The 71,480-nt window shown below is 38.4% G+C and overlaps 5 protein-coding genes across 8 annotated transcripts in view; 3 read left to right on the top strand and 2 right to left on the bottom strand.

Moving 5' to 3' along the window:
• The first annotated feature begins 3,669 nt into the window (after positions 1-3,669).
• ccar2 (cell cycle and apoptosis regulator 2) lies at positions 3,670-20,250 on the top strand. The gene is made up of 18 exons (XM_063014756.1): positions 3,670-3,676; positions 3,981-4,107; positions 4,200-4,314; positions 4,423-4,558; positions 4,663-4,783; positions 8,736-8,882; positions 9,407-9,626; positions 11,755-11,865; positions 12,431-12,594; positions 13,458-13,584; positions 13,684-13,812; positions 14,712-14,828; positions 14,967-15,167; positions 15,982-16,119; positions 16,216-16,324; positions 16,408-16,605; positions 19,331-19,488; positions 19,581-20,250. The coding sequence occupies exons 1-18, from the start codon at positions 3,670-3,672 to the stop codon at positions 19,641-19,643; spliced, it is 2,388 nt and encodes a 795-aa protein (XP_062870826.1). The 3' UTR covers positions 19,644-20,250.
• Positions 20,251-21,296: 1,046 nt separating this feature from the next.
• Positions 21,297-23,782, top strand: LOC134332287 (histone H2A.Z). The gene is made up of 5 exons (XM_063013862.1): positions 21,297-21,383; positions 22,451-22,528; positions 22,608-22,721; positions 22,943-23,072; positions 23,434-23,782. Exons 1-5 carry the CDS (start codon positions 21,381-21,383, stop codon positions 23,493-23,495), a joined length of 387 nt encoding a protein of 128 aa, XP_062869932.1. The 5' UTR covers positions 21,297-21,380; the 3' UTR covers positions 23,496-23,782.
• Positions 23,783-25,313: 1,531 nt separating this feature from the next.
• On the bottom strand, positions 25,314-27,266 carry ved (ventrally expressed dharma/bozozok antagonist). Its single transcript, XM_063013942.1, has 3 exons — positions 26,990-27,266; positions 26,474-26,730; positions 25,314-25,655 (listed from the first exon to the last, which is right to left on the bottom strand). The coding sequence occupies exons 1-3, from the start codon at positions 27,264-27,266 to the stop codon at positions 25,314-25,316; spliced, it is 876 nt and encodes a 291-aa protein (XP_062870012.1).
• A 5,944-nt stretch (positions 27,267-33,210) lies between these two features.
• Positions 33,211-52,888, bottom strand: polm (polymerase (DNA directed), mu). 4 transcript variants are annotated; one of them, XM_063014365.1, is made up of 11 exons: positions 52,710-52,888; positions 52,427-52,607; positions 51,645-51,743; positions 51,021-51,191; positions 50,861-50,932; positions 50,662-50,782; positions 49,315-49,447; positions 49,132-49,234; positions 46,888-47,190; positions 43,468-43,551; positions 41,111-43,360 (listed from the first exon to the last, which is right to left on the bottom strand). In XM_063014365.1, exons 1-11 carry the CDS (start codon positions 52,886-52,888, stop codon positions 43,277-43,279), a joined length of 1,530 nt encoding a protein of 509 aa, XP_062870435.1. In that variant the 3' UTR covers positions 41,111-43,276. The 4 variants fall into 4 exon arrangements, with proteins under 4 accessions (XP_062870437.1, XP_062870435.1, XP_062870434.1 ...); XM_063014364.1 differs by having other exon boundaries at positions 41,111-43,363; XM_063014367.1 differs by lacking the exons at positions 41,111-43,360; positions 43,468-43,551 and adding an exon at positions 33,211-33,258.
• Positions 52,889-56,757: 3,869 nt separating this feature from the next.
• gnsb (glucosamine (N-acetyl)-6-sulfatase (Sanfilippo disease IIID), b) overlaps positions 56,758-71,480 on the top strand; it is a 23,200-nt gene continuing 8,477 nt past the window's right edge. Inside the window, exons 1-10 of the mRNA XM_063014757.1 lie at positions 56,758-56,934; positions 60,257-60,316; positions 60,473-60,676; positions 64,164-64,229; positions 64,483-64,581; positions 65,649-65,816; positions 65,901-65,983; positions 68,509-68,627; positions 68,701-68,804; positions 68,887-68,988. Coding sequence (XP_062870827.1) covers positions 56,758-56,934; positions 60,257-60,316; positions 60,473-60,676; positions 64,164-64,229; positions 64,483-64,581; positions 65,649-65,816; positions 65,901-65,983; positions 68,509-68,627; positions 68,701-68,804; positions 68,887-68,988 — 1,182 coding nt within the window. The remainder of the gene's footprint in view (positions 56,935-60,256; positions 60,317-60,472; positions 60,677-64,163; positions 64,230-64,482; positions 64,582-65,648; positions 65,817-65,900; positions 65,984-68,508; positions 68,628-68,700; positions 68,805-68,886; positions 68,989-71,480) is intronic.

The raw sequence follows: 71,480 nt of genomic DNA on the forward strand, positions 1-71,480 counted from the left end.
TGACCATTAAGCACTTTAAAAACAAATAAAAGCACTTTAAACCGAATCCTGTGCTGAACAGGCAGCCAATGTAGTGAGGCAAGGACGGGTGTAATATGGTTTCTTTTCTTGGTATTAGTCAGTAACCTTGCTGCTTGCATTCTGGACTACCTGTAAGCGCCGTAATAGAGACTGATTAATTCCAATATATAGAGAATTACAGTAGTCATTTCTTGAAGAAATGAATGCATGAATAACTTTTTCCAGGTCAGAATAGCAGAGAAAAGGCTTAATTTTTGCATTGTCTGAGCTGGAAGAAGCTATTCCTTACCACAGAGTTGATTTGTTTATGAAATCTGAAATCAGAGTCAAAGATAACACCAAGATTTCTCACAGATGTTTTGACACATGTAGACAAATGACCAAGGTTATTGGAGACACTATTGATGTGATGAGGATCCCCAAAATGATAACCTCTGACTTGCTTTCATTCAGCTGAAGGAAATTGTCAGCCATCCACCTCTTTATGTCCTCAAGACAACTGCTAAGAGACGTTAACGAGCCATTTTCATTCGGTCTAATGAGAAGATAAAGCTGTATGTCATCAGCATACAGGTGAAAGCTGACATTGTGCTTCCTAATTATTTGACCTAATGGCAGCATATATAGAGAAAATAGGAGGGACCCTAGTATAGACCCTTGTGGAACACCACAAGAAACATCAGCAGAAGAAGAGAAATAGCTGCTAATATTTACTGAAAAGGTTCTATTCTCAAAATAAGATATGAACCAATTCAGGGCCTCTCCCTGTAACCCCACCCACTTTTCCAGGTGACTGGAAAAAAAAGAGTGAAAAACTCTTCACATACTCTAGGAGAAGGAACATTTCCAACTTCGGGTGATGATTTAAGTAAAGAATTTATTGTACTGAACAGTACTTTAGGTCTGTTGTAATTTTTGGCAATGATGCTTGAAAAGTATGCCTCTCTAGCGGACTTACAAGTACTTAGCGATATTTATCAGGGCAGCAGACATGAATATTAAAATCACCAAGAAGCAGAATCCTGTCAGACATAGGTACAATCATAGCAAAGAATTCAGCAGACTCAGTGATAAAGTCGCTGTGTGGTTTTGGAGGTCTGTATACTGCTGCACAGAGTAATGGAAGAACAGAGTGAGATTTAAAAACCAGTGCTTCAAAACTTTTAAAAGTCCCAATATTCAGCATTTGGCGCCTCAGACGCTGTTTAAAAACCACCGCAACTCCTCCGCCTCTATCCGTATTCCGAGGTAAACTGAAGGGGGCGGAGTCGCTAGCCGAGTCACCACCTGTAGCCCATGTCTCAGTCAAAAACAACCGGTCCAAACCGTGAGAAGTGAAAAAGTATTTTAAAATAAACGTGTTATTGTGCATTTATCAGTGCCTTATGGACTGACACAGAATGAGACTGCAGTAACGGTGAGTGTTCCAGTGCTCTGTGATTGACAGTATTAACTCCGGTAACGGAAGCGGCAGCCAAATGCTCCAGCGTCCACCATCACCATGACAACTATGGAGTGAAGCTCTGGATGACTTTGATAAGGGCCAAATCTTTATGGCAACACATCTCAGCCTTAAGTAGGCTACCTAACAACTGGTACTCAGGGGACACATCACAAATTGTGCATAAAAGCACTTTATCATCACTTTTCGCATCATCAGAAAAGAGTATCAGATAGCAAAATGTGCCATGTGCTTTAAACATTAATTTCATACATTTTCAGATTCAGAAAATGATAATGAAGTAATAAATAAATAAATGTATCAAACCAAATTGCTTTTAATGTGTAGAAAAAAATTACAGCTTGCTCCTGCAAGCCTAGAAACATACAATTTCGTTATAATGGTGTCATAGAACTGCTAATTCAATTCTGTAGTTACGAGGGTTCTTCAAAAAGTTTCTGCACTTTTTAAAACTCTGTTTATTAGGAATTTCAAAAACAAAGTACATCACTTTTTACATAGTCACCTTTTGATGCATTTTTTAGTGTCATACCAACTTTTTAATGCCATCAGCAAAAAATGTTTTTGGTTGAGCGCGTAGCCACTGATGCTTTCACAAATTCTTTCACATCATCATCATCACATGAAAATCTTCTTCACCTTAAAGCTTCTTTGAGCACTTCAAAAAGGTGGAAATCAGATGGTACTAAATCCAGACTATAAACTCTCTCAGGCATGACCAATTACTACTACTCCCACCCTTACCATTTCCAATGAAAATATAAAAGAGCGGAAACTTTTTGAAGGTCCCTCGTATTTTGAGGTAATATTTTTGGGGCACTTATTAACTACTCTACGAACCAAATTCTGTCTACCTGTTGGTAAGCTTGACCACTTTTTCTCTTTGTTGATGCCATGTGTCCATGTCATATTTGAAATACACTGCCAAGTATTCTGAGATTTCGCAAGTTGAAATATAAAGTAATTTTCTGGGTTTTTTAAGTGATGTACCGGCCTTATGAAAATCTACAATTTGGCTTCCCTGAAACTCTGTTAGTTGCTTTGTGTTGCTTTAAAGTCTCACATATTTAAGTGTGACCTGTAAGAACGTAATAGCTGAGGCATTATGTTGATTTATCCGTTTAGCTGGGTTATAATGTAGTCCATTTTAATGTCAGTTTTGGGTAGCACAGTTCCACAGTTGATAGAGTGAGTGGCACAGAGCAACATGGGTTTTGAAAAAACCGTGTGGGCAGTGAGCCACTAGGAGCAGTATAGGGGCTTAACCATGCTAATTTACTGTTCAATCTATGAGGTAGAAGAAATTGCGGCAATTTGGTTACACACGCTACTGAGGTAGGTTTATCTTCTAAATACAACATTAAATAACAGATGGACATAATACTTTTTATAAATAACATTATTTACTTACAGTGAATAAAGTTGCAGCTGTGTTGTTAGCAGCTAGGTAGCTAGAACGTAAATAAACACCGTTAGTACATTAGCTTCTTAGCCAGTGTTTATGTATTAGCGTTGGCTGCAATGATCGATCATTTGTTGTCGTATTGAACCAAGCAGTACAAATACTTTAGATTTTCTGATGGTAAAGCAAAGTGCAAATCACTGACCTGATTAATGTTTTATACCTACCCTGTATTTATTCCCAGAAGCGCATTAGGGCAAACATACTACACTGCCAAAAGTATATGGACGATTAAAAGCACATTCGTTTTGCACATCTCTTTGAACATCTGTGGTTATAAATATGCAAAATATTGCTATATATGCTAAAACAGCGTCCGCTTTTATTAAAAGGCTGCCACTTGGTTTTTTATTCTTCTACTCCAGCCTCAGTTGGTTCGTAATGGACCTTTAATTTGTGCATTGCTGAAACATGAAAAGCCTTCCCCAGACTGCTGCCAAAAAGTGTAAATACTAGTTGGGTGCTAAACATTTTTCTGGCATTTACCAAAACCAGGTGTGTAAAGTGTGATTCATCATGCTCAATAAAAGGCATTTTGACTGCTGAATAGTCCAGTGGTGATGGGTTCATTAAGCTGTGAGGGAAAAAATTAAGGACACAGGCAGTCTGACTGCCAGAGAGTGAAGCCTGATTAAGCACTACAGAAAATGCATTTTCACTGCTTGAGTGTCCAATGCAGGGCTGTTTTACATCACTCTAGTGGTGCATGGAAACCCTATCCAGGATGTTCTGTAAGGTCATTTGAAACTCGATTAAGTGTTAGAAATAACAACAGGTATTTTTAAGAGCAACTAAAAAATTGAAAGTCAAGTATGTTTCAAGGATTCAAAGGCTGATATGTGTAGAGTCAGAATCTATTCTACTGCCAGTGCAAGAAAATGTATGCCTGATTTATGCCCCTCTTAGCAATTTACTTACTAAAATGTGCATTCCCATACTTTTGGCCATGTGATTATTTCATGCTCTCAGATTTTAAATTCAGCTTATCTTTTGGTTAGTTTTTGCCTGCATGTTTGTTTCTATATTTTTATTCAGTTCCTATATTTAAAATTCTAATATACTTGGTTTGTCTTCAGATGAGGCAGCGGGTCTTCACGGGTGTTGTGACACAGTTGCAGGATCGGCATGGGATGGTAGACCAGGAGGTGCGCTTTACAATCAGGTGTGTGTGTCATTCTCTATACCTTCAGTGTTTCAGAACTCCACAGTCTATTAGGATTGTATTTTTACCTTTGAATTGTTGTTGTTATCCAGTACGGTAGTGGGCAGAGTACCATTGGTCGGAGACAAGGTGCTAGTGAAAGCAGTGCAGGATCCTTCACAGTCAGCTAAATGGACAGCACAAAGGGTGCAGGTTCTTAATGGCCAGGTAGGCTGTGAATTTTTGCTTGCACTTTTTGCTGCATGGGACATTTTCTATATTATTATAAAGTTTGTTTAAATGAATCTGGGTTTTTCTCCTCAAAATATCTTGAAGCCGTTTAAGTCTCCTCCTCCACTGCTGCACTCTGCGTCATCAAACATGAAGCCAAGCCTTTTGGGAAACAAACGTCAACCATTACTGCAATCCCCTCAAATTCCTCCACTTATTCCTGGCATGCAACCAAATTCAGGTAAACTATCACTATTACCACAGCAACCATGAAACAATCAAGTGCACAACTGACATAAATTGTATTAGGAAACTGTTGCAATAAATAATGATTCTTTTGCTTAGTTGTCATACACCAGCTGCCCCACCACCAGCAGATGCCATGGATGGCTCCATTTGAAGCTTGGACTGGAGGGAACAGAAAAAGGCACAACGAACTTGTGGGAGGGCGAAGAGGTCGACAGTGGTAAGCAATTGTGTAATAAAATAGAAGTACTTTTGTTACAGTGGCTGCACAATTCATCATATTTCAAGTATGGGCACAATTTACCATTTCTAAAATTAATATGATTTTGCAGTCCCTTTATCATATGCACCACACCCAAGCAGGCCGAGGAGGGCCGCAAACTAGCAAATGACCACTTCATTTACCGACTAGTGACAGTGAAAATTGTATTTGTGTTGCAGTTCTTTTTGAATCAATAACACTTGCATTGATGTGGATTTGAAAATGACAATAGTGAATATAACATTTTAAAAACAAAAATGTTGTATGTTTATATGGGCTCTGATCTTGTCTGGGTGCAGAGTTTTATATCGTGCGCATAACGCTGAGACAAGCAAACGAGCGCAGCTGCAATGCGGAGCGAGATGCTGTGTTTACCATTAAAAAAAAAAAAAAAAAAAAAAAGTGAAAGAATATTTCATATTTCCATAATGATTGGGAGGAATGTGGAGAGAAACTTCAGTACATGTCACAAAAACTTCCATGTACATCGCATGGTACAGAAGTGTCATCATTTGTAAAAAAAAAAAAAAAAAAAAAAAAGTGTGATTTTGATCAAAATGCTACAAATGTTCTCATTCATACAAAACTGTCAAGGAACATATTTACAAAAATATCAGAGATGTGATAACTGACTTTCAAATATTAAAACAGATTTAGATTAATAGAAATAAATTATGTGACATGTTGAAATATATCTGTTTTTCCTTCCATGGTAAATTGTTGTTAGTTTTCCTGAGAAATCATTAACATATGAGCAGTCTCTTCATATATTATTATATTATTTTTATAATAATAATAATAATATTATCATTAAAGGTGAACCGTGCAATCTTATGTTATTCAGGAAGTTTGTATCAAACAAGTAGCCCTTCGTATTATTCAATACCCTTGAAGTAGCTCTCGGTCTCAAAAAGGTTGGTGACCCCTGAACTAGACAGTAGGCATAGCTATTTCAGCAACAAGGAGGTGAATCTTTATCCAATCATCATCTGACGTTTCTTCCCATTAGCAATTATGTATATCAGTTACCTGAACAGAATAGTCACCCCTGGGGAAATTCTATAGATTATTTAATTTAATTTTTTTTTTACCTTATTCCTAGCTTTAAATTGCCCCCGTCCCAACTTTTTTTTGGAATGTGTTGCAGGCCTGAAATGCAGGAATGAAGGTTTATTAATAAATGAAATTAAGTTGAGCAGATAAAATATGAAATATCTCAGGTTCTAATTGTCTGCAATCAAATAAAAGTAAATGTAAGGAACACTGCATTTTTATTTTATTTGCATTTTCCATACTGTCCCAACTTTTTCTGATTTGGGGTTATAGATTTGATCTGTTGAGGCCTAATTAAGTCACTTTAGTGTTAGCATCAGATACTTACTTAACTTTTATTAAACTAGTTCCTGAAAAGTGTAGCTTTACATATACAGTCAAGCCGGAAAGTCTGCACACCAATTTCACATTATCCACGTTTTATTACATTACAGACTCATTCTACAGTATAATACCGTAGATTGAATTCATTTTTTGTCACACAATTCTACACAAAATAGCCCACAATGATGAAGTGAAAGCAGGTTTTTAGACATTTGTGCTAATTTATTAAAAATAGAAATGTAAAATATCATATGTACACAAGTTTGCACACCCTTTGATAGGACACCCAAAAGTGAGCTAAGGTGCATTTTGTTTTCACTGATACTGCTTGAGATGTTTCTACAATTTAATTGGAGTCCAACTGTGGTAAATTAAATTCATTGGACATGATTGGGGATTGCCAACACCTGCTTATATAAGGTCCCACAGTTGACAGTGCATATCAAAGCAAACTCCAAGCAATGGGGTCAAAGGAATTATCTGCAGACCTCAGTTGCTGCAACTTTACAGGTTCCAAAGAGCACAGTGGCCACCAGCATTCATAAAGAAGTTTGGAACCACCAAAAATCCTTCTAGACCTGGCCACCCAGCCAAACTGAGCGATCGGGAGGTCAGCAGGTACCCGAGGGTCACTCTGACGGAGCTCCAGTGTATCCTTGTGGAGATGGGAGAACCTATCAGAAGATCAACCATCCAGGCAGCACTCCACAAATAACACCTTTATGATAGAGTGGCTGGACGGAAGCCACTCCTTAGTAAAACGCACATGACAGCCTGCTTGGAGTTTGCCAAAAGGCACCTAGAGGACTCTCAAACCATGAGAAACAAGATTCTCTGGTCTGATGAAACCAAAATTGAATCTTTTGGCCTGAATACCAAGCGTCACTTCTAAAGGAAACAAGAAGCCGGTGCCGCTCATCACCTGGCAGTATCATGATGTGGGGATGTTTTTCAGCAGCGGGACGTAGCGACTAGTCCTGATACAGGGAAAGATGAATGCAGCTAAGTACACCGAGATCCTTGAAGAAAACCTGCTCCAGAGCACTCTGGCCCTCAGACAGGGGTGAAGGTTTACCTTCCAACATGACAATGACCTGAAGCACACAGCCAAGAGAACAAAGGAGTGGCTTCGGAGAAAGTCTGTGAATGTCCTTGAGTGGCCCAGCCAGAGCCCAGACCTGAATCCAGTCGAACATCTGTGGAAGGAGCTGAAAATGGCTGTGTACCAACGCTCCCCATCCAACCTGATGGAGCTTGCAAAGATATGCCAAGAGAAATGGGCAAAATGTCCAGAAACAAGTGTGCCAAGCTTGTAGCTTCTTTCCCAAGATGCCTTGAAGCTGTAACTGCTGCCAAAGGTGCATCAACCAAGTATAAGGCTAAGGGTGGGTACAGATATGTAACCCCTAAATAAATTTGTCAGTAAAATACAATTGCAAACCTCACTCTATTATAGAATGAGTCTGTAACATAATAAAACGTGAGTAAGGTAAAAGGGGTGTGCAGACTTTCTTGCTTGACTGTGTTTATGTATGATCACTTCCTGAATGATTCATCATCACATCAATAGTGTCTCCAATAACCTTGGTCACTTGTCTACATGTGTCAAAACATCTGTGAGAAATCTTGGTGTTATCTTTGACTCTGACCTCCGATTTGATAAACAAATCAACTCTGTGGTAAGGAATAGCTTCTTCCAGCTCAGAAATATTGCGAAGATTAAGCCTTTTCTCTGCTATTCTGACCTGGAAAAAGTTATTCATGCATTCATTTCTGCAAGAATTGACTACTGTAATTCTCTGTATATTGGGATTAGTCAGTCTCTGTTGCGGCGCTTGCAGGTAGTCCAGAATGCAGCAGCAAGGTTACTGACTAATACCAAGAAAATAAACCATATTACACCAGTCCTTGCCTCACTACATTGGCTGCCTGTTCAGCACAGGATTCAGTTTAAAGTGCTTTTATTTGTTTTTAAAGCGCTTAATGGTCAAGCCCCGGCTTATCTCAGTGGTATGCTTTCTCCCGCAACCGCACAGCGATCTTTGAGATCAGCCACTCAGAACTTGTTGACTGTTCCTAGGGCTCGTTTGAAGCTAAAAGGTGATCGTGCATTTGCAGTTTATGCTCCGAGGCTATGGAACACTCTACCTCCTAATATTCGACAAGCACCTTCGGCCGCTGTTTTTAAATCACTCCTAAAAACATACCTTTATAAGCTGGCATTTGAACAGTGATGAGCTGTGTTAATTTTAATTGTTTAGTCTATTTGTATCTGTTTTATTTTGTCTCTTACTCTATTTTTATTTGGTTCTTACTTTTTTAATATAATGTTGTGTTATGTATGCTTATTCGATGTACAGCACTTTGGTCAATGTAAGTTGTTTTAAGAGTGCTTTATAAATAAAATTTACTTACTTACTTACTTTGTAGTTTGTAGTTGGTATCTGACCAGATAATGACCATGTAATTACAAGGTCCTTTGAAATTGTTATAAATGCTGATTGATCTCTACTTCTTTATGTTCATGGCCTAGGGAGGAAGCTGGTGGTTCGTGGGGAGGTGATAATGCACACCAGAAGAGACGGCGATGGAGAGCTCCATCTGAGGAGGAAACATCAAAAAAGAGCACCTCTGTAGCCAGCTCAAGCTCTTTTTTCTTTTCCTTTTTTCCTCGAGACAGGTTGGTGAATCAAACAATTCAAAAGACCACACACAAATTATTCTTGAAATAATCTTGAAATATGTATTTTAGTCATATATAATGCTGACACTAGTTGCATATTGAAAGATTGATATTCTGAAGATGAGTTTTTTAAAGACAACCATAGGTCCTTGACAGTTGATGTACATTAAAGGCAGAACTAATAATCTCTCTCTCACACACACACAACTTAGAAAGAGACTGACCATTGTGTAGTAGTTGAATACACTTTGTGCACAAGCACCAGTTTACCACAGCATTAGTTGCCAACAACACAGATGTTATGTTGAATTCCGTACCTTGCCCACCTTCACTATGCTACACATTTTTTTTATTCAGTAAAGTCTTTAGCCTTGTTGACTGGAAACCTGTTGCTTAACTGTAAATTAACATGCGTAGTTATTGGTTGAAATTTTTTTTGCTAAAATTCTAACCTACTCTTATTAAGTCCTGGGCTGTCATGGAATATTTTGTTCATTATGTGTTTATTTTTCTTTTTTCAGTCAGGCCTGTGATATACTGGAACTGCAGAGGCGCTACCCACACCTCCCTGCTCCTTTACCTCTGTTCCATGTGCAGCTCTGCTGGCCCGAGAGCTTTCCCTCTAGCCAGCCGTTTCCTCTTGCAGGGCCCTGCCATTTTCATGTGGGCTCCAGCAAGCCTGAGTCTGAAACACTTGCGGCACAGTCTGCAGACATTACTGATTCAAGCTTCTCTGTTAAGGTAAAAGATTAAGTTCACAGATTTTAGGTTGACTGGCATAATCAGAATTAGGAATAAGCATAAGTTCAGCAACATGTGTGGAAATGAATTAAAGTAATAGTAAAATGTTTTCAGCAACAACAAGCTGCAGCTCCCTTTCTAAGCCTTACAGAAGAATTCAAGGTCACACGAGCCAAAGAGGGACTTATCTGACAGTAGAGTATTTTCTACAGGCATCACAGTGCGCACTGGGAGAAAGTGGCGGGCTCAGGAGGCTGTTGACAAAGCTGAAGCAAGGCTAAGACACAGTGTGCTGGTAGGCTTGGTGGCTGTTGGACGAGCTGGGCTTGGCAGCTATTCAAGACCTCACTATGACAAGGCCAAAGGGAAGGAGGCACACCAGCTGATCCAGGGAGATATCCGGGCAGAGATAGAAGATGAACGCAGAACCAGGACAGTGGCTATACGCAGGCAGGGAGCCTGGACTAACTGGGACCATACAACTGCCTGCAAGATTTCATGAGCAGAGCTTTGGAGGTCAGAACCATCTAGACTCAAGTTTCTGATCCAGGCAGTGTATGACGTTCTCCCATTCCCAGCCAACTTGCATTGCTGGAGTTTGTCCAACTTCCCAGCATGCCTCTTGTGCCAGGGAAGAGGTTCCCTGGAGCACATCTTAAGCTGCTGCCCAAAAGCCCTTGGAAAGTGGAGGTACAGGTGGCGCCATGACCAGGTGTTGAAGGCAGTAACTGACACCAACTGTACTGGTATTCAAATAAACAAACATCAGCTGGAGAAAGATGGCAACCCGAGCCCAGGTCCTCCACTGGGATGTTAGCCTTAGCTCGTGACTGGCAGTTGAAGGTTGACCTAGGAAAGCAGTTGAGGTTCCCACAACGCATTGCAAGGACATCACTCAGGCCAGATTTGGTCTTATCATCAGACTCTTCTAAGCAGGTGGTGTTAGTGGAGCTCACTGTCCCCTGGGAAGACCTTATGGAGGAGGCCTCTGAGCGAAAGAAGGCAAAATATCTGGAGCTCACGAAGGACTGTGAAAGAAATGGGTGGAAGATCCGCTGTGAGCCCATTGAAGTCGACTGCAGGGGCTTTGCAGGGCAGTCTCTGAATCAGATGCTCAGCCTCCTTGGGATTAAAGGATTGCAGGAGAGGAAAGCCACCAAAAACATCACTGATGCAGCTAAAAAGGCATCAAGGTGGCTGTGGATCAAAAGGGGTGATCCATTGTGTAGCTTGTTACTTGGACACAAGTTGGGGGCTGATCAACCCCGACTGGGTCGCCCAGGTGAGGGTGTCTGATGACCCGAAACACCCTATGACCCTGGGTTCATCACTGAAGATGTGTCCAAAGTTGCACCACACAGTGTTTTCAGAACTCAGTCACTATGGTCTTAACTACCTTATCCAAACATGCATTTCTAGTCTTTCCACAAATTGTACTCGCCACCTGGTAAAATATTTAATTTAGTTTTGTTACATCAACTGCTTTATCTTGGTCAGGGTCGTGTCGGGTCTGGTTTCACAAGGAAATACTGGGCACAAGGCAGAAATACTCTGGAAAGGGGGCGCTAATCCATAGCAGAACTTCAGCTATCCCCTCACTTCCCTATCTGAACCAATCATGTCTATGTAGATGTCCGGCTGGCCCATAGCACAGAGGAGATATAAACCAGGATGTCATTGTTGGTGGGTTTTTGCAATAGACTATAACATTTTACAGCATCAGACGACATCATAGTACATCGTCTTGTTTATTTTTTTTTGACTGCAGCACAAACATTATCTCTCCCAAGCACTACTGCCAGAGGCAGATTCCTACATAGAATAGTAACAAATATGGAGGAATACACTGTACCCAGGTATTTTTCTACCACTTGTGCAAATATCTTGACCAGACAGTAGATGTTACTGTTGCAGTAGCAATTAGTTTTTGACTACGCTGGTGGGCAGTTTTTTATGCACATTTTATCTCATCGTCTTAACAATTTTGTTTTATTGTGTTCCTCAGGTAATAAATAGCTTTTAGTAAATTTAATGAAGTTTGAAGAATTGACCACACTCATCCCTAATAAAAATATAAATGCACCTCTAGTGGTTTATGCTTATAATTTCTTTTTCATTATAATTGCAGGTGATGTTGCTGTCCATGCCTGCCATTGAAGACTTCTACTCTCACTGTTGTAACTATGCAGAGGATGGGCAAGCATGTGGTGATAAAGTCCACCCTACAACGCTTTTCAAGGTTAGCACGGCTGTCTTTTACTGTCTTTCTTTTTTAAATCAGCTAAGGATAGATAGCTAAGGAGCCCAGTCACTCCAATAATGGATTGTTTTCTTTGTTGCGGTCTGGGAAGCGCTTTCACTTTTTGAAGGCCAAGATAGAGAGGATGAGAAGAAGCTTTTTCACACAAGCTATTTAAACCCTCAACCAAAATAGCTTTTTGGACTCTCTCTTGTTTTGTTTATCTTTTTCTGCTTTAAATTTCTTCTTTTTTCTAATTATAATTAACATTTTTGTCCAATTCTATAATTACTTATGTGGCCAAGCAGTCACAAAAGCATTTTACTGCCAGTTGTACTGTGTCTGACAAATGTGTATGTGACAAATGAATTTTGATTTGATTGTAATTGTGACTGAAGTAAAATTGTCACTTATCATGATTTGTTTGCAGGATCTTTTTATTTTCAAAATTAATTTCATAATGCAGTTTAGCAAACAAATAAAGAAACTCATGGACTCATCAGAGGACATGTTTTTTTTCTGTAATGGAACACAGTCTGTCTTTCTCTCACTGTTTACTTTATAGCTTCTGTTACTGGACAGGGCAGGAGAGCTGCAACTCCCTGGAGGTTCATGGTGCCCCAAAGAAGACGGTGCCAGTCCAGCCAAAGACAACAGCACTCTAATCCGCACTGCAGTCCGCTGTGTAAAGGAACAGACTGCTCTGGACCTTACAGCTTGTACACAATGGTCAGTTTGCTTTTCCTACAGACTTTCTGGTGTGAATGATTTGAATTGTTAACACATTAGAAAACAAATACAATTGTGGTCTGCATACCAGACCTGTCCTATTTTTGTCCTATTTTTGGCATGGGGCCAGCACTGACAAATGCACCTCCCAAAAGCTAGTTATTGCCATCCCCCATTTGGACATTAATCACATATGTCTGTGCAGACACCCGACAGAGTGATTGCACTGCCGAGATTTGAATCCCAAATCCCCAATCTTAATGGTAGTGGGCTAGCATACTTTACCACTGTGCCCTCAAACAAAAAATTGTGTTGTTATTTCTGCACCAAAAAAATCAGCCAATAGCTAGAAGTGTGATAAAAACAAGAACGTTCAGTTACTTGGAAGCTGATAAAACCAGCTTCAGCAGCAAATAAATGAATCTTTTTCACAAAATTGCTGTGGTGTATTTTGTTCTTTAGACTAGTTTATCTTGATGAGGGAGTTCTCGTCCTTAGATTTGTTTCAGTCGTTTAGTCTTTTTTCCCCAAATACTTGGCTAATTTGTTATTTTGCACAATTCAGCATTGGTGCCTCATCGGTACTTTAAGCATTCATAAACCTGATTTGTTTATTTTGGCAGATGAGTTAACCATTTATTTCTTAGTGCTCCATAATGACTGTAAATTACATATTTTATTATATAATATTATTATATTATTACATATATTATTATATATATATTTGTATATGTAAACAGGTGCTTCTCTTAGATAATCAAGTTTCTTTAAAACTTGTTGGCAGTGCTTCCTGATTTGTTAATCCAGTGCATTTGATTGCCGTACAAGTCATGTCAATGTTGTCATTGCTTTCCCATCATCAGGCATAAAATGGCTGAGCTGAGACTGTTGTCTGGGGATAAAGTGGAGACAGTAATCATACTGCTGCCAGATGTGTGGAATCTAGTGCAGACGACAGAAGAGTGGGCCAGGATACGTGAGGACTGGCAGGTTTGATGATTTGCTCACTGTGTACACATACTGAATAGATAAGCCTCTGAACATGTTTTGTATTTAATGTCAATATCGTTTATCATTTTTTTATTCCAGGATGAAGCTTCTCCTCTCCCTGATGTTCCCTCGCTGCTTGTTCACCCATCTGCAGGTCTTGCATTGTCTGCAGTTTCCCTCTCGTCTTTAGTGGAGCCACAGACCTCCCGATCTAGGGATACATTTGAGGTTTGCTCCTATAGCTCACTTATGAACATTTCAAAAATGTTTGTAGGAAATAAAAACACTTGTTAATCGACTGGATGGTCAGTCAGGATTCTCTTTTTTGTCTTCTGTAGTCAATTGATTACAGTATATGTGGCCAATCAAGCTGTTGGTGTCCAGCAAGATAGGTCAGGGGCATTGGAAATGACTAGATTGAAATGAAAAGGGGAAAATTAATATAAAAATAAAATTTGGAGAACAGGTGTCAGACTGCTTGCTAAACATTGCACATATGCTTCAGCTCACAGTGCTTCCCAGCACTGAAATTGTGACCTACCTTAAAAAATATGGTTATTCTTGACCAGACACTGGCTTTGATATCAGCTTTGTTAAGAGGCTTTAAATATTCCACTTGTTTTTAGTGTCATGCATTAATGGCTTACACTATTAGTTCACAATTCTTTGACTTGCTGTTATGTGAATGTGTGCAACTTTTAAACCAAAATAATATGGATTTTTGTATCGACTCAGTATAAAGGTAGAATTGATAATCTTATAAAAACTTCACTAATGTTGTAAGGAAGAGCTTTAATGTTCTGACTGCATCTTTATTTTTGATTAGCTTGTTGTTTGTTAGTCCCCTAACAAGTGTTGTGTACTGGCTACTCTTTGAAATCTATATTCAGAGTGGACTAGTTCTGTTTGCAGTTTGCAGTGTTAATGCTTATCTTACTGTTAAGCCATTGCTCCGTCATGTTCTGCTTTTTTTATTTTATAATAAAACAAATATTTGTAATGATCAGTGCATAAATTTGCTTGTTTTTGTGCATATTCCATTTAAAATGTTTCTTTAAAAAACTGAATGATTTGAAGACTGTCTGTTATTCACCACTTTAATCTTGTGTGTGTTGGTGGGGTGTCAGGTGGGTTTGGCAAGTGAGCTGTTCTGTGAGATGCTCCAGAGAGATTTTGGCTTGCACCTTTACCACTCCCTCTGCAGCCTTGCTCAGGCAAAAAGAGAAGACAGCAGCACTGCCGTGGTACACAAAACTCAAATCTCAAAACATAGTGGTTTCAATGTTATCCTGATTAGTTCTTTGTAAGTTTCATTTTAAACAATGATGCTTTGCCCTGTTCTTGACTGCACATGTTCCACCCTCTGTTCCACTCCCACTCAGCAGGATGAATCGAAAATGGCTGACAGTGAGACTACAAAGAAAGGAGTGAGTGATGACAAGAAAAAAAATCATAAAGAGGAGGGAAAAGGTGAAGATACTGTCATGAAGGATGTAGAGGAGGAGGCGGACAAGCAAACAGATATTTTGGAGACTGAGGGCCAAGCAGTGGGTGAAGAACATGATTCATCATTATTGGACGATGTAAGGACACATGACCTTCCTTTCTTTCTTATGTAAAACATTTTATTATTGTTATTTTTCATTCCTTTTACCTTGTCTTAGCACATGCCTCCTCCAACACTTGCAGAGCTGTCAGTCGCACCTTACAGAGAATTTGTACACATACAAAAGATCGAGGTGTTCTTTCTGTATTCCTTCACCACTCTTGCCAGCACCTCTATCAGACAGTAGAGGTCACTGTTGTAGTGGCAATAAAGTAAGTCAGTTGTTCTCTTTCTCTGAGACAACCAGTTTTGTCTGTTGACAGTCAGATGGGGCTGGTGGCACCACGGACTCTCAAATATTGCTCTCCACGGTGGCAGACTACAGCATTAAATTGCTGTGCCACCAAAGCGCCCATTTAATAATGTATTTTTAAAATGACACCTTCAATCATGTTTACCTTGGTAGTACAAATGTTAACATGATAGGAGGTGGTTACAAATGGTTACTTATAATTCATTTACATTTTTACGTTTTTGCAGTTGCTTTTGTTTAAGGCAATACAGTAAGCATGTGCCCAACAGTGTCATTTTGGAAATAGCTCAGCTTGAACCATTAGACTTCTAGCACACATACCCTCTAACACTTGTCAGAAACAGAGGGCAGTGTTGAGTACAGAGAGTCACACACTGCTCTCCATTATTTATCATCTCTGTGGATGTTCTTTCAGCCAGCCAGTAGAGCCTGCAATTACAGCAGTAATGAGGAACCTCTTAGTGGTTGCTGCAACACCTAGATTATTGTTGTGTCTCTCTCTTCGTTTAACTCGCTTTCTGTTTCTCTCCCTCTGAAGGAACAACCTTGTGTAGCGCTTCCTCGAAGGGTGCTTCTATCCTGGGTGTTTTTTGACAGGCACCTCACTGGCCACCTGAAGGAGGATGATGTAAAGAACATCTTGCTGTCACTTGGGCTCTACCTCACAACCTCTCAGGTCACACACTACATATATAATTTGGGCAAAAATAGGTGGACGTTGTTGCATTCAAGCAAAACATCAATACTAATATGTGGTTCTGTGACTGCTCAGGCACAGGACCTGGTTGGCAAGTTCTCAGTGGATGGGAAGTGCATGTATCGCAAGCTGTTCTCTCACTGGACAGATGCAGACGAGGTGCCCTGTGACCTCAGTGCTGAAGGTATGAACCAAAATGGACATATGCCTCATTTTACTTAAGGATATGTATTTAATTCATTGTCCTGGGTTGTGTTTTGTCCATAGGTAATAAAGGCTTGTTACCCGGGGTGCCTAGGAAGGAGAAAAGCTCTTCTCGGCGCTCAGCCAACAGTACTAATCCAGATGTTGTGACTTACAAAGGGACTGTGCTAAACATCTCAAACCTGCTGCAATCACTTGAGAGCAGCAAGGCAGCACAGCACGAGCTGGAGAAACACATTGCTGACCTGCAGGCAATGCTCGGTATGGCAGGGTCTCTCCTCTCTACACAGTAATTCTCATAATAATGAACTTAAATAGAAATATTTAGATTTCTACAAATTCCAGCAATTCATAAGTATTCAGCTACTTCATTAGTTCTTGGTTGAGGATTATTTGCTAGCTGTTACAGCCAAGATCCTTTGTTTTGCACAATAAAACTCATAATTTACCTTCTTTATTTTTACTTTCTTCTGTTACATTGGCTTTGTGCTTAGAGTCTTTGTTTGGCTGAAAGACAAACTTTCTTTCCAATTTAAGCTTTCTGGTAGAAAGTAGCACAAATTGTCCCATAACCCTGACCAGGCTATCAATTACTGCTGCTGAAAATTATCCCTATAACATGAGGGCGCATTCACATGAGAAGCGGCGAAACTGCGAGCCTCCGCTCAAATCGCCACTTGGCATGAGCGGTTCCATTATCAAAGTGCACCTTGACACGAAAATACATTTGTGTGAAATAACCATCAAATCCACTCTTTAAGCATCCACATACATGTATGTTTAGCTGTGTTTTCTTTATTGTTTCATGTTTAAACTTATAGCTCAGGGTTCTAAGAAACTGTGAGAATCAGCTTTTCTGAGAGAGTTTAAAACGTTTATCATTAAAAACTTAACTTAAAAAAGAACGACACAGGAACTCTCTTAATTATCACTGCTTATATGTCCTCTCCACTAATTGAATTCCTTGGTCGTTGTTTTAATACAATGTCATGTTAAGCTTTTGGTTTAAGTCGGTTTTACTACATCATATCCAACAGTTTATTTCATTGGAGGAGCCTTGAAAAGGTCAGTGGAAAACTGGGTCAAAGTTTAATCAGGTGAACTTTGAGCTCCGCAGCAAGCACAAAAATCACAAAGGCCAATGTGACAAAAGTACACAGTGCACGTCGCTTAGGGAAGCACAGCAGCAAGCTAAGCAGCACTGCCTAACTTCATAGGAAGCAATGGCACAGTCGGCGCAAAAGCAGTTTTGCCGCTTCTCATGTGAATGTGCCCTGATGCAGTGATTCTGTCATGTCATGTCACTATGCTATCGATGCAACGGTTGGCTGCACAGATGGGTCAGCTTTTGTCTTGTAGCAGACTAGCCCTGATAATGCAATCCACGTTGAGATGTCAATCCAGCTTATTCTTGTTTTTTTTTTTATCCTTGGAGTTCTTCCACAAGTCCTTACATAACACTGCCTTTAATGTTATGTGGGTGTCTCATCACATGCTCTCATCACATACAAAATTCTAATGGCATCTGAGGGATGCAAACAGCTTGGTTGGGTGCTCAACAGACACACTGGGCTGTGTATAAGGGAGGAAAGACCTGTGGCAACAGTGACTCCTGCTGTTTGGTAAAGGCACCAGCACGAGTAGTGAAGTAGCACAAATAGCATGGCATGTTCTTGTACACCTTAAAGGCCGCTGGTAAATAAAAATGAAGCGATTAGTGGCTTCATTTACAGTCAAGCCGGAAAGTCTGCACACCCCTTTTACCTTCTCCAGGTTTTATTATGTTACAGACTCATTCTATAATAGATTGAGTTTTTTTTTTTTTTGCCTCAAACATCTAAACACAAGTGCCAATAATAACAAAGTGAAAACAGGGTTTACAAAATATGCGATTTTATTTTACTGACAAAAATCTTTTATTTAGGGGTTACATATCTGTACACACCCTTAGCCTTATACTTGGTTGATGCACCTTTTGGCAGCAATTACAGCTTCAAGACGTCTTGGGAAAGAAGCTACAAGCTTGACACACTTGTTTCTGGATATTTTGCCCATTCCTCTTGGCATACCCATGCAAGCTCCGTCAGGTTGGATGGGGAGCGTCGGTACACAGCTATTTTCAGCTCATTCCAGAGATGTTTGATTGGATTCAGGTCTGGGCTCTGGCTGGGCCACTCAAAGACAATTACAGACTTTCTCCGAAGCCACTCCTTTGTAGCCAGGTCTAGGAAGATTTTTGGTGGTTCCAAACTTCTTTCATTTACGTGACAAAATGATGATGGCCACTGTACGAATGATGGTGTCCACTGTGCTCTTTGGGACCTGTAAAGTTGCAGCAACTTTTCTGTACCCTTCTCCAGATCTATGCCTTGACACAGTCCTGTTTCTGAGGTCTGCAGATAATTCCTTTGACCCCATGGCTTGGAGTTTGCTCTGATATGCACTGTCAACTGTGGGACCCTATATAGGCAGGTGTTGGCAATCTCCAATCATGTCCAATCAATGGAATTTAACACAGGTGGACACCAATTAAATTGTAGAAACACCTCAGGCAGTATTAGTGAAAAATGCACCTCAGCTCACAGGTGTGCACACGTGTGAACATATTATATTTTACATTTTGATTTTTAATAAGGTAGCACGAATGTCTAAAACCTGCTTTCCCTTTGTCATTGTGGGTTATTTTGTGTCGAATTTTGTAACATAAAAAGAACTCAATCTATTACAGAATGAGTCTGTAATGTAATAAAACGTGGAGAAGGTAAAAGGGGTGTGCAGACTTTCCGGCTTGACTGTATAGTGGAGGGGTGTGTGCTTTGTCTCTGGCCCTCCGCAGCCAATGTGGGCATGGTGCATGCAGGAAAATTAATTTTAATAGGGAATAGAAAAAGGAAGAAAATTGTAAAACAATAAAGAAAGATCTAATGGACTGTTTAAATGTTAAAGGTTTGCTGTGTCTTATTTGTGTATGTTTTTTTTTTCTTAGAGGTAGCTAGGGCAAGGCCAGACTCTGATGAACAGGAGCAGCTGAAGAGCCGGTTACAAAAAGTTGAAGCCCTTAACAAAACCTATGAGAAGAATCTAAAAGAAAATGCCGGCCACATGCTTGCCGTCATTGAGAAGATGCAAAATATGGTGGATCAGGTAATGACTGACACAAATTTTTCTGCTTAATATTTAGTAATATTATCATACTGTTTCTTTTTCTTGTTAACATATTTTATTTCATTTTATAGACAACAACTCTTACAAAAGAAGAGAAATTGAACAATCCACAGTCCCTTCACTTGGCGAAATAAACATTTTTATGCATAAACAGTTTTAAACTCCATTATACTTTATACCTGGAGTGATTGTTTCAGAAAATAAAATAATGGTTTCAGTAAAATAAAATGATTCAGTCTATAAACTGTAAGTTAATGTATTTCTCATGTTTTTGTAATTTGATTATAAATACTGAATTGTTCTACATTTTCTTTTTTTAAGAAATATAAGTGGGGTGGGTACAGTAAAATAGGTTTTGAGGGTGTAATTTCTTTTGGCTGTCCTATGTAATACCATGACCTAAAATTTGTGTACATAGGTCATCATTTAATGTTTTTTGTCGTTTTTTTTTAAGCATAGCCCAGATGGGTATAACTAATTACTATTGTGGTAATAGAAAAATAAAAAAGAGAAAGTTGACCCTTCTTCTGTAGTTAAGACACTGTTCTTACTATGCCAGATTAACTGATGTGTAAAAACATGAAATCAGCCTCTGTGATTTATTAACCTGGTTTCAAAGAGTGTGCAACTTCCTTTTATTTAATTGATTAGAGTCTGTTAATGTTTGTAGGTTGGTGTTTTTGCAAATATTGTCAGTTTAAACAAAACTGGTGCAAAAATAAACTGTTGTTTGTGACTTTATCATTGTTTCCTGCATTTATCATACTTAAAATATAAAAAGGTTTACAAAAGGTATACATGTACAGTTGAAATATATACACTTGTGACATTTGTGAGGACACTGTATATCATGGCAGTCTTGAGATTTTTGAAACTTTATCTTCTGTGACTGAATAATTACAACACGTTATTTATTTATTTATTTTTTGCTAAAAATAAAGGTGATTATGGGTTATGACAATATTTAAGTCAAGACTATATACAGCAGTTTCAGCAGTTGTTTTTGTTGTAAACACTTGTCATGGCCTCCTAATCCCTAACTGGTGATTGTTAATATAAATAGGGCTAGTTTTAGTGCCCAAAAAAAATAAAGTATTTAAACCCAACAACACTGAACCTACTTTTAGCGGTGTTACGGTGATTGTATTATGCTCTTTTTTTTTTTTTTTTGCATTGGCAGCTAGATTTTCAATTCCTAATCCAGATACTTTATGGACTTGTTTACACCATGTACCCTAAAAGTATTTCCAGGTTATTGGGAGTGTGTATTCTTTTCTGTATGACTAAACCCCACTTTGAGGTAGTTGCCAAGTCTCCGTTTTTGTCTCATCTGATAATATAAAGCAGTAGAGTGAGCTTAGAAGAGAATTTATGAGTCTGATCATATGAATTAATTATTTGCTTTTTTTCTTTTGTGTTTGGATAAAAGAAAATACATTTTATTGGCATGCCTTTCAAACAGTTTTCAAATATTTTGTTTTGAATAGTGTAATCTAGAGGGTAAAAAAAGAAACAAATATTGACGATTTATTTTATTTAATGAAGGGCAGAATTAGGATTTTGGTTATATAAATAATATATTTTAACATCTTTTGTATTTTACATTTTGTATTTCGAAATCTTCGCTTTATCAGATCAACTTTGTCATTCTGCTTTTTAAAATAGCAGAGTTCAGCGTTTGAAATGCTGCTGCTTTTTTCTCCTCTAGGTGGCAGGAATGGGCTTAAATAATTATTTCAACACCCTGTGATGTACTAGGACAGCCACTAGGATTAATGAGCGCATGCGCATTTCAGCAAACCTTTGCGGGTGAGCTGTTGGATTAGTAACTCATTCTGACTCGTTAACCCTCGAGAGCGCTAAAGGGAGAAATGGTAGGAGTTTCACAATATTTTATTTTTTAAAGGATACTCACTACCAAAACGGACTCTTTGATTTGTATTTTCTATTTTCTCGGTTTTGTCTTCCTGGATAATTTTATTGTAATTGTAGCTTAATATTTAGCGTTAGCTTAAAGTCGGGCTAACAATTAGCTAGATACCACGATTGCAGCGGGTTTTTTTCTTTGTAGAAAAATTCAACCGCTGCTTACACATTTGGGATTATTTTGTTTATTAAAAACGTATTTTGTATATCTCTTATATGTGCTATTTAAGTGTAATTTTTGGTTAACACCACAAAGAAAGCTACGAATGGTTAGCTAGTCATGATTAGCCAAATAAAATGATTCACTGGAGTCGAGTTACTAAATCCAGTGCTCTTAGGTGAATCGAATCTTTGACTCGAAGATTCATTTATCTTGTCTCGACGATCTTTTGTTGGGTGGCAGGCTTTGTTTACTTGTTACTTTTTGTTAGTTTTATTATATATTTTTCTTTATTAAATAGACATTTCATAGTTAGACATATCACCAGTTTTCATTCCTGACACGTGCTTGCATTTGCGAAAGTTTATATCTCTAGTAAGACTAATAATAATTTTATAAACTGTAACTATAAATAAAAATTTTAGATACCTTTTAAGAGTTCTGTTACAATTATTAGGTAATTGCTTAATCGTATTTATTTGAGATACGTGATTAGTAGTTGACCACGCTTGATTTTAGTTTCCAAACCAGTTTTGTTGAAACTATGCTTTGTTACAGTTCTATGAAAGTTAAAACGTCATGTTTGTGTGAACCAGTTACAAAATCAATGTAAAATGTTATATATAGACAACTTGGGATTTTCAGACTTTTTATGAATTCACAGCTGGACTGAGTTTTGTGGTTAGTAGTTCTGTTTGTTTTTATAAACGAATAATGTACTAGACTGACTTTGACTTTAAAGCACAATTCAATAATTTCAGTCTTAGGCTGATGGGTTTTAGGTAACATGAGGTCTTTGTGTGATCTGTTTTGTAGTATGTAATAATAACACTTTTCTTTCACTGGTCAACCTAGGCAGGAGGAAAAGCTGGAAAGGACAGTGGCAAAGCCAAGACCAAGGCAGTATCCCGATCTCAGAGGGCTGGTCTGCAGGTATGTTTTTTTAGCAATTACTGTAACCCTCTAAAATATTTTGCACGTGTAAGTTAACAATAAGTGGTGGTGTCTGAAGTTCCCAGTAGGTCGTATCCACAGGCATTTGAAGACACGCACAACTAGCCATGGTCGTGTCGGTGCCACAGCTGCCGTGTACAGTGCAGCAATCCTGGAGTATCTGACTGCTGAGGTAGCGCAAACCTGCATTTTGAATGTTATAATTGATTAGCCAGCTTAAATGATTAATACACTTATGTTTAAGCTACTACATTAGTATTCAAAATGATTTGTTGCATTATACAGCAAAAACAACTTCACTAATCATAAACTTTGTCATTCCATGTATAAGATTTCTGCTACCTCTTTGTAAATAAATGGTGCATTGATGCTTTTCCTTCATGTGTGAGATAGGTGCTGGAGTTGGCTGGTAATGCCTCCAAGGACTTAAAAGTAAAGCGTATCACTCCCAGGCATTTACAGCTGGCTATTCGTGGTGATGAAGAATTGGACTCGCTCATTAAAGCCACAATTGCTGGAGGAGGTTAGTCAGTTTAATACGTCTGTTTATTTTGCCACAGCCACTTAATAAAATAAAACTTGCATGCTAGATTTGACAATTTTTTTTGTAAAATTTGATTTTGCTCATTTGTTAGTAACATGACTAAAATAAACCATTTTAAAAGTTGACCACCTTGCCTAAACTTAAATGACAAGGTAACAGTGCTAGTAACATCTTACATTGCTTTAAATATTGGACTTAAGTACAGTTACTGTACACCTGGTTTTCATTCTGTACTCAACCCAGTTGTTCTGTGATTAAATGTGAAATTTTTAATTGTAAAATTCTGTGTTTGTAACTACTTTTAAACATAATTAATTTATAATATCTCCTCTCCTCTCAGGTGTGATCCCCCACATTCACAAGTCACTGATTGGAAAGAAGGGCCAGCAGAAGACTGTGTAAAAGCAGTTTTCTCATCTTTGTGTAATCGGCAGCCAGCATGGTATAAAGAGGGCAGTTGTTTTATGTTTTACATTTGTTTGGTTATTTTATAAGTGTAGAATGAACAGGAAATGTGCTTTAGCTTTTACTCTACTGTTCTTAAGTTGAGAGGGAGTGGAGTTCAGGGCCAAGGAACCAAAATGACTGCATTCTTTTTAAATGGGTTAACAGACCCATCATGTTCTCAATGTTTACCAGCATGTGTCCTGCATCTGTTTTATACATAAAGACTTGAACTTTTCTTAAAATCTGTTTCTGTGATTATATCGTTTTTATATTGCATAAGATATTGTTATATACAGTACTAGGTTCTATGACAGCAATTCAGAACTTTTGGTTATAGTCTAGAGATTTTAGCATGATGGTATATTTTAAGTTTCTGTTTGTGTATGACATACTTTATTATAAAGGTCAGGACTTAGGATTAAACTGCACTTCAATTTAAAGCTGCTTATAAGCCTTTAAAATGTGATTGGTACATTTTAAACGCAAACACATTTCCAATGCCTCTAAACTAGAAAGCAAAAGTAAAAGAATGTGTATTAATGAAAATACATGACTCGTTGTAATTAGACAGCCATGTAGCAGATAGACAATGCTTAAAGTCACACATAAACTTGTTATAAAGCTCTGTTAGTGAACATTAACAGAGAGCTTCATACGTTTATGTATGACTTTAAGCATTGTCTATCTGCTACATGGCTGACTAATTACGAGTCATGTATTTTCATTTATACATACAGTATATATACTTTTAGTTTTGCTTATCATGGTGGAAATCGTATGATGATCTTGGATTTTTGCACACAACAGTCCCAGGAAATGACAGAATGGTATGGAAAAACAACAAAATAGATGGTTAGTAAGTGACCAGTATTTGAGTGAAAAGACAGATCGGAAGAAAATGGCCATTAACATGTACCGGCTAACAGGTCAAATAGTGGATGCCCTGACTGCATGTGCAGTAGACACAAAAACAAAAAGAATTATATTGTGTATTTTTTTGGAAATGTTTTTATCCAAGGCATCTTCGAATCGTGACTGAATACATTCCAACCAATTTAGAGTTAAGGGCCTGACAGTGGTAAACACTACTAATTGTAGGCGAAAATTAAACATGCTGTGTATGCAAGAAAGCCCAATAATATTTTACAAGTTAAGTGTTCTGTGAACATCTTCATAAAAAAAATTTAATAAAGCTGCTGGGTATAAGTGGTTTGCAAGCACAAGCTGCAATATTCTCCATAAGGAAAGTTTATCATAACTGACACTTATGTATGATTGTTGGTTTTACGCCACTGCTTGTGCCGACAATTCAGTCGGTCAATTGTATCTATTGAACAACCAACTATGCTGATGGTAAGATGTAGGTGTCTGACAATGGCCTTGTTGACCTCATAAAAGTGAGTTTCTTACATTTCTGGTTACTTGCTGTTTGAAAATAAAGTAAAATGTTTGCTGGTATCTGGGTCATTTTTAGACTAGAACAAATAGAATGTCTACTGTTCTAAGGAATAAAGTTGGCAAATCATATTTGGCCCCTCTAAAGAAAACATTTCCCATTCAACAAAGAAAAGATAAACATTTATTATACAGTCCTCTTGTATATAAACATCAACAACATATAACTTTACAAACGTCTCTTTAAATATTCAACTCTACTAAAAAATACATTCAATATTGCACTCCACCCTGTGTTTCAAATTCAGAACTGAGATTTACTTTATTTAGCTTAAAAGCAGGTCTGGCTGCAGTCCATGTGGCTCAGATCGACTTGGCTCACTGTGAGCTAAAGTACTGGTGAGGGTACGGCTGGTAGGGCTGCATTAGGGCCTGGTTGCTGGGGGCCATGGGCAGACCCTGAGGGCATCTGTACTGGTAGAGAGTGTTGGCAGGCAAAGTGGGGACAACTGATGGGGTGTAATGACTGTTGGGGGGACACAGGTAGGGTGCATGACTCTCTTGTGCTGGGTAGTAAGTTGGGTATGGTGCTGGCCTGTAAGACTGCAGCTCTGGGTAATGCATGAGCTGTGATGCCACATTGGCCTGGCAGGCATGTGCCAGAGCATCCTGTACAGTCCTCTTCAGCTTCATGCGTCTGTTCTGAAACCAGTTTCTGATCTGTGGAAAGAAGCACATAAATAATTAATACATGTACCATTATCACAAATTAAAATTATGTAAAATTATCAAAATTGCAATTAATTTACTACGTAATATATTTATACAAGCACAGCAGTGATTTAAAAATGATTATCCAAAATAAAATTATGCTTAACAAATAAAACATAATATAATGTAAATAATAATCTATATAAAACAATACATAGAATCTTATGCACAAACAAATTAATGTTGCTGTGCTTTTTTTGTTACTTTGTATGGTCAAAAAGAAAACATATTCTAAGTATATACTTTAAAAAAATACTTTTTTTTTAAGATAAGCTAGGTGATATAGTTAAGAAAAAAATAATTCAATTAGCTAAACTATGCCAATTTAAAGGTATTTTTGGAAGTTGGCTTAACACTGCTAGCTAGCTTATAGTTGGCTAAACACTGCTAGCTAGTTTGAAATTAATAAAAATATATTATAGCTGCAGTATGAAACAAGTTTTACATTTACATAATAACAATACACCTTCCAATCTTAGCCACTGCTTAAATACTCAATGTGTTGCCTTACCACAAAGATCAATCAACATTTACATTTTATTTTTACAGTTGCTTGCAGTTACTAATTTCTACCAGAAATGTCCTCAAATCACTAAATCCCAACAAATATACATACTGCACCCTTTAAGTATAAATAAATAAATTAATATTTGAATACATGACCTTCTGATAACTAAAGTACCTTAACCTACAGTAATTTTTTTCTGTTTAAAAAAAAAAAATGACTAAAAAAACTTGTAGTAAAATTAAAGCAAACCATCTCATACCTGTTTATCTGAGAGATTTAGCCTCTTGCACAGCTCGGCTTTGTCCTGGGCTCCCAGGTAAGCGTTTCTTTTGAATGCTCTCTCTAAACTCTCAATCTGTTCAGCTGTAAAGGCAGTACGAGCTCGGCGCCCGGTGCCAGGCGAGGTTGAAGGTGCTGGCTCTTTGGAGGCCATAGGTGAAAGAGATCGTCCACCTTCACTCTCATACCCAGACGTCTCCTCCTCCTCTGTCCCGCTGCTAAAGCCTGATTCTGGTACTGGAATGGAGAAAATACATAAAACCATTTAGAGTGCTATCGCTGAAAATCAAAACAATAGAGCTAATTGATAAGATTACATGCAATATGTTTCAACACTTAATGTTTTAGTTTATGCAGTGAAGAAAATGTTATCTTTAAATTAAACCAAAACCATGGTCTGGTGTGTAGACGCTTACTGTTTCAGTCAATGAATATTTTATTAAGAATACTTAAATTGTCTGTAAAAAAAAAGAGGAAAAATAAAGATCAATCTTACCATGGTGAAGGGTCACTGCATTGTTCATTCTAGTCTCTTGCTTAGGTGTATTATTAAAGCTTTGTGTAGGTCCTACTGGTTCAGACTGGATCCGCTGATTCTCTATGTTATCTGCTCTCCTGCTGTAGAAACCAGGTAGGCTTTCTGGAACAGTCCCAGATGTGCTGGGTCTATCTAATGCTGCAGAGATCCAAGAGCTGGACTGGTTCATGGCTTGGGAATTATATGGAACCTGGCTGCTCTGAGAGAGCCATTCGACGGAAAAGTGTCCCTTCATCATTCCTCCAGTAGTTGCTCTGTAGCTGTAAAAGTCTGACCAAAAGTATATCCAGCCAAGATGGGTAAAAATGTTGCTTTCTGCTAAAGTTCCTGGTGGTCCTGTGTTATTGTAGATCTGCAGCAAATGTGTAGAAGATGAAGTCGTGAGACCAAGTGAGTGAGTTAGAACTCTGTTTGTCTTCAGCTAGGTGATAACCACCTTCTGCACAGGTCTCGGGGTATTTATAAGGCTTATCCCAGCTCATTTACAATTCGCTCCAGGCCAGGATCAAAGGAAATATCCTCCCTGCTCTGCTACCCACCCCTTGAGTTTTCACAAGTGTGGTAATTAAGACGTCTCAATCGCCTCTGAATGAGCCCATTAATTCCTGGCTCCAGTAAGTCTGGTGATCCAGCAAGGCAGCCCAACCCCCCCCACCCCCCACCCCCCAACAACATTTTCAAACCCATCACAGATCCTGTCTTCTCTCTGATCAGGCTGTCTGTCTGTGTGTGTTTGTAGGTCCTGAAAGACCTTAGCTGAATTTCTTATTCAAAACTGAATATGGAAGTATGTGAACACCTAATCATAGAAATTGATTATGGAATTGTGCCTTTACCCCCAATTAGCAGCTATAACAGCCCTCTCTGTTCTGAAAAGTATTTCCACAAATTTTGGAGTATGTGTGAGGAGATTTTTTGAAAAGAGCATTTTTACTTCTGTTAGCAATGTACAGTGTATCACAAAAGTGAGTACACCCCTCACATTTCTGCAAATATTTTATTATATCTTTTCATGGGACGACACTGTAGACATGAAACTTGGATATAACTTAGAGTAGTCAGTGTACAACTTGTATAGCAGTGTAGATTTACTGTCTTCTGAAAATAACTCAACACACAGCCATTAATGTCTAAATGGCTGGCAACATAAGTGAGTACACCCCACAGTGAACATGTCCAAATTGTGCCCAAAGTGTCAATATTTTGTGTGACCACCATTATTATCACTGCCTTAACCCTCCTGGGCATGGAATTCACCAGAGCTGCACAGGTTGCTACTGGAATCCTCTTCCACTCCTCCATGATGACGTCACGGAGCTAGTGGATGTTAGACACCTTGAACTCCTCCATCTTCCACTTGAGGATGCGCCACAGGTGCTCAATTGGGTTTAGTCCATCACCTTTACCTTCAGCTTCCTCAGCAAGGCAGTTGTCATCTTGGAGGTTGTGTTTGGGGTCGTTATCCTGTCGGAAAACTGCCATGAGGCCCAGTTTTTGAAGGGAGGGGATCATGCTCTGTTTCAGAATGTCACAGTACATGTTGGAATTCATGTTTCCCTCAATGAACTGCAGCTCCCCAGTGCCAGCAACACTCATGCAGCCCAAGACCATGATGCTACCACCACCATGCTTGACTGTAGGCAAGATACAGTTGTCTTGGTACTTCTCACCAGGGCGCCGCCACACATGCTGGACACCATCTGAGCCAAACAAGTTTATCTTGGTCTCGTCAGACCACAGGGCATTCCAGTAATCCATGTTCTTGGACTGCTTGTCTTCAGCAAACTGTTTGCTGGCTTTCTTGTGCGTCAGCTTCCCTCTGGGATGACGACCATGCAGACCGAGTTGATGCAGTGTGCGGCGTATGGTCTGAGCACTGACAGGCTGACCTCCCACGTCTTCAACCTCTGCAGAAATGCTGGCAGCACTCATGTGTCTATTTTTTAAAGCCAACCTCTGGATATGACGCCGAACACGTGGACTCAACTTCTTTGGTCGACCCTGGCGAAGCCTGTTCCGAGTGGAACCTGTCCTGGAAAACCACTGTATGACCTTGGCCACCATGCTGTAGCTCAGTTTCAGGGTGTTAGCAATCTTCTTATAGCCCAGGCCATCTTTGTGGAGAGCAACAATTCTATTTCTCACATCCTCAGAGAGTTCTTTGCCATGAGGTGCCATGTTGAATATCCAGTGGCCAGTATGAGAGAATTGTACCCAAAACACCAAATTTAACAGCCCTGCTCCCCATTTACACCTGGGACCTTGACACATGACACCAGGGAGGGACAACGACACATTTGGGCGCAATTTGGACATGTTCACTGTGGGGTGTACTCACTTATGTTGCCAGCTATTTAGACATTAATGGCTGTGTGTTGAGTTATTTTCAGAAGACAGTAAATCTACACTGCTATACAAGCTGTACACTGACTACTCTAAGTTATATCCAAGTTTCATGTCTATAGTGTTGTCCCATGAAAAGATATAATGAAATATTTGCAGAAATGTGAGGGGTGTACTCACTTTTGTGATACACTGTATGTGACCATAACACCTTAACTTAATAATTAGAAGGGATGTCCACATATTTTTGATCATATACTGTATAATGAAGTGAAGCTTTACTAAATCTATATTTGTATCATTTGTTACAAGGACACTGGAGAGTAATTCTTTATAGTGTCTTAAATTATTAATACTGTTAAACTGTGGACTTGCTTTTGTATTTAGGATAATTGTTGATCAAGCCTTAAGAGTTTTCAAAAGAGTAGAATTCATTGTCCTCTTATTAACAATAAGTTATCCATGTACTGATGGAGCATAGTACCCTTTTATCACACTACCAGTGCCATGTTTACAGTTGATATACATTTAATGCTATTTCATGTTCTTAATGATATGTGAAGTCTAGTCTCTTTCATAACAGAGTGTCTTAAAAGCTGAATTTTGGAGCTGGACTATTGTGTATGTACATTAATTGTTAAGTACATTAAAACAAGTAGTTTGTGGCTATAGAGATGGTGGCCCGTCTGTTGCTCTGTACACTTAGTCACCCTGTTCTGTATGGGGATGTAATTACTGTTTACTTGTACTGGCCTACTAATTGGGCACACATACCATGTTAACACACATTGTAGGTTTACAGCCAGAGAATAGCCATTTTCTTTGCGCATGTTTCAGGCTTTTGGCTTGATACTTTTGGATGAAACACTATTCTTTTTATCACTTTAAACGATACAGTGGATGACTAAGTGTACATGGGTTACAATCTGTTATTGTATACTTAAAAAGTGTACCTGTATGGTAGGTGTACCTCATATCTGCTTATAATGGTTAATAAATGCATGTATCAGATAGGTGAACCTAATAAAGTAGGCTTGTAAATTCTATGGAATTGTTGTTTATTTATTATACATTACACATTTTATATACTAAACATATATTCTGGTAAATGTCATTTTTATATAAATTATATTGGACATGTCTCTAAACTATGCATAATTGTAGGTCATAATTGTAATGACAATTCTATATACATACGCATATACATACACATGTTTCTATTTAAAAAACACATATATATTTTAATGCACACTTCTCTGCCACTATTGTTTTAAGTGTGTGCTAATTATGTAGCATGTGGAATGTAAATAGTTAAAACGTGTACATTCCCAAATACATGTCGAATACACCCTATTTTAATACATGATTTAAGTTACGGTTTAATATACAGATTTGTAAGGAGTATCTGGTTCTTGAAAGATTGAAAAAATGCCCTCAAAGCTACGGTTTAGCACTTGATTGTCTGCATTGTGTCTGAGTCTGTCTGGCGCACACGGAGGATTAGATGTTGGTGTGATTAGGTGTAAATCGGGCTCATGGGATCAGGGTTGATGTGCTATTGTTAATGAAGCGTTGTTGTTGATCCAGTGCTGTTCCGTCAGTATTGGTATCAAAGCGCAGGACTTGTTTGAAGTAGCGGATCAGTTAATGGCCGATTACTGAAACACTACACTGAGTACTAAGAAAGAAAATACAGTCTGATCCTGTCCCACCTTTCATACTGAAACATACACCTGTATTTATCACGTATTTATAAACACACCCATATTTACTACCGAAAGTCAATTATTACCGCTACTCTGCTTCCAAATCTACATACCACCAGACCAAATAACATTAGTCGCCTACACTCAGTATTGGGCCAACTGTGGTTTAGAACACAGCCATTATCTGCCCTCTGCTTCTTATCGCGGAATTAAACTGATCAACCAAGTTCATCATCACAAAACCAAATTAATGTTGCAAACTGCAGGTCACATCGCTGATAACAACTGATTGATGGCGCCATTGATGGGTATTTCAGGTGTAAATCTGATCCCCATTGAATCACACTAATCTATCACGTGTCTTCACATCACAAAGATCTGAAATATTAAATACAAATATATTTAAATGTAAGATCTACATGTCTAGGGCCAAAAGTACAGAAAAATATATAATAATTACATAATGAAAATGTTTCAGTGGCAACCTTTGTTCACAGCTGTATAAAACAGTTATTTTTTTTAAATCGCTCTTCCCTGTCCTTTCTGTGACATTGTGTACAAAGCGAGCTCCATGAAGACAAGGCCCTGATCTTAACCCAATTAAACATTTCATTTTCAGCATTTAGCAGATGCTTTTATCCAAAGTGACTTTCAGTTGTGACAGTATATAATCTAAGCAATTGAGGGTTAAGGGCCTTCAAGGGCCCAACAGTGGCAACCTGGCAGTGGTGGGGCTTGAACCGACAACCTTCTGATTACTGGTCCAGTACCTTGGCTACAGCTGCCCATTTAACACATTTAGGGTGAATTAGAATGCTCGTTTGGCATTCACTGATTTGTAAATGAGTGAACATTCCCACAGTCCCACTCTAAAAGCCTTTCCTGAAGAGTGTCACATACATTTGGCCAAGTGTGTGTCAATATTCCAGTGTTATATAATACAAACCCTATTTTCTGGATTCACTGGAATATTTTGCAAAATGTAATAATAGCAAGAGCTTGAAGAATTAGTTAACTATTAGTAAACTTTTGCTAATTCTTATGTTTATATATGTTCATAAATGTATGATTTTACAGTTTGTTATTTTACGTGCTTTCACATGACTGGCTGATGTATGATTTCATACAGTATGTGGTGGAAAAGAATGTGGGCACCTGTTTAAATTGTTGATTTCAGGTGTGTCAGATACACCCTCTGCTAAAAGATATATAAACAATTATATAAATTAATTATGTTCCCAGCTTTGTGGCAACAGTTAGGTGAAGGCCTTATCTTGTTCCAGCATGACTATGCTCCTGTGCATAAAGCAAGATACATAAAGACATAAGACTATAATTACACTGAGTAGGTGTCTCTTTGTTATCAGAACAGCCTAGATTCTTTGTGGAATTGGTTTCACAATGCATTGGAATTTCTTTTGACATTTACTTTATGTTGACATAATGGCATTATATAATTGCTGCAAAGGTGCCTCACAGTGCAAATCATAAGTTTTACCACATTTTAAAAGTACTTTATGTATTTGGATCTAATGACTGGCATGACCATTACAAACTCTGAAATTACTGTTCAAATAAATAATCATTTTCTAGTGAACAATGTCTGTTTCTAGTGGACACGGGCAGTTGTAGCCTAGTGGTTGAGGCACTGGACTAGTAAGCAGAAGGTTGCTGGTTCAAGCCCTTAACCCTCAATTGCTTAAACTGTATACTGTAAGTCGCTTTGGATAAAAGCGTCTGCTAAATGCCGAAAATGTAAATGTCTGTACACATATTTGTACACAATAAAAAGCTATTGATGTAATAGTTTTTTTCTTTTAAGTAACTTATTCAAGTCCCCCAAAATAAATTTTTTTATTTCAAGTTAGGTTGACTGCATTAATTTATTTCAAGTCCCTTCATCATTTAACAACAACCACCCAGTTTTCTTTATTTATGAATCAAAGAGCAGATAACTCTCTCTCTCTCATATCTTCAACACTATCTTTCATCTCATAGTTAAAGGGCACAACAAAACCCAGATATCATGTCTGTCTGTATCTGCTGCTGATCTCTCCTGGGTGCTGGAGGGGAGTTTCTATACTCGCAGGTGGAATGCATGGTAAGAGGGACAGTCCCCAGCTCGGTTCCAGCTTCCTCAGCTCCTCAGATGTGATAAAGAGATGGAATGACTTTGATCTGAGAGGTAACAGGGAGACAGACAGACAGAGAGAGAGAGAGAGATACAGTAAAAACAGCAGCTTGGTTTTATGGAGCACAGACGGGAGGAGTAGGAGACGCCATGTCCACCTACCATCCCAGCCATCAAAGCCCATAATACAGCATGTTTGTGTTGTCTGCTACTGGGTTTATACTGTGCGGGCAGAATAATCAGAATGCTAACAGGTGCTTTAGGGATTAAAAATACATAAATAGAGTTGTATACTGCTAAGCACTGGGATTGGTCATCCAAATCCAAAACGTTTCACACCCTTGGTAAAATGGATTTAAAAGGTTAGAAAGGTAAATTATTTGTAAATTATTAGTGCAATTTTACACTAAAATTGTCAAATAACAAAATGTTACCAAAGCATGTTTTTAAATTATATATCTTTTTATATTTTACATTTCCAGTCAAATGAATTAAAAAAAATTTAACTGCCCCCAGGCAAAGTTTTCCACTGATTTTAAATGACTTAAATTTTAAAAGTGTTAATCACTTGCTTATTGAGTAGGCCCTTAAACGGATACAAGTCAAATGCTTAAATAAAGATGTACAGGTCATGACTTTTAATCATTTCCGCATTTCTGACTAAATATTTTAAACATACTTCTCTTTCCTAAATTACTTTTATTGTTTTTTGTTTTCCTTTTATTAGTTTATTATGATTTTATAGGTGTCCCAAACACTTTTGGTGATTTTCAATAGGGTCTGCCGTAAGGTAGATGATGCCAAAACAGGAATGAAACTGTCCAGAGTCAGGCTGAATTTACATTTGCCCAGGTTTAGTTGGCTGGAGCACAAGAAAGAAGCACCTGTTCATGCTTATTCTTTGATTTTGTGATCATTAGCAAACTTCAGTTGAGCTTTAAGGTGCTATAAGTGGATTTTGGAGACGGAGTGTCTGTTTTAGGTGGTTCTAAGATTACAGCTGTCAATTTGGACAAAATATCTCTCAGCATAAGGTGACAGTTTGTTTTATTTTTTTAAATAATAAAAAAAAATTAATGGTTGCAGTTAGCCCTGACTATATGGGCACAGAGAAGTTAACATGTATAGCTATGTCATTATTACCAATGATGAATTGGAGGAAAATTGAAAGAAAAATGCCAGAAATTTAAAAGAAATTTAAATTACACAGATTTGTATGGGTTTTATTCATTCAGGCACATTAAAAAATCCCAGCACATTGGTTATGACTATTACAATTGTTATATTACAATATATAACGCTATAGAGATATGCTAATAACCTTGAATGTACTGCAGATTACGTTGTCAGTTAAATATCTTCAAATCCCATTTCCACTTGTTTTACTTATCAACTAAACTGTATTTTGTAAATATAAAAAAATTGAATTAAATTGAATTATTTTTTTAATTGAATATAAAAAAATTGAACGTATAAAAAAACAAGTTGGGGCAGATGCATGTTTAACATTGTGTTAGGCAGGCCAGTCCAGACACGCACCTTGTGTCTATAATGCCACGCTGTTGTAGTGTGTGGTGAAAGAGGTCTGGCATTGTCCTGCTGAATAAATCATGCACATCAATGTCTCGGTGACTCGATGTCAGCATGTATTTCTTTTAAAACCCAATATATGCCTCTGCATCACAGTACCGTAACACACATACAAGTCATCCATGCTGTGGGCACTGAAGCAATCCCATACAATGACAGATGTTTACTTTTGCACCTTATGCTGATAACAGTCTGGATGATCCTTTTTATCTCTGGCACAGATAACTGGTCATCTGTTTTTTTAAAAAGAAGCTGAACTATGGACTCATTTCTGGACAGCACACATTTCCACTGTGTTTTGGTTCCATCTGAAATTAGTTTGGGCCCAGAGAACTTGATGGCGTTTCTGCATTGAATTAATCTACGTCTTTCTAATTGCATAATAGAGTTTTAGGAAGGATTTCTTGATGTTACCGTAGACAGTGTTTGGAGACAATTTTCCAAAGTACGCATGAGCCCATGTGGCTACATTTATCACTGGTAGCATATTTTCTTCTGCTTTGTTATAAAGGTTTAAAGATCACAAAAATTCAACAATGGTTTCCAGCCTTGACCTACTGTACATGAATTTTAATGGATTTTAAACTTGCATTGTAAAATATTCTTTTTGAACTGATGGCTGATTTTTTCAAGTTAAGCATAAAGTGGTGACTTCTTTTATACCCAATCATGGTACATTCAACTATTACAAATTCACCTGGCTTTTGAGAAATGTTTCTGTAAATATTTTGACTCTTAATTTTTATTAACTTTTTTGAGGGTGTTGAAGGCATCACATTCTAAATTCTTAAACCTTATTTCTTTGTATGTTTGTGAGTTAAAGTTTAAAAATAACAAATCATCGATTCTTCTTTTTTTTTTACATTTCACAAAATGTCCCAACTTTTTCAAAAAATGGATTTGTGTAGATATCAACTATCATTTGTAATTAAGTTTGCATTTGACTTCAAAAAAGGACATCATTATTATCTTTGTGTATTTTGTGAAAATCTGGTTCTGTTGTAAGCATTGGTACAGCTTTCTAGTATCTGGCCCAGTCAGTGCAATGAAAATGTCAGTCAGCCAGACTCCCTCCCTCCCAGTCAGTCTTTAGAGCCAGTACAGACGACAGTCTCTCTGAGTAAATGGGCTCCAGCCGTGATTGACTTTGATTGCCCTCACTAATCCCCTTTCATCTCTAATGGGCGCTGTTCGCTACCCTGTTAGGGACGCAAATGTGCTGTCCCTTCCCTGCCCTGCTGGAGCTCGTCCCTGAAAGCAAGACCAAAACACCCAGGATTCTGTCGAGCAAGCCGGAGCCGTCATATTTCACACAGGATGGGAACACTCTTGTATAGCTTTATTGGATGTAAGAGAGGAACCGGTGGTACGTTCTGCCCTGCAGAGTGTGAAGGATCAGGGTGCTTTCAGTAAACCCACTTTCCCGATTTTTAGTGAAACTAGTTTTTAGTGAAACTATTGTTTATATAAGTTTAATCAGGAATGATTAGTTGAGTTGAAATGTTGAAAGCTTTTATTACAGCATACAAATTACAACACATTGCAAGTCCTTAAAATATTGGCAAATATTAAAGTAATAGAATGCCTTTATTAGTCATATATACATATACAGACGTACAGTGCACACAATTTTTTCTTCGCATATCCCAGCTTGTTTGGAAGCTGGGGTCAGAGCGCAGGATCAGCCATTGTATGGCCCCTGGAGCAGAGAGGGTTAAGGGCCTTGCTCAAGGGCCCAACAGTGGCTGCATGGCGGAGCTGGAATTCTACTCTCTCTACCCACTAGGCTACCACTGTCCCAATACATCCCAAAACAAGTAAATAGGATGTGGAGATAAAAAAAAAAAAATCAATTACATCAATTAAATCATATGCTTCCAACTTTGTTGCAACAGTTTGAGGAAGGACCCTTTTGTGCTCCAGAATGACTGAGCCCATGTAAACTATGCAAGATCCATAAAGGCATGATTTGAACAGATTGGTGTAAAGGCGGCCTACTCTATCTGACATAACCCTACTGAAAATCTTTTAAATTAGAAGAGCATTTTTGGTCCAACATCAATTGGCTGTATTAGCACAAATTCCAACATATTGTGGAAAGTGTATAGGCTGTTAGAGCCTCATGGAAGATTACTCCAAATTTTTTTAGAATGGGATGTTTAGCATGCTTCTGAGGTGTCTACATACTTTTGGATATATAAGGTATATTATATTGGCTTACTTTATTATACCATTCACGAGTAATCCTTAAATCCTGCCTCATTTGCTTTTTTTCTACAATAAATATCAGTTTATCTTATAATCACTTCATTTTTACTACAATGCCCCCATTAACCCTCCCTGGTTGATTTTAATCAGTGGAGACTCTAAAGAAGTGACTGGTGGAGCTGGTCTCATTTAAAAAGCACTGGTTTTGTGATTACAAAGAAGGGGGGTGTGAAAGGGCTCAGGCCATCAGTTTCAAGTTAGAATCCCCTCAAACCTACCGTCCCCTGAGCTAGAGATGAATACTGTCTCCATCTACTGTCGGTCCCTCCCAGACTACAGACACATAACACCCTTCTCGTCTCCCGTTCAATGGGAGACTTTTGCTTTCACATCTATCAGCCAGGTAAGAAAAAGTGTCAAGGAAGGACTAGGACCCATGAGACATCACTGATCCCCCACCCAGCTTTCACACGGATCAACATTCAAAACTCCTAATGTAGATGGTGGAGGAGCCGAGGAACTGCCTACATGTTTGTGAATGGGATTTAGATCGGGGCCACTGGTATGAAAAGAGTGTCAGGATGGTCTATACAGAAAAAGAATGGAGGGGGGAGTAACATTTGGGGTTTTCCTTTTCCTGTTAAAGGGTGGTATAAAAAACACCACAAGGTGCTACTTTGGCCTTTGAAGTTCAAAGGATGTCAGTTACATTGCTTGCGAAAGGTGGATGACAGTTTATGACCATACAGTCTGGTGGAACAGGACTCTGAATTAATGAGGATCAACAAACCCACACAAATAATTAAAGACTTTAAGATTGGTAATATTGTTAAAGCTAAGAAATAAAAAAAAGATCCAGTGCCTAGTACAAATAACTACCCTCTTCCTAGATTTATTTTTTTTGTTTTTGACTAAATGTTTTTATAAATTGTTAAATGTAAACATCACATACTTTTAACTGTTCCAGCAATGTTAAGTACCTAAAATGTCTCAACAAGCAGCACAATTTGCTGCAAACAAAAATTAAAAAAAGGTCACCCTACCAAAATGTCTCTAAGAATGTATCAACAACTTGTTCAGGGAGTCACAAAAGAACCCAGGTGAACATCTAAAAAACAGCAATTGTTGCTCCCCTTATATATGGTCAGCATTTAATTTAATGTAATGGTGTGGAATCGCTTTGCTGCTTTAGGGTTTAAATGCCAGAACTGACAGAAAATCCTAAAGGAAATGCCTAGTCATGGATAATGAAACAAGGTAATAATCAGAAGCACAAATGCAATTCCATCACTTAATAGGTTAAAAGAAACTAAATTCTTGTTTTTTTAATGGTCCCATACTAACTTGGACCCCATTAAGATGCTGAGACAGGACTAACAAAAAAGAATGAACCAAAGCAATTCTTAAAATAAAATAAATAAAATGCCATAATGCCATAATACAGTAGCATAAAAGTTATAAAAGCATTTTAGAACAGTTGTTACTGCTAACAATTTATTATTATTATTTTTCGTGTTTTGGGTCTTGGATTACATCTGGTCATTCATACAAATTTCCTTTAAAAACAGTAGACATTTTCTATCAGATTTTGACAAATGACCACTGCTTCATGTACTTTTTAATTAATGCAGTCAAACTTGAACTTTTTATATGAGCACAAAGAAGTCACCGGCTGTCAATCATGACCACTAATAAAGAACAATGGGGCCATGCCACAAAGTTTCATGACACTGTAGAACTTTCTACACTGTGTCCAAATGAACGATCTACACTGCAAAGCATATATTTTTGTCCCGTAGATGTCTAAAAATCAATTATTAAATTACAAAATTGTTAAATTACTGTTCCTGATATATGCTTATATTTAAAAAGTTTAAATTATTAAGTAACAGTAAAAGAACAGCTTCAATAAATAAAATCCAATAACTTCCATGACACACATCTCATAAGTGTGTGTAAACAAGTGTGAGTGACTTACAAATCATACTCATTGTTACCATACTATTACATATGATATGCTTCCAACAATTTGGGGAAGACCCCTATCTGTTTTAACATGACTGTCACTGTGGTAAAAGCAAGGCTTATAACGTTCATTTATTTCATTTAAATCAACCACTTTATACTGGTAGGTCTGGTTCCACTGAAAAACACAGAGCTCCGGCCATCCCCCATGAGACATAGCCAATCATGTCTGTGTAGATGCTCGACCAGCTGATAGTAGTGGTGGTGAGCTAAAGTAATAGACTACTTTTATTATTAATAATAATACTGCCCTATTATTAAATTCTGCTAATTGTTTGTTTATTAGGATTTTAATGTCATGTTTTACACTTTGGTTACATTCATTACAGGAAACAATAGTTACTCATTACACATGGTTATATCGAACATAGTCATGGACAATTTAGTATCTCCAATTTACCTCACTTGCATGTCTTTGGACTGTGGGAGGAAACCGGAGCACCCGGAGTAAACCCGCGCAGACACGGGGAGAACATGCAAACTCCACACAGAAAGGACTCGGACCGCCCCACCTGGGGATCAAACCCAGGTCCTTCTTGCTGTGAGGGGGCAGTGCTACCCACTTAGCCGCCCAAATTCCGCTAATAATATTATTATTGTCAGTTGCCCAAAATTAACCACTTTCTAATCTATATTTTAAACAGTTCACTACTTTAACATCATCAAATGCAACATCAGAGAAATTCAGGGTTAGGGACATTTTGGGGACAGAGCCTGTAATAAGTTAAGGACATTAAGGATATATTTGGATTTTGTGTTAGCATGTACTTTGTTTTAATTAAAAAAAAAATTTTTTTTAATGCATTTTCTCCCCTTTTCCTCCCCCTTTAGCACATCCAATTTCCCCAATTGCATCATGCTTCCTCTCCGCCTATGCCGATCCCTGCTCTGACCGAGGAGATCGAAGCTAACCCATGCCCTCTCCAACACGTGGGCAGCAAGCCATGTGCATCTTATCACCCACATATTGACGAGTGTTGTGCCACCTAGCGTTGTGTACAGAGAGACACACCCTACGAGGGTAATTGCACCAGTCTGACAGAGAGCGACCCATATCCCGCTTAGTCCCGCCCATCTAAACAACAGGCCAATCGTTGTTCATGTGACTGCTCAGCCTCAGCTGGCAAGGCAGAGCTGAGATTCGATACAATGTATTTGAGATCCCAGCAGCGTGTGTTTTTACCGCTGCGCCACCTGAGCAGCATGTACTTTGTAAGTAATGCAGTCAAACTTAACCTTATCTCTGTGACTAAACCTAGTTTTCCTAGCTTTGTTAGCTTAGTTCTACGGCTAACAAATATGTTAGCAGTGGTAGCTCAGTGGTTAAAGTACTGGTTAAAGTAATCAGAAAGTTGCCAGTTTAAGCCTCACCACCACCACTGTTTGGCCCCTGAGCAGGCTTAACTCTCAGTTGCTCAAATTGTAGTCAATCATAATTGTCTGTCGCTTTAAATGAAACATATGCAAAAATTCTACAAATGTAAATGCATGGATTGACTGTACAGTCCTGACTAAACAGATGTTCCTATATATACTACCATCTTGGTGAATTGTTAAAAAAATGCTAGTAACATCAGCACTACTATGATTATGGTTATGCCATATAAATTATTATAACTGTAAAAGTTCAGTCTGTCTGTCTGTGTGTGTGTGTGTGTGTGTGTAGGTGGGTAAATAGGTGCACCCACGGTTAACATAAAAAAGCATGTCAGAAACAACAGTTGAAAATGTAGGCTAAAACCATGGCAGGTGTATTTACAAGCACAAACCGTCATGTGCGATTTAACCACAACTACTACAAAAAGTACTACAAAACTCCCACTATGCTCACAGGCATCAACATGAGAAAACTGTTTGTGTAATTCAATCATACAAGTACAAAGAATTGTTGTTTAATTTTTTTCCATGTAATTTTCATCAACTGTTTTATTCTGTTTATTCTCGTCTTTGTAGATGCCCAGCCGGTCGATAGCACTGCTGAGATCCTGGTTTGATGGGCTAGCATAATAGGTCGCTGCACCACCGAACGCCACTATGACCTTGCTGGACATTATATTTCAATACCATAAGCATTAATCAAATCAAATCACTTTATTGTCACGTCACATAAACACAGGTGTGAAAGGTAAGTGAAAATCTTGGGTGCTTAGTCCCTCACAGTTGTAATACACATTAAATACAAAAAGAAAAAAATACACATTTACTCTCATATATTTTAGCACCATCTGTTCAATATATACAGGTTATAGTTTGAGGCTATTAATGTACACGTGTACAAAATTAATATGAAATTGTCTGATTCACAGGAGGGCTTTTCTGTGGGCTCTGTTTAAGCCACAGGAATTTATTCAAACCAAACTGACAAGAAACCAGAGGACCAATATTTAGAGAACAGTGATGGTAATACACAATATTATGTCAATATGAAAATGTATGTAGAAATGTTGTAATTTTATTTATATTGGAAATCACAAAATGCCCCAAATAATAATAAACAGGGCAGAGAAAATTTCTATTCATTAAAACCACAGGGCGTGGGCACAGCAGTAAGTTAGTAAACAGGTTAGTAATGTCCGTTAGAAGCTCTAGTTGGTATACAGTTTTATAATGCATATTTAATAGACAGGACCCAGTACTCTGTACTGTTTTTAGATTTTTTATACACCTTATTGCTAACAAGTATCTTCGGAGAAGGCTTCTCACGAGACTCACAAGAAGTCAGGGAGCTGTGGGAATTTGTGCCCCTTCAGTCATTTATATGGCTGAGCACTGAAGTTGGTCAACAAAGCCTCAATCAATTTTCAGTTCATTCCAAAGCTGTTAAGTGGGGCTGAGATCAGGGCTCTGTGCAAGCCACTAGGTTTGTTTTTCTTCATGTCTTTATAGAGCTTGCTTTGTGCACAGAGCACAGTCATGTTAGAACAGGAAACATCCCTCCCCAAACCATTGGTGCAAAGTTGGAGCATAATTTCCTTTAGATAATTGATTTCTTACAACTGTTAGCAATTGTTGTGGATGCAACAAATGAATTCAAAAATTAGCAGTGGTGTCCCAATACTGTTGTGCATAATGTGCATTTGATCTACATTTGGACATGGTGCCTAAAATAAATACATAAAGTAATTGTTACCTTAATCTGTTTGTCTATGGCATAGCTTTTCTTTTTCTCAGAGCAAGTTTTACACTTGTAGTTCCTTATAATATCACAAAAGACATGAAAGCAACAACAGCTAAACCTACATCCTAAATCTATTTGCACTCATTTATTTAAATGTGACTGAGAGGTGCCATACACTTAAATACACTTACAAGCACTGGATGAATTTGAAGCCTAGTCCACACAAATATGGCTGTTTTTACAAACCTGAAAACAGCATTGCAAATCTTTTAAAAGCCTTTTCCCTTTTCAATACCCATTATATAATGAATTTAGTCTTGTATTTCTAGTTGTTTTATTTAAAGCAAAATTATCACAATGCTATTTTCTTCCACACAGCCAAATCATTTTAAGCAGACTTTTAAGTAACATGATAGCACACAACTATACAAAATTACTACTGTAATACCACTGGTGAGATTACTAATTCTACACACTATTCGTCTCCTTTGCGTTGTTAAGAACACATCATGGCATATGTGACGTTTCAACACTTGCACAGCTGTAGAAACTCTATAATATAGGTAATATACACTGCATTACAGCATTACTTTGACTTTAATTATATTTACGTTTACATTTTCGGTATTTGGCAGACACTTTTATCCAAAGCGACTTACAGTACTGTAACAGTATATTGTCTAAGCAGTTGAAGTTTAAGGGCCTTGATCAAAAACACAACAGTGGCAACCTGGCAGTGGTGGGGCTTGAATCAGCAACATTTCGCTTACTAGTACAGTACATTAACCGCTAGGCTACAACTGCCTAACACACTTATTTAATCTGTATTACACAGGAGGAAAACTCAGCTCTAAAGAATCAACACAGAGTTAAAACTAGAATGATTATGGGTAATCAATAGCAAAGCAGTCTGGGAAATGTAGGAACCAGTCCATCCCAGATTCCACAAAACAACAGCATCTTTGAACCTACTGCAAAACATTGTTTAGCAAGGTTGACAATCAATTACAAGAGTATTTGTGTGATCATTCTTTTCACAGACTGTGTAGGACTGATCATTAGAAACTGAAGGCATGAGTAAAAATGAGTCTTCATTGTCGTTGAAGGCAGGACTTGCAGGACTTTTATGCGTTCCTCTCAGAAGGTGGAATGTAGTCCAGACCTAAATAAGCAAAGATTTCCTCCTCAGTGTTTGCTCGTAGATACTGCTGCTGCAGAACAGAAGAAGGGCTTAGAAAGGGTGTAACATTTGTAGGCAAAACATTTCTTAAACTGGGGGTGTGGTTGGGTGCAGGGGCTGTGTTTATTTGTTTACCTGTTTGGCGTCATACAGTGCATGACTGCTTAAGGACATGCCTTTCTCCTGTCCCGCCCAGCGTCTCAGCTCCCTCTCAAAAAGCTGCATGAGGAAAGTGTTTCAGTGGACTGATTGAATAGAATGCTTTACCTACAGAGATCAAACTGTATAACACATTTCCACTGTGCCGGGACATCATAAAACACTGAGCCATTATCAGGACTATCAGGATAGATTCATGGAGCATGATCTACCACTCTGTTTATGAAGCCTACATTTTTTATATTACATATCTTCATTGTTGTTATTCAACTACATAGTATTGTACATTGCACATCTGTTCATATTTACTGTAAATGACACTTTTATTATATTACATATATTCAACCCCAAATCAGAAAAAGTTGGGACAGTATGGAAAATGCAAATAAAATAAAAATGCAGTGTTCCTTACATTCTACTTTTTACAATGACTTTTATTTCATTGCAGACAGTATGAACCTGAGATATTTCATGTTTTGTCTAGTCAATTTCATGTCATTTATTAATAAACATCCATTCCTGCTTTTTAGGCCTGCAACACATTCCAAAAAAAAGTACCACTTTGTAATGTTGCCATTCCTTCTCACCACACTTAAATAACGTTTGGCCCCGACGATACCAAGCGATTTTGCTTCAGCTTTTATTTAGTCCCACTCTTCCTGCAAACATGTCTTATGATGTGCAACAGTACAGGGTCGTCGTCGTCACATTTTTCGTTTCAAAATTCTTCACACATTCTCTATTGGGAACAGGTCAGGACTGCAGGCAGGCCAGTCCAGTACCGTACCCTCTTCTTCCGCAGCCATGCCTTTGTAATGTGTGCAGCATGTGGTTTTGCATTGTCTTGTTGAAAAATGCATGGACATTCCTGGAAAAGATGACGTCTTGAAGGCAGCATATGTTGCTCTAAGATCTCAAATGTACTTTTCTGCATTAATGCTGCCATTACAGAAGTGTAAATGACCTTTGCCAAGGGCACTGACACACACCATGACAGACCCTGGCTTTTGGACTTGTTGCTGATATCAGTCTGGATGGTCCTTTTCGTCTTTGGTTCGGAGCACACGGCGTCTATTTTTTCCAAAAAAAACCTGGAATGCTGATTCATCTTACCACAATACACGTTTCCACTGTGTGATGGTCTATCCTAGATGCCTCCGAGCCCAGAGAAGTTGACGCTTCTAGACATGGTTAGCATAACTTCTTTTTTGCACATTTATGTTTTAAGTGGCATTTGTGCATGTAACTCTGTATTATAGTGCTCTGCAAAGGTTTGCTGAAGTAATACCCTGCCTATGTGGTTATATTAGCTGTTGTTGAGTGGTGGTTCCTGAAGTCTGAGGGATCAAAGATCATGGGCGTTCAGCTTAAGCTTGCACCCTTGGCGTTTATGCACTGAAATTCCTCCTAATTCCCTCGTTTAATAATATTATGCACTGTAGAGGAATAAATATGCAAATCCCTTCCAATCTTTCGTTAGGGTACATTGTTTTTAAATAATTGAATCATTTTCCCATGCATTTGTTGACAAATTGGAGATCCTCTGGCCATCTTTGCTTATCAAAGACTCAGCCTTTCCTGGATGCTGCTTTTGTACCAAACCATTATTTCAATCACCTGTTGGCATGTGTTGCAGGCCTGAAATGCAGGAATGGAGGTATATTAACAAATGAAATGAAGTTGAGCGACAAAACATGAAATATCTTCAAACTGTTCAAACTGTCTGCAATCAAATAAAAGTCAAAGAAAATGTAAGGAACACTGTATTTTTGTTTTATTTGCATTTTGTCCCAACTTTTTCTGATTTGGGGTTGCATAGTATTGCACATGGCACACCTGTTAATATTTACGGCAAATAACACTTTCATAATAGTTTATTATATTACATATTACACTTCTTTACTCTATTCATTCAGCTACTTAGTATTGTACAGTAATATTTGTTTATTTTAATACTCTTCACTTTACTGTACCTTGAGCTGCTGTAACAACTGACCTTTCCTTTAGGATTAATAAAGTGATCTATCTATCTAGATCTCGTGTTTGTTTGTGTGTGTGTAAACAATACCTGAAATTAAAACCAGGCATTACCCACTTATTATTATTTTTTTATTATGATTTTAACGTCATGTTTTACACACTTTGGTTACATTAATGACAGGACAGATAGTTACTTGTTACACAAGATTCATCAGTTCAGGTCTTTAAATGCCAAACAGTCATGGATGATTTTGCACCTCTAATTCACCTTCATTGCGTGTCTTTGGACTGTGGGAGGAAACCAGAGCTCCTGGAGGAAATTCACACAGACACTGGGAGAACATGCAAACTCCACACATAAAAGACTCGGACAACTCCACCTGGGACGGTGCTACTCACTGAGCCACCGTGCCGTCCCCCACTTGTTATTAAATATACACTATATGACAAAAATATATGGACACTCAGTCTAACAGGAAAAAAAATTAAATAAATATGTCTAACTTTTGTTGACCTTTTTCTGTTCCATCATGAACTGTGCCTCTGTGCACAAACCAAGTTCCATATAGATAGTTTGAAAAGTATGTGTAAAGGAACTTCAGTTGCCTGCACAGAACCCTGACTTCAATTTCAAGAAGCTTATTGGGGTGAAGTGGAATGTCAAATGCAAGTCAAGCCTTTTTATTTAACACCTGTGTCTGGTGGTTCAGTTTTGGCCAATCTTTTTTTTAATTTTGGCTTTAAAATCAGGGTTGTTGTCAGAAAATCTATTAACTTTTCAGATTGAACTTCCTTGCAGGTGAGATTTAATTTTTTTAAACACGTCTTGGTAAATCACTTAAATTAGTTTTCTTTAACAACATGAAATGCTCAGGTACTGTTTACACAGAAACTGTTTTCACAGAAGCAGTCCCACACTTATCATAATGCTCCACATCCATAATCCAAAGTGGTTTTGAGGCTTTTGGGATTGCATGTACAATCATTCTTTCTCCAGCCATGACAGGCTAAATTATTATTAAAGAGTTCTATTTTTTGCTGACCAAAGAACATTATTACGATAGTTTTCTACAGCATAGTAATTGCAGTGCAGTTTATTGCTTTTTCGGCTTAACTGTTGTTCCTGCTGCTTTCAAGTTGTTGTCTAATTCTTTTCAAGAATGCTGGCGTATTTCCTACTTTCCTAATCATTAGTCTAAAAGCCTATTGTGAAATAAAAACATGCACCAAACATCTCACCATGCTAAGGACATCGCTACAGGACTTTTGAAACACATTCTCAAAAGTGATTTTTAAAAAAGCACCTCACAACCTTGCAGTCTTCAGACAGTTTAGGTCTGACGAATGCCAGGAGAGGGTCAGCGGTCATAATGCAAAGTGTTAATTCAGTAATAAATAATCAGTCATATTACTTACCTTGGATCCTGTCCAACCAAGTGTAGCAAAAGCAAACTGACTGTAGGGACTGACGACAAGGTCGACTCGAACTGCCCTCCAGGACAGACCAGACTGTTGATGACCTGTCCCGTCAATACTTTCTTTAGTGTCAGTGTTTGGAGTCTGTGCGTTTAGAAGTGTACTACTGCATACTGTAGATTGTTCTAGTTTGAATATAGAGAAGCATCTCTCAAATCTGTCCATATTACTTGGAGGCCGAGCAGGTCCATCTTTACGCTCCAAGTAGGAATTATTATTTGTCTTTTGGTATAACAGCAAACCCTGGGGACAAAATAGTAAAGAAATTTTTTTTTAATGGTATTAACTAAAGCATCTCACAAATGTTAGTAATGATCCAATTAGGCATAGAACAGTGTTCACAGTGTGCAAATTGTGTTGGGTGCAATCTGAATAAAAATTTGTTTAAAGTTCATGTCCAATTTTAGATGTTAGGTCAGATATTTAGAGGGACCAATTGGGCTATAGCACAAGTTCAGAAAAATTTTTTATTACACAACTGAACAGAATTATTAACTAAAAACTTCCAATTACAATTACTTATCAGCTTTGGTTTTCTTATTTAGTAAAACTTTGGCTTGCAGAATTTGCTTGCATATAGTGGAATTGTTGCTGCCACACATTTCTCCAGTCTATTTCTGGAGTTCTGTGTGGAAGGGTATCAGATTAGACTTTTTCTTGTGTCATTCTCACACAAACAAAAGAGAAAAACACATGAATACCAGCAAGCATTTGTAATTGAAATAACTTTTTGGAAGAAGTGGTGCATTTCCTAAAAAAGTGCAGGGGTGCCAATGTTTTTACCAATGAATGTATCTACTTGTTTAAAGTTCTGCCCAGTCAATTTTATTTTTATAATAATCAGCACTGTTCAGTGAATGTCTACATGATACCTCTACAGAAGTATAAATAATAGAAGCAAATCATTACAGCTTGATATATACACTATATAGCCTATAGTATGTGGACACCCATCTTAATAACTGTGTTCAAGTTTTAGCTACAATATTTACAACAGGTTTTTATAATAAATAATGTGAATTGAATGATGTGCTTTCAACCTTGGAAGACCAGTTTGGTAGAGCCTCTTTTCTGTTTCATGACTATGCTCTAAAAAAAGTGGAGCACAAATTCCCAGACACACTTCAAAATGTTACTACCCATGATTTTAAATTGGAATCCAACAAACTATAGTCAGGTGGCCACGATTTGCTATATAGTGTATTTACACTGATTAGCCATAACATTAAAACCACCTCCTTGTTTCTACACTCACTGTCCATTTTATCAGCTCCACTTACCATACAGAAGCACTTTGTAGTTTTACAGTTACTGACTGTAGTCCATCTATTTCTCTACATACTTTTTTAAACTGCTTTCACCCTTCACAGGACCACCACAGAGCAGGTATTATTTAGGTGGTGGATCATTCTCAGCACTGCAGTGACAATGACATGGTGGTGGTGTGTTAGTGTGTATTGTGCTGGTATGAGTAAATCAGACACAGCAGCGCTGCTGGAGTTTTTACATACCATGTTCACTCACAGTCCACTCTATTAGACAATCCTACCTAGTTGGTCCACCTTGTAGATGTAAAGTCAGAGACGATCGCTTATCAATTGCTGCTGTTTGAGTTGGTCATCTTCTAGACCTTCATCAATGGTCACAGGACACTGCCCACAGGGCACTGTTGGCTGTTTATTTTTGGTTGGTGGACGATTCTCAGTCCAGAAGTGACAGTGAGGTGTTTAAAAACTCCATCAGCATTGCTGTGTCTTATCCACTCATATCAGCACAACACACACTAACACACCAGCACCATGTCAGTGTCACTGCAGTGCTGAGAATGATTCACCACCCAAATAATATCTACTCTGTAATGGTTCTGTGGGGGTCCTGACCATTAAAGAACAGCATAAAAGGGAGCTAACAAAGCATGCAGAGAAACAGATGGACTACAGATAGTAACTGCAGAACTACAAAGTGCTTCTATATGGTAAGGAGCTGATAAAATGGACAGTGAGTGTAAAAACAAGGAGGTAGTTTTAATGTTATGGCTGATGAGTGTATTTCTAAATTATATGCACAATCTAACCTACCACCACCATCTAACATAGAAAAACTAAACCAATTAATTGACAATTAAATAATGAAAAGCTTTACCACACTGAAATAAAAAGTTATCTAAATGCTATCACTGACTACCTGATCCTTTAGCCAGTTCACAACTTTGGGCAGCAATCCTTCCTCTGTCCCCTCCTCTGGGTGAGTGATGAGAAAATCCACATCATGGCCCACTTCTTTACCCCTAAAAAAAATCAAAAATAGCCACACCATAAAGCAGACATTCATATGATAATACATAATGCATGTATGTCATTTACAGACCTTCGAAATCCTCCCATGAGTGTGATAACTGCCCCAGGCCGCACAGCTGTCACAGCCTTCTCCACCAGGTGACTGACAGCCATGGCCTCGTTTTTAGTGACAGGTCTGTTCAGATCATCATAGTACTGCAGTCCTAACAGAGACAGTTCAGTACACATCCAATTTTATTTTAATTTTATGAATACATGCAATTACAAACACTAAAGCCAACAACCTGCCCGGATGTCCAGACAAACACAATTAGCCTTGTTTGAGTGGGGGAAAGGTATGCAATCTAAGGAACAGGTCATGAGTGGGGTGACCACATGGAGTCTTGCATGGCTCTCTGTATGTGATACAAATCTAGGTAGGAACCCAACACTTGTGTGTGATAAGAAGCAGCTGCAAATTTGGTGTTGGAGAGGGCATGTGCTAATCCAGCTTTTCTTGATCAGGCTTGGGAAATGACTAGATTGGGAGATAAAGGGGAAAGAATTTTCATTTACTTAATTTATTTACAATGTTCTTTAAAAAAATCAGCTCACACCTTCAACCTCAATTGCCAAATTTACTGAGTGAAAGCATTACATAAAAAGATTTATTTTTTTGAATGACACAAAAGACATTGTCAATTCCATTACATTAAATAAATAATACTTAATATCAGCATAAAAATTTGTGGTCTATAACGCTGGTCTATCACCAGGTTTAAATCTCCACAGTGCTATCAACCTGTCAGGCATCTACACAGACATGATTCGCTATGTCTGAGGGGAAGGCTTGCAATGGATTCCTACCTGGGTAACATTAGGTGCAACCCTGACCAGCGTAAAGCATATAAATTATATGAAAAAAATAATAAATATATTTTCTTTTGCTATCTTAAAACAGTGTATGGATTATGCCGAGCATGTGCTTGGTCTTTAAGTGATTGACACGCATAAGCACTCAGGTGGCCCAGTAGTGTAGTCCACTAGCCTACCACCACAAGGGAAGGGGTAGGCTGAATATGAAGAATATGGAAAGAAGTGTGGTTCTTCATACATGCTAAAACTATTTGTTAGAATCTGCCACTGGTTGGTAAAAAGAACACATTTTTGAAAAGCCCTTCTTGGCCAGAGGTCTTGTGCAACCAGGAAGGTTGCCAGAGTGCACCATGAAATCAAGTATATCTAAACTGGAACAATACAAAATGGATCTACATTAACCATACGCAGTACTCATACCAAATAAACACTTCATAAACCGTCTTTGTTCTATGGTGCTACGCAATGTAACCATGGGTCAAAAAATAAATGAAAGCAACTGTGGGCAGAGGGTGCCCACCTGACATAAACCTCACACGGACACTGGTTAACAGAGCTTTACCTGCTAGCTGTGCCTGGTTTAGCTTTTGATTTGTGCGTATAAGATCAGATGGGCTGTGTATGCCTTCCCTAAACCACCGATCTGCAGTTTTAACCCCCACTCCAAAAACACCTGTCAGTGCCTAAAAACAAGAAAATATTTAAGGAATTGTACAAACTACTGACGTGATGTTAGCATTTAAAATATGGCTGTCACAAACCTTCATGGCCTGAAATTGCTCAGACCTTTTTGTTGACTCCACTTCTCTTGATGTGCCATCTTCTAAAATCTCCTACATGAATTACATGTTAATGTGATCTCAACTACTAATCATAATCAACAGATCTGTTTAACATAAACCTCAGTCTTTATTGTCTTACCTTTATTACTTTCAGCGAATGTTTACCCAAGCACGGTAAGTCCTTCAAATCTTCCATTCCACGGACAACGTATGGAAGAGCTTTCAAAACAGATGCTGATCTCCGGAAAGCTACACTCCTGCCCTCATTTTCAGTAAACTCTGCACTTTGAGCCAAAACCTCCAAAGCGTCCTGCAAGACAAAACAAGCAGCCTCACAGTAATTGCTTTATACCATTCTATATTTCTCTGGTCTTCTATTACAATAGTTTAAAGAGACAGAAATGCTAATAACAATGCAATTCTTTAAAATGTTGTAGTTGTTGTATTTAAAGGTTTCTACACATCACAGCCCCTTTAATCAAAGATGAAAATACTAAGTGTTACAGTTTTGCAAGTGGAATTTTTGCTTGATACAAGACTTCAGCTGCTCAACCGTCCGTAGTTGTGGTAGACATCACAGTAGAATTTTGGTTTCTAATGCAGTGCCATCTGAGGGCTTGCAGGCCACGCATGCTTAACAGTAGTTTCTGGCCTTGCCCAAAATACAGTCTTAAAACATACACTTTAAAAATTCTTATAACATTTTACAGAGCAAACTAACATGAATTAACAAGTCAAGGAAAGGATCAAGATAACTACTTACTGTGAGAAATGCATTGTGGTGTTTCAGTGGAGTTCTTCTTTGACAGGCGTAACTTTTTATTACAATTAAAGGTGTGACTGATAAGGGCTTTGGAGTGGTCTAAATAATAAAGAAAAAACTTTTATAGATTTTTTTTTTTATGTCATTTAACTTTTATAGATTAATTTACTTTTTGCCAATTTAAAAAGTATGCAGTCAATGCACATATGCACATATGCACCTTATTTACTTTCATAATCTCCATCACAATTTTTTTTTGTCAGTGTACTGTACTGTACATCTTCATTGCACACTTGTCTGATGCTGTACTGTTTATGTTGCTGTTGTAGTGTTTATTCTATGTTTATATATAGTGCTCATTTTTCTATTATTTATTTAGATGTATATATGTTGACATCTGCACCAAGAGAAATTCCTTGTACATCTGGTACTTGGCGAATAATAAAGATTCTGATTCTGGAAGGATTGTGATCTTTGACATGCAATCACATGGGCATCTTGGTAAATAACAGCAAATATAACCTTTGAGTGAAAATAAACAAATAAATACAAATAAATAATTCTAAGACATTTTCTATCTGAGCGCCAGTGATAATGGACCTTAGCTTTGGTACAATCATCACCATTATCATCACCATTAACTTCTTGCATTAATGCTCTTCTAGACCTTACTTACATTTTGCAAAAAAGGATTTTGGACAATGCCTTCAGTAATAAGCCCCCCAACACCCAAATTATTTTGTCTAACCATGTCCAAACTCCAGGTAAAAATTGTACATTACCTTTAATCTGTGTCTGTCCTGAACTGGAACAGGACTCCCACTTGTCATGCTCTCAGTCAACCAGCTGATGTCCAGCAGATGAACTGACTCAGACAAAACCTCGCCATTATTTTGTTTTTCAAGCCAAAGCTGAACTTCATCTCCACTATTGTTTTCTGACACCACATGTGTGATGATAGAGCTGCAACAACAAACAAACTCTAGCGTGCTCAAAACAGTAAACACTTGGTGATGCATTACTTCAGTATAGTTAATGTGTAGGATTGGAGCCTCTTGTCTCTACCTGTAGGAATCTTCTATCAGAAACCCTTTACTTCTTCCAAGTCGGGTGAGGAATGATTTCCTGGATGCGCCCATCTTTCTTTCCAGGATAAAAATAGCTACATCGGAAAATGTACATGTACTATTATCCTGCACTGCTGTTTGAACGGTTGTTACTTTCCTGCGCTTTAAAGGAACCATGGTTTGTATGCCACTGCTAGCCAGCTAGCGAATACCCACGGTACATGGCATAAATATACTGTATTATAAATATTTAAGAAACATACCGCCACTTAAACACATATTTAAGTAACAAAAGTCTGTAATTTTACATTTTGTGTTGAAGGTTCAAGTCCTGTCACTGCTGAAGGTGTAAAATTATGACAGTGGCTGATGACGTCAAAAAGCTTCATAGTCATAGCCAATGACATGCATAGGCACAGTAAGTGAGCTGGATACATTGAATCAGCTCACAAACAAGAGTCGATTCTTTTGGTTTTGTAACTTGTGACTATATAAACAACTTGCGCCACCTTCCGTTTATCTAAATCCACTGAAAAACAGAATCTGTCAAGGCTCACTGCTTATTAATACCGCACGGCCAAATATATGTTGACACCTTTCCTTTTTAATCTGTTTAGGGGTTTTAAATGAATTGCAGAAAGCCTTTTCCTATTGCCTATTGCAGCATGGCAATGCCACTGTCCACAATCATAACCATAACACATGGTTGACGAATTTGGTGCAGAGGAGCTCCATTGGTCAACACAATGCCCTCACCACAACCTCATTGAACACCTTTGGGTTGCAACGTTGATGTTCAACAAGCTTATTGTGTCCTTATACCTACAACCCCAAATCAGAAAAAACTTGGGACAGTATGGAAAATGCTAATTAAATAAAAATGCAGCGTTCCTTACATTTTCTTTGACTTTTATTTGATTGCAGACAGTTTGAACCCAAGATATTTCATGTTTTGTCTGCTTAACTTCATTTAATTTGTTAATATACCTCCTGCATTTCAGGCCTGACAGGTGATGTCAACAGGTGATTGAGTCTTTGATAAGCAAAGATGGCCAGAGGATCTCCAGTTTGTCAACAAATGCGTAAGAAAATGATTAAAATGTTTAAAAACAATTGACCTCAAAGAAAGATTGGAAGGGATTTGCATATTTCTCCCTCTACAGTGCATAATATCATTAAACGATTTAAGCAATCGGGAGGAATTTCAGTGCGTAAAGGCCGAGGGCGCAAGCTTAAGCTGAACGCCCGTGATCTTCAATCTCTCAGACTGCACTGCATCAAGAATCACCAGTCAACAATAGCTGATATAACCACATGGGCAAGGGATTACTTTGGCAAACCTTTGTCAAGCACTACAATACGAAGTTACATGTACAAATGCCACTTAAAACTTTACTGTGCAAAAAAGAAGCCTTATGTTAACCGTGTCCAGAAACAGCATCGACTTCTCTGGGCTCGGAGGTATCTAGGATGGACCATCACACAGTGGAATGTGTGTATTGTGGTCAGATTTGGAAAAAAATGGACGCTGTGTGCTCCGGACCAAAGACGAAAAGGACCATCCAGACTGTTATCAGCAACAAGTCTAAAAACCAGGGTCTGTCATGATATGGGGCTGTGTCAGTGCCCTTGGCAAAGGTCATTTACACTTCTGTGATGGCACCATTAATGCAGAAAAGTACATTTGAGATCTTAGAGCAACATATGCTGCATTCAAGATGTCATCTTTTCCAGGGACGTCCATGCATTTTTCAACAAGACATAGCAAAACCACATGTTGCACACATTACAAAGGCATGGCTGCAAAAGAAGAAGGTATGGGTACTGGACTTGCCTGCCTGCAGTCTCGACCTGTCCCCAATAGAGAATGTGTGGAGAATTTTGAAACGATGACCCCGTACTGTTTGCACATCATAAGACGTGTTTGCAGGAAGAATGGGACTAAATAAAAGCTGAAACACTAAATTGCTTGGTATCCTCGGTGCCTAAACTTCTTTTAAGTGTGTCTAATAGGAATGGCAACATTACGAAGTGGTAAATGCTTTACTTTAAGTTCTCCCAAAGTTTTTGGAATGTGTTGCAGGCCTGAAATGCGGGAATAAATGTTTATTTATAAATTAAATGAAGTTGACTAGACAAAACATGAAATATCTCAGGTTTGTAATGAAATAAAAGCCAAAGTATATGTAAGAAACTCTGTCTTTTTAATTATTTGCATTTTCCATGCTGTCCCAACTTTTTCTGATTTGGGGTTGTAAATTATTTGATTGCGAGTACAGTTCACAGCTTGGTTTTTGTCCTGACAATTCAGTGTAAATTGTGGGCCTTTATAGATGCAAGTGTGTGCCTTTCCCCATTTAGTTCAGTTATTTCAGACTGCAACAGGTAAATTCCAGTTGAGTTCTAGACATAGGATGCACTTGACCATAATTTGACATGCCACAAACCCATGTCGACACTGTACCAGCTGTGCCACCAGATTTTTTCATTTCTATTTCAAAAATCTTAATTGTCAGTGACAAAAGCTTTCTTTGTTTTATTAAAACAGTGATTAACTATGAAAGCCTGTTATCAAAACCTAGAGGAGGAAAAAGGCCATCAATATGTGTAAATGTTTTCTTTTATTACATTTTGGATTTAAAAATTTGGCCTTTGAATTTCAAAATACATTTTCTTACAATTTCTATTCATCTATTCATTGTCTGTTTTACCATCACTTTATCCTGTTCAGGGTCGCAGTGGGTACGGTTCACTAGACGAAAGGTAGGAAACACCCTGGACAGGTTGCCAGTCCATCACAGGGCACACACACACAGAGCAATTGTAGTATCTTCAAGTAATCTGACTGCATGTCTTTGGACTGTGGGTGGAAACCAGAGCACCCAGAGGAAAGCCATGTGGAAATATGCTAACTCCACTTACAGAAAGGACCCAGACTGCCCAGGATCTTCTTATAGAACAGAATGCCATTATTTGTAATTTATACATATACAGATGTACAATACAACAAAATTCTTTCTTCGCGTATCCCAGCTTGTTTTGAAAGCCAGGGTCAGCCAGTGTACAGTGCCCCTGGAGCAGAGAGGGTTAGGGCCTTGCTTAAGGGCACAACAGTGGCTGCATGGCAGAGCTGGGATTCGAACTCAAAGCTCTACCCACTAGGCTACCACTATCACTTCTTACCGTGAAGAAGACTTTCTATTTATTAAAAATATGTTTGACCTTTTTGTTTCTATCTAAAACTTTACTTATTTTACTTTTTTATTTTGAGAATGAAAGGTCAGTATTCTGGAGTCGCGTCTGAGTAAGAACCGTTGACTCTTTTGTCAACGACACATCACTTGTGTATTCTCAGAAGTGAAGTGACAAAAACCACAACTAGCTAACCGAAAAGCACTGAAATAGATATTTAGACAAGGATATTTAAGCCAATGTTGTAATAAGTAACACGCTTTATTGCCGTATTTTTAAGAAATATGTTGTAAAATGATAGTGCTAGTTTTATCAGGGATATCCTAAGCAAACACCTGATAAAACAGGTGCGCAGTATATATACTGTATATATATATATATATATATATATATATATGTGTGTGTGTGTGTGTGTGTGTACACACACAATTGAATATATATATATATATATATATATATATATGTGTGTGTGTGTGTGTGTACACACACAATTGATTTGTTTATAAGCATTTTATAAACATTTAAAAACTTTATTTTGTTTAATTATTACTGGCACACAACAACAAAAAACTGAGTCATCTGCCATGTTGAAAACGGCAGATGTTTTCTTTTCCATATTCAAAGGAAACCAGACCCGCCGGCAGTGTTTATTAGTTTTTATGCTGTTGACTTTATTTCAGCAGATCTTAAGCGTCAAGTTAAAGTTCTACAACCCACAGGAAAGTCATATGACCACTGTTTCACTTCCTCAAATTGCCCATCCCACTGCACAGGACTGATCTACAGCAGCCACGGTGCTTACACTGACGTTAAATCCACTCTTCTGTAGGATTAAGTACCAGTGTGACATGCTCATGGGGAGTCCGAGACAGAGGATTACACATGGACAATACAGTAAGATAGTTACTGAAGGTGCTCTGCTGCTCCTTCTCACCTTTCTTACCTGTATGCTGAGGTGTGCACAATGTCGAACAGCAAGCAACATCGTCCTCATTCTTACAGATGATCTAGACGTGGAGCTCGGAGGACTGGTGAGATTGACTTTACAGAATAATTAAAGCTAAGATTTTTTTAGAACTTGAGTTTGTCATGTTTTTACTGGAAGTACCATTAGGACTTTATGTCATGATGTGTTAATGCATGGCAAGACGTTCTATGTTCATTGCAGGTTGCATGGTTTAATTAATCGTTCTAAGCTAAAATGACATTTAATTTTACTGGCTGAAACAGGCTGTTTATATGAAATTGAAAATGTATTCTTTATAAAAGAATTTTAGGATGTGCTAATATCTGAAACCCCAAATCAAGTTGGGGTCTTTGAGGAGCAAAGATCAGAAGAGGATCTCCAGTTTGTCAACGAATACTTACAAAAACTATAAAAAAGTTTAAAAACAATGTTCCTTAAAAAAAGATTTAGAGGAATTTGCATGGATCTCTCTACTGTGCATAATATCATTACATGATTCAAGTAATCTGGAGGACTTTTAGCGCATAAAGGTCAAGGACACAAGCCTAAACTGAACACCTGAATATCCGATCCCTCAGACAGCACTGCATCAAGAAACGCCATTCAGCAATATCTGATTTAATCCCATAGGTGAAGGGTTACAAACCTTTGTCAAGCACTTTAATAAGTGTAACATTCACCAATTCCACTTAAAATCATGTTCAGAAATATCATGGAGTTCGCTGGGCTTTTGAGGTAGGGTTGCCAACCGTCCCGTAAAATACGGAATCGTTCCGTATTTGGAAACTAAATGTCGCGTTCCGTGTTGAACTGATACGGGACGCGCTTTGTTCCGTATTTTTATCAATGGGAGAGAAATGCTGCAGATTGGACTGTTCAATACTAGAGCTGGGCAGTTCCTGAATCAACCGGGTTAATGATTCGAATCTTTGTACTGAATTAGGAATCACGAGTCCGAAATCTCAATGAACACGGATCCTATGAGTCCTCTGACTGGCTGCTGCTAAGTACACAAGGCGAGTGAGCCGACTCACCGGAAACACCGCAGACTCAGATGATTTGGCTGAACTGACTTCACTCCAGTCTATGAATCTAAGTAATACGTTAAATATTCCAATAAACAGCGATTAAACACACTGGTGTTCGTTATGTGGCTGATTTTATGCACATGCTATTATTATTATTATTATTATCAGCAGTAGTGGTATAGATTAGTAATGCAGCATATTTTCTCCCCCCCTCTCCCCCATGATCAAGATTTCACTTAAAAAAAAGTGTCAACTTGTCACTGACAAGAGAAGTGTGAGGTGCCAAGAGAATTAAGAGAGAAGGATTTATTTACAGAAGATAAGTGCATGGAAGACAAGTGATATTTGGATGCATTTTAATGCAGTAAATCAGTCGCAATCAGAACGTCAGTATAAGTGACTCAACTGACCAGGGGCGGATCTACGTAGAAAAATATTTATGGGGTGGCGAGAGGGGGGCAGGAATTTTTGAGGGGTGGCAACATATGGCAGACGTATTTATACTGAATTTAATCACAGTTATCACAGTTTGATGAGAAATAGTATGTACACACTACAAAAGGGCACGGGCTGCCATTTACAAACTCATACAGACAAACTTAATCTCATGCAATCAATGTCTTGCATTTAAGGTTTCATGTGAAACAGTTCATATTAGGAATAAGTGACCATACAATGTGATCTCATTAATAGGAGATAGAAGTATGGTAACACTACTGTAGGTGGGGCATTATCAAAGGAAAGGCATTAAGGTAAGACACAGGTGATGAGTGGCAGATGTGTGAGAGGGAAAGCAAACAGTTTTTGACTGTGTCAGAGTGGCAGCGTTGCAAATTGGCCATAACTTTTCTTTTAATTTGTTGCTGCCAACTGGGGTGGCAGCAGGGGTGGCAAGGCTTTCTTTTAGGGTGGCATTTGCCACCCTCTGCCACCCCAGTAGATCCACCCATGCAACTGACTCAAGTGACCCAAGTGAACCGGATCACATTACTGAGTGACTCAGATTAACCCGAGTGCATAAAATGAACCGAATTTACCACCACTAACAGTTTACACCGCTGTTTGAGTAGCGCAGTGGGCAGAGCGCATCACGCACGTTCTTCTGCCCTAGGTTCGAATCCGGCTTAGGGTGAAACTAAAGTAACACAAGCAGGGCCGGCGCTATGGGGCACTGGGGTGGGCATTGCCCCAACCCTGGCCCAATTTTCTTACTGCCCCCCCTAAGCAACGCAGTCCAGAACCGGGGCTGCATGTCGGTGTGAAGATGGATTATGTAAAAATGATGTTTTCACTATTGAGGAAAAATTTTTACATGATGTTCTTTATGCATGTTGTTTAACCTAAAATATGGTTCTGATTTATTATTATAAAGAATGAAAATAATATAAGTTAAACAGCCTAAATTGAACATTTTGATAATGTTCCTATGATGGTGTAAGACCCGTTATTTTGTTTACGTCCATATTTAAGTAAGCTTTACATGGACAGGGCTTAAAGGCTACCATGCAAATAAGAAACCCCAGGTCTGTGTGATCAGCAGCAAACTTTTTGTTGCCAATTTTGGATGGTATCTTCTGAGAACATGATGATGTGAAATGTTCTTGACAGTGGTTATTGTTAACCATATTTAAGTAGCTTTTAATTTATGGCAGGCATGCTTTCTTAGTGGTTTGAAGTACATCTGACTATTCAGACATATTTTCTCTCAACATTAAGTGACTGACTGGGTCTTCCCAACCTTGGCAAAATACTACTGCTCCATGTACTCCATATAATGGGCAGTTGTAGCCTAGTGGTTAGGATACTGGTCCAGTAATCAGAAGGTTGCTGGTTTAAGCCTCACCACTGCCAGGTTGCCACTGTTGGGCCATTGAGCAAGGCCCTTAACCCTCAATTGCTTAGACTGTATGCCGTCATAGTACTGTACGTCGCTTTGGATAAAAGCGTCTGCTAAATGCTAAAAAATGTAAAATGTATAAATGTATATGATGACACAAAAGTGTGTAATTAGTCAATTAGTGTTATTAGTTGTGCATATGTGAAATTTGCTGAAAATAAGCAATATGTACATACTTGTACGTTTGGAGAATGTGTTTGTGTGTATGTACTGTCCTAAATGTTACCAATTTGTAGAAACTGCTTTTACAGCTGACCTGAGCAGGGCAAAAGTTGGAGACACGTCAGAAAAGTGATGCCTTACATCTTATGAATGTTTTTGAAAGTCACTGAGATCTTCATAACATATTTGACAAAGCTGCTTGCTTGTTTTTATTAGTGTGGGTGAATGGATAAACTGGATCCACGTATTTATGGCCATGTCATTCATAAGCTCATGCTGGCCTATTGTTATTTCTTTAGACACCTTTAAGGAAGACCAGAAATCTCATCGGTGATGCTGGTGCTACCTTCTCCAATGCAGTGAGTAAAATTTGCTGAGACTTCAACAACTCTTTTTTTGCAAATGCCAGTGGTTAATAAATGCAGAACATTTTTTACCTTTCTGATTAAATTTGTGTTTGCGATTGCATTTAATATCTGCCTAATGTCTAATTCTTCTTTACCTGTTGTGTCCAGTACACAGCAACGCCCCTGTGCTGTCCCAGTCGAAGCAGCATTCTTTCTGGCAAATATCCACACAATCACATGGTCCACAATAACTCCTTGTCAGGCAACTGCAGCAGCAAAGACTGGCAGAAGGGTCCTGAGACTCAAGCCTTACCTGTCTACCTTAACAAGCAGTATTATCAGACTTTCTTTGGAGGAAAATATCTTAATCAGGTCTGTTTTGCTTCCACTATCAGAAAACGGCTCCTTTAGATGAAATTTCGTGCACAGTTCATTTAAAGTCTTGTCAGCTCAATATACAGTTGCATTTTTCAAACTCTACTTTCACTTATAGGGCTTTACGTTTTGAGATGCAATGATTCCTGCAACTGTTTATTATCTGTGACTGAATGATTGCATTAAAAAATGGTTGTTTTAATTGTGGTGTATTTCTAATGGTAAAATAACAAAGTAATGTACAAACAGCAGCTTATATTATTCAATTGGTTGTATAAATAAATGGGACTAGTTTTGCCTGGATGGTCAATAAACCATCAAAACATATTTTTGCTATAAAATTGCATTTGACAGAATGTACAGTGTATCACAAAAGTGAGTACACCCCTCACATTTCTGCAGATATTTAAGTATATCTTTTCATGGGACAACACTGACAAAATGACACTTTGACACAATGAAAAGTAGTCTGTGTGCAGCTTATATAACAGTGTAAATGTATTCTTCCCTCAAAATAACTCAATATACAGCCATTAATGTCTAAACCACCGGCAACAAAAGTGAGTACACCCCTAAGAGACTACACCCCTAAATGTCCAAATTGAGCACTGCTTGTCATTTTCCCTCCAAAATGTCATGTGACTCGTTAGTGTTACTAGGTCTCAGGTGTGCATAGGGAGCAGGTGTGTTCAATTTAGTAGTACAGCTCTCACACTCTCTCATACTGGTCACTGAAAGTTCCAACATGGCACCTCATGGCAAAGAACTCTCTGAGGATCTTAAAAGACGAATTGTTGCGCTACATGAAGATGGCCAACACCCTGAAACTGAGCTGCAGCACAGTGGCCAAGATCATCCAGCGTTTTAAAAGAGCAGGGTCCACTCAGAACAGACCTCGCGTTGGTCGTCCAAAGAAGCTGAGTGCACATGCTCAGCGTCACATCCAACTGCTGTCTTTGAAAGATAGGCGCAGGAGTGCTGTCAGCATTGCTGCAGAGATTGAAAAGGTGGGGGGTCAGCCTGTCAGGGCTCAGACCATACGCCGCACACTACATCAAATTGGTCTGCATGGCTGTCACCCCAGAAGGAAGCCTCTTCTGAAGTCTCTACACAAGAAAGCCCGCAAACAGTTTGCTGAAGACATGTCAACAAAGGACATGGATTACTGGAACCATGTCCTATGGTCTGATGAGACCAAGATTCATTTGTTTGGTTCAGATGGTCTCAAGCATGTGTGGCGGCAATCAGGTGAGGAGTACAAAGATAAGTGTGTCATGCCTACAGTCAAGCATGGTGGTGGGAATGCCATGGTCTGGGGCTGCATGAGTGCAGCAGGTGTTGGGGAGTTACATTTCATTGAGGGACACATGAACTCCAATATGTACTGTGAAATACTGAAGCAGAGCATGATCCCCTCCCTCCGGAAACTGGGTCGCAGGGCAGTGTTCCAGCATGATAATGACCCCAAACACACCTCTAAGACGACCACTGCTTGATTGAAGAGGCTGAGGGTAAAGGTGATGGACTGGCCAAGCATGTCTCCAGACCTAAACCCAATAGAACATCCTTGGGGCATCCTCAAGCGGAAGGTGGAGGAGCGCAAAGTCTCGAATATCCGCCAGCTCCGTGATGTCGTCATGGAGGAGTGGAAAAGCATTCCAGTGGCAACCTGTGAAGCTCTGGTAAACTCCATGCCCAGGAGAGTTAAGGCAGTTTTGGGAAATAATGGTGGCCACACAAAATATTGACACTTCAGGAACTTTCACTAAGGGGTGTACTCACTTTTGTTGCCGGTGGTTTAGACATTAATGGCTGTATATTGAGTTATTTTGAGGGAAGAATAAATTTACACTGTTATATAAGCTGCACACAGAATACTTTTCATTGTGTCAAAGTGTCATTTTGTCAGTGTTGTCCCATGAAAAGATATACTTAAATATCTGCAGAAATGTGAGGGGTGTACTCACTTTTGTAATACACTGTAGGTGACATCGTCCCCAGTCAAGTAAACTTTACATTGCCATGGGCTTAAAGGCTATTGTGCAAGAAAGACGCCCCTGCAACTTTGTTGCATGGCAGTCTTCAAACATTTACATTTTCAGCATTTAGCAGACGCTTTTATCCAAAGCGACTTACACAATGAGCTGAACACAATGAGCAATTGAGGGTTAAGGGCCTTGCTCAGGGACCCAACAGTGGCAACTTGGTGGTGGCAGGGCTTGAACCGGCAACCTTCTGTTTACTAGTCCAGTACCTTAACCACTGAGCTATCACTGCCCTATCTGCCCTATCTGCCCTATCTGCCCTATCTGCCCTATCAAACCCATGGCAATGTAATGCACTAATTAACAATGAGCCTGTTTTGTGAATGTCCTTTGGACTTGTTAGGGTTCTTGTTTAGGGTTTCTTCCCAAACTTAACATAATGACCACTGTTTCATATACTTTGTTGTGGATGCAGTCAAACCAGCCTTGTTTATATCGGCACATGTATATGGCAGCAGCTAATCCTAATCATGAATGGGGAAATTGCTTTTTGGCCCCCATTGCAGGACACTGACACAACCTCAAACCATGACAAAATATGGCTTCCGGACTTGTTTCTGATAACCAAGATCTGAAATACTGATTCATATGACCACAATACATAATTCCACTGTGTGATGGTCTATCCCAGATGCCTCGAAGCCCAGCAAACTCGATGTCGTGTCAGGACATGGTTAACAAAACACTTCTTTTTTGCACAGTAAAGTTTTAAGTGGCATTTGTGAATGTAACTCTGTATTGTAGTGTTCGAAAAAGGTTTGCCAAAGTAATCCCTTGCCCATGTGGTTATATCAGCTATTGATGAATGACAATACTTGGTGCAGTGCGGTCTAAGGGATCTCAGATAACGGGTGTTCAGCCAAGGCTTGCGCTCATGCCCTTTACACACTGAAATTCCTCCTGATTCCTTGTATAATGATATTACGCACTGTAGAGGGATAAATGTGCAAATCCCTATCAATCCTTCTTTAAGGAACATTGATTTAAACATTTCAGTCATTTTCTTGTGCATTTGTTGACAAACTGGAGATCCTCTGCCCAACTTTGCTCCTCAAAGCCTTTGGTGGATTCATGTTTTGTACAAAATCATGATTACAATCACCTGTTGACATTACCTGTTTGAAATTACATCATTATGTAGGTTTTTTTTAACCTCATTACTATCCCTAAATTGCCCCCATCCCAACTTTTTCGGAATGTGTTTCAGGTCTGAAATGCAGGAATAGAGGTATATTAACAAATGAAATGACAGTGACCAGACAAACCATTTGGACAAGGTTGTATTTGGTTGTGCTCCAACCATTCAGTCACAGAAAAAGATCAGTTACAAAAATGATTGGAATGGCAAGTGACATATTTGACTGTTCCTTTTTTTAAAGTTTTACTTTTTGAGTTTTCCATCTGATTACTGGATGTATGTGTGTTTTGAAATTTTTCAGTATGGGACTATGGATGCAGGAGGTGTAGCTCATGTCCCCCCTGGCTGGGACCAGTGGCATGCCCTGGTAGGTCATGTGCTTCCTCATGAGCATGTCTTTATAGCTTCCTCATAGTCAGATGAGCAGTGCTGACTTCTAAATGTAGAAGACTTACTTCCCAATTCTAAAATGATGTCATAATGTTAAATTACATTTCATAAACATTTGAATGCAAGTTTTTTTTTCTTATAGTTTTCAAGCTGATCTTTCAAATTAATGAATGCTCATGTTGGTCATGTTGGTCATGTATGGTCATGTTTGGTCATGTTTTTTTCTACAGGTGGGAAACTCTCAGTACTACAATTACACACTTTCAGTTAATGGACAAGCAGAGATGCACAAAGACAACTATGAGAAGGACTACCTCACAGAACTTATTGTAAGTTTTGGATGACAATGAAGCTGTCCACGAGAAAAGTCATGTGGTAATAGATAGAGATACAAACTATGTTGTTGCAACAATACAATATGGATACACTATATGGACAAAAGTATTGAAACACCACTTCTATTTTTTTAATTCATGTGTTTCAGCTACAGCAATTGCTAACATGTGGAATAAATCAATTATATAAACAATTATATGCAACCAATTTTGCAGGAACAGTCTATGGAAGGTACTTTCCTGTTCTAATATTACTGTGCACAAAGCAAACTTTATAAAGACATAAAGGAAAACTTGGTTTAAAGAAACTCCAGTGGCCTGCACAGAGCGCTCACCTCAGCCCCCACTAAACAGCTTTGGAATTAACTGAAGCATCAACTGAGGCTTTCTTGACCAACATCAGTGCCCAGCCATACAAAAGCTCTTGACTTAATAGGCACAAACTCCCATAGACCTATCACATATAAGTCACTCTATTTTAATATCATTTTTTAACAAGCTCATGGTCAGGTGTCCAAATACTTTTAGCTATATAATGTATCTTAACATCCCTCAAAAACATTGAGTTCAGGTGTTTCTGCCACACCCATTGCTAACAGTTATATTAAAAGTATTATATAAAATAAATGGCAACAATTAGTGACATGTCCCCCTCCCCCTGCCTTGTCAGTCTTTGCCTTATTTACAACATCTATGCTGGCTGAGAAGGTCTGAAGACTAGTGCACGCCCCCATCAGCCCCCCATTTTTTTTTTAACGATCCCCCAACAGACACCGACATAGAGGTGTAACATGTATGGAGAAACATGGTCTACTTAAAATATTCGGAAAGTAAGAGTCCCATGTTTCAGCTGCTACGAGGTGACACCCTCCCAGTATTTCCCTCCCCTAGACCAGTGGCCATGCTGAGCATAACAGGCTGTCCCACCAGTGTGCCTCAACATATAATATGTCGACATATAGTTTGTTGGCCTATCAGAGTACTATGTAGGAATTATGTTGATTCTTTTTTTACATATAAATAATTTTGTCTTTTTCCTCTCTCTGTTTTAACTTATCTAGTTTAACAGGTCATTTATTTTTCTGGACTCATATAGCCCCCAGCATCCTTTTTTTGTGATGCTGTGTCCTCCAGCCCCTCACTCCCCTTGGACTGCAGCTCCTCAGCACCAGAGTAGCTTTAATGATGTTAAGGCTCCACGTGATGGCAGCTTCAACAAACCTGGCAAGGTAGCTGATTCACTTGAGGAATAATCTGGTTTCCTATTAGTAGATTGATGTAAAACATCTTATATGGTTTGTGCTTTATTTTAGGACAAGCACTGGTTGCTGCGTCAGGCTCCCAACCCTATGTCTAACAGCTCAATTAATTATCTGGATAATGCATTCCGGAAAAGGTACACAGATTTTTAAAGCTTTTAAAGTCATAATTATTACATATGTAAGGAAAAAATGCAAAATAAGACAGGATATTCACTGTCAGTCCAGAACCAGCACCAGTACTCTCAATTACAAAGCCATGAAGATGTATTACATGCAGAATGTGGATTGGCATAGTCTTTCTAAAATTAGCTAGGGCATCACTGCAAATGTCTTGATGGCCAGCATATGTTGCTTCAAAAGGCATGTACCCCTTAGCCTTAATGGTGTCTTCACAAATGTGCAAATTACCCATTCTGTTGGCGCTGACACGCCCCAATAGCATGTCAGATGCTGATGTCTTTTTTATCTTTGACCCCAGATAACAATTTAACAGTACACATTTTTACATTGTTAGTCTATTTCAGATGAGCTTGAGCCCAGAGAAGTCAGTAGCATTTCTAGATGTTGTTGATGAATATTTTCCACTTCTATAGAACAATAATGTATAGCAGTACCTAAGACTATAGGAATTTTTTAACCAAGTCAAAATAGAAACAATCCTCAATCTCTTTAAAAATAATTTAAATAATGCATATAAAAACAATCTACTAACACAGCACATGACAAGGGCTATAGACTGATATAAAATTACCTACCCTTTCTGCTGTGAAAACACTTCAGTAAACATAGTTTGCCGCTGCATCTACAGAAGTGGATTTATTTATTTATTTAGATGTTTTACACCATGCTTACACAATGGTGTGTAAGCACGGCCTAAAACATCTAAATAAATAAATAAATCCACTTCTGTAGATGCAGCGGCAAACTATGTTTACTGAAGTGTTTTCAGAAATAATCTGAGAATCACGTTCAATCAGTTTAGGTTTTTGGCAGGTTTTAATGGATTCTCTTAATCTTTTAATAATATTATAAACTGTAAATAGGAAAATCCTCAAATTTTGTTGAGAAATATATTTTTTAAACTGTTTTAAACTAGACTAGTTGCCCACACATTTTTTTTTTGCAACAACCTTTGACCCATCCCTACTCGTAAATGACTGAGCTTACCCAGTTATGACACCTTTTAAAAGCAAAACAGGCATGTTAGATCATTACTCCAGTTTCCCAGTCATATAATGCCTCTGTCCAAAAGTCCACTTTGCGTCAGATTACGAATAATCAACAAAGTTGATTAAAAAATTTAAATCACTTTGAGCATTTCATTGAGCATTTTTCAATTGAATACCTGTGAAAAAATGTTTTCAAATTATTGTTTTTATGTGCCCTTCATGTACTGGCCCTTTATTTTTTGATTTGGGTTTGTACATACACCTGATTATGAAATGTAGGTGTTTTAACTACACACATGACTCACAGGTGTAAACAATAAAATAAATAAATTATACTTAAATAAATTATGCTTAATAAATTATGCTTCCAACTTAGTGGTAACAACCGTGTCATTTTGCAAGCTTGTCTGGCATATGGCTTTGGGTGCCACACAGTAACATAGTTTCTCAGGTCCCGGGTATGATGGCTTTGGGTGCCACAAAGTAACATAGTTTCTCAGGTCCCGGGTATGATCCTACTGTCCAGCTTTTCTGATAAGAATTTGGCATGTTCTGGCGCCCAGATGGCGCAGCAGGATATTCCGCTAGCACACCAGCGCAAAGATTCTAAACTTCTCGGTTCGAAACTCGGCATTGCCACCGGTTGGCTGGGCGCCCTCTGGCAGGCATAATTGGCAGTGCCTGCAGCAGATACTAATCGGCCACCGTATCTGCTAGGGTGGGACGACCAGACTATGTGTGGGAGGGATCTACATACGCTATGTAAGGACCCTGATTGGCAGAAAAGACATCTGTGCAGAATGCAGGGGCGAGAAGAGGAGGGCTGTGCACATGTCGGAAAGAGGCGTGGGCAGCGACGTGCTCTCTTTGGATGCAATCGGTTATCCCTCAGCAGTGGAGGACAAATTGACTTCGCTAAATCGGGAGAAAAATGGGGAGAAAATGCACAAAAAAAGAATTTGGCATGTTATCTCAATGCCCATGTGGTACTCTGATTTCCCTCCAAATTCCAAAAATTATGTTGAGGATGGACTGGCTAGACTAAATTGCACTGGATGGTCAGCCGTTCCGTCGGTTTTCCTGTGATAGATTTGCAAAAACAGAAGTGTTCCTGTGCTTGCACCCAGTGTTTACAGGTGTTAATGAGTGTATTTATTTGTATTTATTAATACAAATACACAAAGCTACCAAGTGAAAATAAATCTGTACCTCTGACTGTACCTCTGTGTACAAAACAAGGGCTATAAAGGCATAAGTTTGGTGTGAAGAAACTCCAGTGGCCAGTACAGAACCCTGATCTCATTTCTTGTGGAAAGCTGTCACAGAAGAGTGGGGACTGTTATAGCTACAATTGGAGGAGCATTTATACAATATCTTACTACCTATGGTTTTGAAATAGGATGTGCAATAAACGCATGTAATGCATACTTTTTACCAACTAGTGTACAAACATACAGGTCTGTTCATTGTGTGCTTTGGTTTGTTTGGAGGTGGCAGACCCTTCTGTCTGTGGACGACATGGTGGAGAAGTTAGTAAACAAACTGGAAGCCATGAAAGTGTTGAACAACACTTACATTTTCTTCACTTCGGACAACGGCTACCATACAGGTACTCTCATCACGTCCATTCTTCATAATTCTATTTGACTCTGATGCTCTAAACCACATCCTCTTAATTTTAGGTCAGTTCTCCCTCCCTATTGACAAGAGGCAACTGTACGAGTTTGACATCCGTGTGCCGCTTTTGGTGCGTGGACCTGAGATCAAGGCTAACCAAAGTCTAAAGGTTAGCTCTCAGAGTCCAGAAGCTTGCTTATCTGGGTACATTAATAGTTCAGTAACATTTGTGTTAATATGTGTGTTTTTAGGATCCAGTAATGAATATTGATTTACCAGTGACCATCCTTGATATTGCTGGAGTTAATCTGTCTGCTTTGGATATGGATGGCCAGTCTTTCTTACCACAGCTTGTGAGTAGATGTTATACATTGCAATTACAATGCAGTTTGGCATGTTCTATGTCTGCAAGGGCTTCATCTGGGTACTTCGGGTTTTTTTTTATCTTCTTATAAACTATGTCCAGCCCTAGTTAAGTGAAAATATGTTTTTTTAAAAAGTTTGTTTTTGAATTTTGCTGGACCCACTGCAATTCTGACCAGAATAAATAACTAATAACTAAATAACTAATAAATGAGACACCCTATAATACATACTGTTCAATAATAAATTGGAAATGAAAGAATTACCATTATTAAAATGTAAAATGTTGATGTATTTATTTTTCACAGTGTACTGTACATTAACCATCACAAATACCATTTAATTTTAATTATATTTAGTGTCATTTGGCTCTTTGTAATTTGGGAGACAATTATCAATCAGTTCAAAAAGCACTTTCCTCAATGCAACATTGCAGATAATTTAGATTTTTTTTTTTGCCATCTTCCATACATAATATAGTAAAAAGATTCAAGGACTTGCTTTGCTTGAGAAACCATCATGCTACCATGATAAATATAGCCACATGGGCTTAGGAGTACTTTAGAATTTTCTTCACATAACACAGTCTGCCGCTATATCAGGAAATGCAACCTGAAACGCAAACACAAAGCTGTACGTCAATTCTATGCAGAAACTCAGCAAAATTCTGTGGATCTGAGCTCATTTCAGATAGACCAAAAGACAGTGGAATTGTATGCTGTGGTCAGATCAGTCTATCTCAAAGCATTCTATTTTATAGTTATTCATACTTTTTGTTTAAAACTTGGCTAGGCTGCTATTGGCTGCCAACCAGTGGTCTTTTTTGAAAATTTTGCACAACCATATGGAGTTGGTGTGTTCTTTCTGTGTCCTTGTGGGCTTGGATGAAATGAATTGGATGCTTAAACTTAAACAAACTTAAAGGAGCACAATAACATTGGGTACTTTGTAAGATTAAAAAATTAAAACTAAACGATGACATCACTGTATCAAGGACCAATCTTTTCTGCATGACCCAGACACAAATTCCACAAATTCCTTTTCAACAAAATCACACTTCGGCATTTCTGGAAATTTCCATAAAGAAAATATAACTTGTTTTTAAGCCCAGTACTCAGTACATGTCTTAATAAAAAAGTTGTGCAGTGCACATAATGCAATTTGATTATGCAATTTTCATTTAATTTTAGAGAGCCTCTCATCACTAAATCAGACTGTCAGAAAAATACACTATATAGACAAAAGTATTAAGACACCCCTTCAATTGCTAACAGGTATAACAAATCAAATTCATATGAAGAAAATTCAATGCTAGCAACTTTCTTGACCTTGATTTGAAAAAACTCCATCGGCCTGCACAGATCCCTGACCTCAGCCCAACTAAACAGATGTGGAATGAACTAGAACATCAATTAAGGCTTTCTTAACCAACTTTAGTGCCCAGCCATACAAGTGCTCTATGGCTGAATGGGCACAAATTCCCTTAGTCTTGTAAAAAGCCTTCTCAGAAGAGTGGCAGTTGTTAAAGCTAAAAAAAGATCACATATAGATCACTTTTTAAATACCACTTGTTTTAACATGGGATGTCCAACATGGTCACATGTCCAAAAACATTCGCCAAATAGTGTATAACTATACATAAATGTCAAAATAATGCAGAAACAGGTTACATAACTATTAGGATGAAGGCAGTTTTGCAGGCTGCATGGATTAATTTAAAATGTAATGTTCAAAATTAGCTGTGTAAGTCAGAGCCATTGCTGAGCATTTACATTTACATTTTCGGCATTTGGCAGATGCTCTTATCCAGAGTGACTTACAGTAGTGCTTCCATAGTAAACATTTCATTACTCTAGTTTAAGTAGACAACAGTCCAAGAACACAAATCTGCTAAAACCTATTAGAACCAAAGTAAGTACAAATCAGTTTAAGTGCTTAGTAAAAAGGTGGGTTTTTAGTCGTTTTTTAAAGATAGCAAGAGACTCAGATGTTCGGACAGACAGAGGAAGTTTGTTCCACCATTTGGGTGCCAGTACAGAGAAGAGCCTTGATGCTTGTCTTCCTCTAGTCCTGGGTGGAGGATCAAGTCGAGCAAGACTAGTGGCTCGGCGTGATACGGAGCGGGGCTTGATTAGACCATGAAGGTAGCTTGGGGCTGGTCCATTTTTTGCTTTGTAGGCGAGCATCAGTGTTTTAAACTGGATGCGTGCAGCTACAGGAAGCCAGTGAAGAGAACGCAGCAGTGCATTTTGAATGAGCTGCAAGGGTTTAGTAGTGGACATTGGAGCACTTGCCAGGAGGGAGTTGCAGTAGTCCAACCATGAGATTACAAGTGACGGAACCAGAATCTGAGTAGCTTCCATGGAGAGAAATGGTCGAATCTTCCTGATGTTGTAGAGGAGGAACCTGCACGATCTCGTCATGTTGGCTACGAGAGGAGAGAAGGTCAGCTGGTTATCCAGGACGACACCAAGGCTTCTTA

This window comes from Trichomycterus rosablanca, chromosome 18, assembly GCF_030014385.1.
Source record: "Trichomycterus rosablanca isolate fTriRos1 chromosome 18, fTriRos1.hap1, whole genome shotgun sequence".
Taxonomy (NCBI): Eukaryota; Metazoa; Chordata; class Actinopteri; order Siluriformes; family Trichomycteridae; genus Trichomycterus; species Trichomycterus rosablanca.

What these genes read in the sequence shown, in the direction of transcription:
- ccar2 (XM_063014756.1), top strand. An exon ending in ATTCAAGCTTCTCTGTTAAG is followed by an intron (nt 9,627 to 11,754) that starts GTAAAAGATTAA and finishes TTATAATTGCAG; the next exon opens with GTGATGTTGCTGTCCATGCC. An exon ending in AAGACAGCAGCACTGCCGTG is followed by an intron (nt 14,829 to 14,966) that starts GTACACAAAACT and finishes ACTCCCACTCAG; the next exon opens with CAGGATGAATCGAAAATGGC.
- LOC134332287 (XM_063013862.1), top strand. An exon ending in CTCAGAGGGCTGGTCTGCAG is followed by an intron (nt 22,529 to 22,607) that starts GTATGTTTTTTT and finishes TGGTGTCTGAAG; the next exon opens with TTCCCAGTAGGTCGTATCCA. An exon ending in TGGAGTATCTGACTGCTGAG is followed by an intron (nt 22,722 to 22,942) that starts GTAGCGCAAACC and finishes TGTGTGAGATAG; the next exon opens with GTGCTGGAGTTGGCTGGTAA.
- ved (XM_063013942.1), bottom strand. Translation starts at nt 27,266, where the DNA reads ATGAAGGGACACTTTTCCGTCGAATGGCTCTCTCAGAGCAGCCAGGTT. An exon ending in TGCAGTGACCCTTCACCATG is followed by an intron (nt 26,731 to 26,989) that starts GTAAGATTGATC and finishes TCTCCATTCCAG; the next exon opens with TACCAGAATCAGGCTTTAGC. An exon ending in TAAATCTCTCAGATAAACAG is followed by an intron (nt 25,656 to 26,473) that starts GTATGAGATGGT and finishes TTCTTTCCACAG; the next exon opens with ATCAGAAACTGGTTTCAGAA.
- polm (XM_063014364.1), bottom strand. Translation starts at nt 52,888, where the DNA reads ATGGTTCCTTTAAAGCGCAGGAAAGTAACAACCGTTCAAACAGCAGTG. An exon ending in AAACCAGGCACAGCTAGCAG is followed by an intron (nt 49,448 to 50,661) that starts GTAAAGCTCTGT and finishes TGTCTCTGTTAG; the next exon opens with GACTGCAGTACTATGATGAT. An exon ending in TTGGTTGGACAGGATCCAAG is followed by an intron (nt 43,552 to 46,887) that starts GTAAGTAATATG and finishes TTCCTCATGCAG; the next exon opens with CTTTTTGAGAGGGAGCTGAG.